This window comes from Syzygium oleosum, unplaced genomic scaffold, assembly GCF_021117445.2.
Source record: "Syzygium oleosum isolate NSW1041296 unplaced genomic scaffold, Sole_v2.1 Sole_v2.05, whole genome shotgun sequence".
In the NCBI taxonomy this organism is placed as follows: Eukaryota; Viridiplantae; Streptophyta; class Magnoliopsida; order Myrtales; family Myrtaceae; genus Syzygium; species Syzygium oleosum.
This window is the reverse complement of record NW_026607489.1, coordinates 2,381,953-2,452,303: the sequence shown is the minus strand read 5'-3', so window position 1 is coordinate 2,452,303 and position 70,351 is coordinate 2,381,953. Positions and strand designations below refer to the sequence as shown.

The 70,351-nt window shown below is 39.9% G+C and overlaps 5 protein-coding genes, 1 long non-coding RNA gene and 1 pseudogene across 8 annotated transcripts in view; 3 read left to right on the top strand and 4 right to left on the bottom strand.

Annotated features, from left to right (window-relative positions):
* The window catches only part of LOC115661586 (uncharacterized), a 10,528-nt gene extending 104 nt beyond the window's left edge, over positions 1 to 10,424 (bottom strand). Inside the window, exons 1-10 of the mRNA XM_030583821.2 lie at positions 9,536 to 10,424; positions 8,802 to 8,870; positions 8,626 to 8,694; positions 8,353 to 8,439; positions 8,153 to 8,220; positions 7,791 to 7,907; positions 7,522 to 7,619; positions 6,289 to 6,530; positions 5,881 to 6,195; positions 1 to 835 (exon numbers count right to left, since the gene is read on the bottom strand). The exon at positions 1 to 835 is cut by the window's left edge and continues 104 nt beyond it. Of these exons, the coding sequence (XP_030439681.1) occupies positions 98 to 835; positions 5,881 to 6,195; positions 6,289 to 6,530; positions 7,522 to 7,619; positions 7,791 to 7,907; positions 8,153 to 8,220; positions 8,353 to 8,439; positions 8,626 to 8,694; positions 8,802 to 8,870; positions 9,536 to 10,168 (2,436 nt within the window). The 5' untranslated portion in view covers positions 10,169 to 10,424 and the 3' untranslated portion in view covers positions 1 to 97. The remainder of the gene's footprint in view (positions 836 to 5,880; positions 6,196 to 6,288; positions 6,531 to 7,521; positions 7,620 to 7,790; positions 7,908 to 8,152; positions 8,221 to 8,352; positions 8,440 to 8,625; positions 8,695 to 8,801; positions 8,871 to 9,535) is intronic.
* A 3,900-nt stretch (positions 10,425 to 14,324) lies between these two features.
* LOC115668209 (germin-like protein 9-3) lies at positions 14,325 to 14,969 on the top strand (annotated as a pseudogene).
* A 493-nt stretch (positions 14,970 to 15,462) lies between these two features.
* Positions 15,463 to 19,018, top strand: LOC115680877 (uncharacterized). Of its 3 annotated transcripts, none has more exons than XR_004005703.2 (3): positions 15,497 to 15,700; positions 16,650 to 18,715; positions 18,794 to 19,018. It is a non-coding gene; the product is annotated as an uncharacterized LOC115680877 (long non-coding RNA). The 3 variants fall into 3 exon arrangements; XR_008816626.1 differs by having other exon boundaries at positions 15,505 to 15,700; positions 16,650 to 17,931; positions 18,025 to 19,018; XR_004005701.2 differs by having other exon boundaries at positions 15,463 to 15,700; positions 16,650 to 19,018.
* A 15,222-nt stretch (positions 19,019 to 34,240) lies between these two features.
* LOC115680856 (lysine histidine transporter-like 8) lies at positions 34,241 to 38,228 on the top strand. The gene is made up of 5 exons (XM_030604698.2): positions 34,241 to 34,782; positions 36,000 to 36,133; positions 36,506 to 36,933; positions 37,024 to 37,155; positions 37,425 to 38,228. Exons 1-5 carry the CDS (start codon positions 34,361 to 34,363, stop codon positions 37,908 to 37,910), a joined length of 1,602 nt encoding a protein of 533 aa, XP_030460558.2. The 5' UTR covers positions 34,241 to 34,360; the 3' UTR covers positions 37,911 to 38,228.
* A 1,062-nt stretch (positions 38,229 to 39,290) lies between these two features.
* On the bottom strand, positions 39,291 to 41,669 carry LOC115680888 (ent-kaurene oxidase, chloroplastic-like). The gene is made up of 5 exons (XM_056311812.1): positions 41,205 to 41,669; positions 40,867 to 41,121; positions 40,255 to 40,419; positions 39,973 to 40,167; positions 39,291 to 39,886 (listed from the first exon to the last, which is right to left on the bottom strand). Exons 1-5 carry the CDS (start codon positions 41,367 to 41,369, stop codon positions 39,569 to 39,571), a joined length of 1,098 nt encoding a protein of 365 aa, XP_056167787.1. The 5' UTR covers positions 41,370 to 41,669; the 3' UTR covers positions 39,291 to 39,568.
* On the bottom strand, positions 39,291 to 52,402 carry LOC115680887 (ent-kaurene oxidase, chloroplastic-like). Its single transcript, XM_030604728.2, has 9 exons — positions 52,264 to 52,402; positions 51,983 to 52,143; positions 50,830 to 50,991; positions 50,556 to 50,696; positions 50,217 to 50,471; positions 49,228 to 49,389; positions 48,947 to 49,141; positions 48,390 to 48,861; positions 39,291 to 39,414 (listed from the first exon to the last, which is right to left on the bottom strand). Exons 1-8 carry the CDS (start codon positions 52,400 to 52,402, stop codon positions 48,544 to 48,546), a joined length of 1,533 nt encoding a protein of 510 aa, XP_030460588.1. The 3' UTR covers positions 39,291 to 39,414; positions 48,390 to 48,543.
* A 6,488-nt stretch (positions 52,403 to 58,890) lies between these two features.
* On the bottom strand, positions 58,891 to 60,214 carry LOC115680848 (uncharacterized). The gene is made up of 2 exons (XM_056311325.1): positions 59,787 to 60,214; positions 58,891 to 59,697 (listed from the first exon to the last, which is right to left on the bottom strand). Exons 1-2 carry the CDS (start codon positions 60,201 to 60,203, stop codon positions 58,891 to 58,893), a joined length of 1,224 nt encoding a protein of 407 aa, XP_056167300.1. The 5' UTR covers positions 60,204 to 60,214.
* Between the last annotated feature and the right edge of the window lie 10,137 nt (positions 60,215 to 70,351).

The window sequence follows — 70,351 nt, the reverse complement described above, 5'->3', positions numbered from 1 at the left end:
CTTGCAAACAAGATAAAGTGGAACATTGTGCCTCAATTTTGTACACCAAAAATTTCCAGAACAAACACTATGTTACAAGAGAGGCAAGTGGTATTATTTACCATTTCACATCCAAAGTGAGAGCATCTGGAGGGACTAAAATGGATGGGAACTTAGTGAATGAGATATTTGACAATAAGCTACTCCATGCAACAGTATCTCCTCCACTAAAAGGCCTCACTTTATCTATTATGAGGGGCGTCAGCCTCTCTGCATCTACTCTGGCCACCACCTGGAACCAGACTCGTTCAACAGTAGGCCTCGTTCTCCACTGCTCCAACTTTACTAGGTGAGTCTCATTACCTGTAACATTCCGTTCCAATTGTATCTGGAGACGAATAATCGTTTCAGCTTTAATTTTAGCTTTTACAAATCCTAAAAACCCATTTTGACGCATCCGATTACCCATTAAACCCCCCAGAATTCTTTCAAGAGCGGCTATCCTCGAACTCAAGGAATCAATGGGGCATGAAGGTCTCTTATACATAAAATTGCCATAACATTTCTCCGGCAGCAACTCAATGGTATCTTTGGATGGGAAATTAGTCTCTAAATATGTACTTGGATTTCGAGTTCTGTAGGCAATAAGTGACGCAGATCCTGAAACACGAATGGGCAACAAAGGAGTGCACAGTGATTGCCAATAGGGCCAGAATCCATTTTTCACTTCAGTGACGTTGCCTGAAAAATTAAACTGTGGTCCATAAAGCAGAGAAACTTCTTGAGCTCCATTCACTTCCACAGTTATGCCTTCACCCACTAAGACATGTCTCAATCCACTGTATGTGGTGTTTAGCTGACAGCCAAAAGTAAGGAAAATAAGATCAGCAGCATTCAAGCAAAACACTGTAATTATAAATACCGTCAACCTAAATAGGATTCGGATGCAACAAGATTGAGAGCTTTTTTTTTTTTTTAAATTCTCTCGATTAAATTAGACAAAGTGATTGATGGCCAAAAGAAAAGACAAAGTGACTGGCCTATCAATAAACAAGTCGATGGGATGAATTAGAAATTCATCTCATTTCTTTAAAGCATGTCATGTTCTATTTCATGGGACATATAGCTGAAGCAGCAGAAAACACCAAACATATTAATCATTTCATATGAAGATCATCCAAAATTTCCGCAGTGATCTCAAGTAGTACTTAAGAAAGAATGATGCTGAGCCGATAGATTGTTTCATTCAATATACGCAATACATACATCACAGCACGTGCAACACAAATGCCATTAGAAATAAGTGGCCAACTGCATGATCAACATCTTATGCTAACCTGCCATGTCTTGTTGACACAACTCCATGATGAAATTATTCAAGCTAGCATGGTTGTGACAACTGTGGATCTGTTAGTTTTGCGGAAAATAAATAATTTGATATACATTTTCCTAAAATGACCGCTTGTATCACTAACAAGAATGAATGAACAAAAAATATTTTCATTATCTACGAAAATGTATAGACAAATTGTCGTTGGTAATGAAAATATTTTTCATTGACTAATTATTTCGAGCGATACAAGCGATCATTTTTAGAAAAAATATTTTCCAAATTATTCATTTTCCGCTAACCAAATGAAACCTACAACTAAAGTTATTTCATTTGTTAGAAGTATAAAGGGTAAAGTGGTTTTTAGGACCTTTAGGGCTTATTTTGATGTATATATATTCAACTTTATTGAATAATACAATATACTTTTTCCCTTTCACATGATATCACAGCCCATGTTGCCAACAAGTCTAGACTTAACAGTCACACGGGTGAGATACGGGTTGTCGCAGCTTCGTCCTAGGGCCCAATGTTTGAGGGAAAGATTGTTGAGATTGTCCCACATCGGTTGTAAAAGGGGCTGGTGATCAGTTTATAAGTGTGAGGGAAAGCCTCAACCTTTGAGCTAGCTTTTGGAGTGAAAGAGGCCCAAGACTACCCAACACTGATGGTCAATTTATAAGTGAGTCTTCTCAGGATACTACACCTATGGTAGATAGTTCAACTCTTGTGTCCCAGACTCCCCCTTTTTCTCCTTCACTACTACGTCGTCTTCTACTCCAGATTCACCATTAACTGACTCTCCTCCTGTATCTAATCTTGGTCTTCCTATTGCTCATCGCAAATGTACACGTGCTTGTACTCAATACTTTATTGCAAACTTTGTCTCATACTCTTTTGTGTCTCCTTTTCGGACTTTTTTATCTACTGTTGAACAACATCCTTTCCCTAAGTCTATAGCTGAGGCATTACAAAATTCTGACTAGAGAACAGTAATGGAAGAAGAATTAAAGGTTCTCCAGATTAATCAAACTTGGGATTTGGCACCTCTTCCTACAGGCAAAACTGCTATTGGTTGTTGATGGGTGTATGCTATGAAAGTCAATCATGATGGTTCTCTTGCTTGTTTAAAAGCAAGGCTTGTTGCCAAAGGGTATGCTCAGGTGTATGCGATTGACAATATGGATACTTTTTCTCCTGTTGCCAAACTTACTTCTGTTCGAATTTTGATTTCTCTTGTTGCCACATATAACTGGCCATTGTTTCAACTTGATGTTAAGAATGCTTTCTTGCATGATACTCTTAATGAGGAAGTTTATATGGAGCAACCTTTGGGATTTGTTGCTCAGGGAAAGCCTGGGGGACTGGTTTGCAAATTCAAAAAATTCTTTATAATGTTTAAAGCTATCCCCACAGGTGTAGTTTAGAAGGTTTTCTGAGGCAGTACTCTCTTTTGGATTGTCTAGATGTGGAAATGATCACTCTTTCTTTTATAAATAGTCAAGGGGAGGCAAATTGTTCTTGATTGTGTATATTGATGATATTATCATCACGGGAGATGATTTAGTTGGTATAGCTGAACTAAAAATCTATCGAACTAAAAATTTATCTTCAGCAACAGTTTCAGACTATGGACTTAGCAAAGTTGAAGTATTTCCTAGGAATTGAAGTTGCACAGTCACATAAAGGTATTGCTTTGTCACAGCGAATATATGTTCTGGATTTGCTTACTAAGACAAGTATGTTGGGATCAAAGCCTCTTGTTTCACCCATGGAACAAGGGGTTAAACTAGCTGCTGAAAAAGGAGAGATTCTTGATAATCATTAGAGATATAGAAGACTGGTAGGTAAACTGAATTATCTTACAGTTACTCAACTAGATATTGCCTTTCCAGTCAGTGTGGTAAGCCAATTTCTACCTTCCCCTCGTACATCCCACTAGGATGCAGTTATTCGGATATTGAGGTACTTGAAAAAAACTCTAGGGAAAGGAGTTTGTTTATCAAAACCATGATCATAGCAGAGTTGAAAGATTTTTTGATGCAGATTGGGCAAGATCTCCAGATGATAGGAGGTCAACCACTGGCTATTGTACCTTGATTGGAGGAAATCTGGTATCATGGAAGAGTAAGAAACAGAACATTGTTGCCCGCTCCAGTGCTGAGTCAGCATATAGAGCCATAGCACAAGTGACATGTGAATTAGGGTGGATTAAGCAGTTATTGACTGATTTAGACTTTAAAGCTTCAGTACCCATGACTCTATGGTGTGATAATAAAGCAGCAGTGCATTTAGCTTCCAACACCCTGTTTCATAAGAGAACAAAACACATTGAGATTGACTGTCAATTTATTCGAGAGAAGTTGTAGAGTGGATTGATCCTTCCCAGTCACATTCAAACTGGTGAACAACTTGCAGACATTTTTACTAAATCATTGAGTAATGGGAGGATAGATTATATCTGTAACAAGCTAGGTATGATTAATATCTATGCTCCAGCTTGAGGGGGAGTGTTAGAAGTATAAAGGGTAAACTGGTCTTTAGGACCTTTAGGGCTTATTTTGATGTATATATATTAAAATTTATTGAATAATACAATATACTTTTTCCCTTTCACATCATTTAACACAAGGTAACCCCTATTCATCTGTTACATCACCCAAAGTTGTCAAGATCACTCAAAAGGGATTACTCAGCACAACGCACTTGTAAAGAGTTCCTTTGAGCAGGAAAAAGAATTGGAAACTTTAGATAGAACGGGTAACAAAACTCGAGTAGAAAAATTAGCTGACAATGATCGTTACACCAGATATCCTACCACAGCAGTTCCTCTGATATTTATATAGTTAACCATGCTTACATACTCACCTCACACACGACAGTGACACTTCTCCAAATGGACCATCTACATCATATGTTAACTCAACCACTCTGCCAGTGAGCCAAAGCTCTCAAACATCCAGGGAGCATTCCTTGCTCTATGGCGAAAAGCTTGCTTTTCTCGCCATAGTCATACACATCGAATAAGAACACTTCATTTCAGTTCATTATGGAAACTAATTGATAAATCCTATATCCATCTGTTCACTAAAAAAACAGTGACGGCAAAGTTGACTTGAATAGCATTGACTACAAACCAAAGTCTACGATTTTCAAACAACACGATAATCCTTCTACTGATGATCATTCGACTGCGACATGAAAGAAGCATGAACTCAGCCTATGGTTCAATACAAGTTGGTATCAAAGCTGAGTTGACAACACAAAATCACAAAGCAAAAGAGTAAGGATTGAAGTGCAGGAAAAACATATAAATAAATTGTTGAAAGTCAATCGCAGAAAAGTAAAACTCATCTTTGGGTGCTCGTATAATGATGTGTGTCATCCTTTGTTTTCCACTTCCTTTTATATATTGAGGCTTCTTTAACCAACTAGGCACAGTTTGGAACTGTTGTTGCTTAAGAAGAATAAATTTTGTCTCCAATTCTAAATTACTCAAATGTACTTGCTGGCTGGCTAACTAACTCGACTTTCTAGTTGGCTGGATTTCTTAATTGTAATTGTTCCCTTCTTGCTGAAAGAATTAAATGAGAAATACCTGCTGCCACATTTTCCTCAATTGGCTTATGGGATGCCTGTCTCAAGACTTCTTAGGTTTTATTAATAATCTCGGTCGATGTAAAAGCTGAATTAAAAGTTAACGTAACTATTCAACATCAATTAGTTTTTCTTCATCCTGGCCAGTTAAACAACATGTAAACTTGCTATACATTATCCATTGCTGACATTACTTGAGAGGCATCATTGCTCAACTTCCCCTTGGCCCGGATCCTGCCTCAATTGTGTGGCATTTTGCTTGCGATTGCTTTTTCTTGATGTAGTAGGTGTCAACACCATCTTTGCAAGCATCCCAACCGGGAAATGCATGAATTAGATTGGAGCGAGATATTCAGCATATCGGATGACCATCTTGACCCAATCTAACAAGCACAGCCAGAGTATGGAAACAATTTCATTTACTCCACTGGAGAGCAGTGAACTTTAAATCCACAAAATTTCCAAAGCCCATTGATTTAAATTAACATTTGCTAGTTAAATATTAACCTCCCCCAGTTTGCCAAGCGAACGAGCTATTGCCAACAAAAGTAACAGGACGAGCTGAACTCTAAAGTAGCTTCATGTCCTTGAAATGGAAGCAACCAACCACAACTAACTGCATTCCACCTGTAAAGAACTATACATCTGTGCAAAAGTGTCACCATATAACCAGCATCGGCAGACGCGAAGTTAAATGACACTCCACCTTATAATTGAACCATAAAAATCCTAATCAAGGTTGATCCTTTACTAGAAGCCTGCAAATTTCACAAAATCCTGATTCGCAGCAAACCGATAACTATCAAGCAGAGGATAGAACTTCCAAATTGAAACACCACACTGCGGAATGACTAGTCCCGATACCGAAAGGCTCAAATAAACTCACACAACAGAAACAAAGCAGACTTCCATAGCTTAAATTAATGGCCATAACACAAAGTCAGTAGCAGATGGGAACCCAGAGAAGAACTCACCGGCAGCGAGAGCGAGAACTCGTGATCTCCATCAGCCCGCAACTCGAATGGGCCGTCCACCTTGAAAGTACCAATCACCGGCGACGAACCGATCCCCCTCACCAAATCCAGGAATTCCGCTCCCCGCGTGGCGTTCAGCTTCCTCCACGACGCCACCTCGTCGGAGGACCAGAAGAGCAGATGGGTCTTGCCGAACCGGATCCGGAGCTCGTACCTCTGGGCGGTCCCGTACCTGGCCCTGCCCAGATCCAGCCTGGAGAGGCTCACGGCGTCCGGGTCCCATCTCTGCCTCGCGCAGATCCCCTTCACGACGTCCTGAACCCGGATCGAACAGGAAGCGACGACGATGAGAAAGAGCGCGCTGATGCGACTCGATTCGAATTCGAATTCGATCGCGCGGTCACGCACCTGGAAGAAGAGCGCGGCGCCGGAGGGCAGGGACGAGGCATCGAGCGCGAGAGCTGGAGCTGGGATTTGGAGCGACAGTGACAGCAAACGGAGGAGAGAGAAGAAGAGGAGAGAGAAAGTGGCTATGGCGGAGCTCGAGCTCGAGCTCATCGCGCTCTCTCTTTCTGCTGTTCGGTCAAGGTCGTGCGGTTCCCGTCGACGACAGCTACCGGCGACCTCCGGTCGGGGAGGGCAGAGATGATCTTAAGTGGGTAGTTCTAGTTACTAGAAGAAGTCTAGAATACGAGGTTCTAGGCCGGGACGATGGGGAAATTACCGTTTTGCCCACGAGAGGAATCGCTTGGCCATAAAGAGAGAAATAAGCGAATTGAAAATTATCGCTTTATTCAGACCAAAAAATATATATATTTATCGCTTTATTAGAAATACCCTAACAAAACCCTATTTAGGTTTTCGAAACTCTTGACGCATGGGATTGGTTTGGACCGTAAAAATGCTTACTAATTTTAGGCTTCATTTATTTTCCGAAAAATAAATTATTCGAAAAATATTATTTTTAAAAACATTTGCTTATATCATTTGAAATAATTAATTAATAAAAAATATTTTTTATGTCGACAAAAATTTAAGTCTATCATTTTTTAGAAGATATTTTTCAAGTTATTCAGTTTCCGCAAAACAACCGGAACCTTATTTTCAATTAAAACAAAGATAGATAATTCTTTTTCAAACATTTTGACTCCTATTGTTTTGCGGAAAATAAATAATTTAAAAAATACTTTCTAAGAAATAATCGCTTCAATCACTTATAAAAATAAATGTACGAAAAATATTTTCATCATTTACGAAAATATTTAGACATAAATTATAATCGATAATAAAAACATTTTTTATCGACCAATTATTTCAAACAATACAAGTAATTATTTTTAAAATATTTCTTTTTCCGTAAAAAAAAAAACGCACCATTTGTCCTCTTAGAACGTATTTGGTTTGTCATAATAAAAATTTCCAACATGGATGGAAATTCTGTAAACATGTTTGGGGCAGAAATTAAAACCTAGTAATTGGCATGTATAAACATTTTCCAAATTGAAGGAATCAACTACGACGTAGCGATCCACACACATTTCACATGGTTTAGAGTCATTAAGACAAGGGGACAGCAGAAGATGATAATGTCATCTTAAAACTGCAATATCACCAACTTCATCGGAAACAAGCAACGCTGACAAGCTTTTCCTCCCTCTCTTTGCATTTCAGCAGTCGTTCCGAAGGTCAACATAATCCATCCTAAGCTGTATCCATCCATAGGAATCGTGGCCGAGACGCTCAATGCAACAAATCACAGTGATCGAAAAGAATAATACAGCAGTATCATCTCTCTTTTTACATGTTTCTGCTAAACGGTTTCATCATCTCTTGTGAATGCGCTGTGAATGAAAAAACATAAAAATTAGGTACACGAATCCTCCCTCAGATGGCAGAGCAGCTTGTGTCACGAGAAAGAAATGGCGCTCTTGATGCTGCGTGCTTCGTGTAGAGTATCGGGTACCCTGGACGGAGGCCAATAGCGGAACCATGATCTACCAACTATGTTCTTGACAGGCAGCGGACCCCTGCAAATAATGGTTCGAGATATGATGACTTGGAAACATGCTCCAAGATAGCGCGAATGGTAGTGAACTCGGTTTTTTCTACTCCACACATCCCCAAAGCAAAACACTTGCAAATTATTGTTCCAGTCAACTATAACTGCTAAAACAGCAACCGATTTTTAACCAGATAAAGAACGATCTTCCAACTTGATGAATCACATTATCGTGCAAAATAATCATGAGAAACTGAAAGACTCGAAAAATACCAGTTATGGGAATCAAAACTGTTGTTACGGTTGTCTCCCATCACGAAAACATATCCTTCGGGCACAAGCTGCAGTTAGATCCATAGAAACAAATCTGTCAGTGCTAACTGATCAACCTTGGGTCACATAGTAATCATAGAACACATGAGCAGGCAGTTGCAATTCAACAAGAAGAAGAACAGTTGATTAAACTACATTACCACTGGCTCCATCTCATAATCAAGTGGCTCTAAGATGAAATCTTCATCTCGAGCAAGACCATTCACCAAAAGTTTACCATCGTTAACCTACAAAATCAAAGCCAGAGTCAATACATGACCACCAAATAAAGTTTATTCAGAGGTGGAAATTCAGAATTCCTGGCATAACAGGTTTTAAATTTACTTAAAATATTAACAGAACACATCAAATCTTACTTCAAAATAAACCATGATAGTGGGGGTAAGTAGGATTGGCACTGCTTAAGAACTTACTTCAACATAATCTCCAGCCTTTGCCACAATCCTTTTTATGAACACGTCACTTGAGCCATAGCCAGCTTCCTGACCAATTTAAAACCAACAAATAAATTTCTTTGTAATCTGATAAAGCAAAAATGGGGAACCATTTTCTATCAGTAATTGCCCATCAAGAGTTAACTGAGACAGACCTGCAAAACTGGAGGCGCCTTGAATATGACAATGTCCAAAACCTCAGGTTGTCGAAAGATGTAAGACACCTGCAGAAACAAAAGCCAGTAGGCAAAGTGAGCGAAATATTAGCCAACTCAAAATCATCTAACCCTAGCTTAGCACCCAAAAAGAAAAGACAACTCCAACCATGAACCATCTGAATAAATCAATTAGCAAAAGCAAAGTCATTTCATCCCTTTAACCAGTTAGTCCGACTCGCTCTTTTGCAAATGGGAACAGACAAATCTTTGTTTCCCTTACTTCTTTTTTTTTTCTGATTCAGCTAAACCATCTCCTATCAGAAGGAGAAAGAACCATACACTGGATTGTTCATTTTAATTCATTCCAACAACAGCTAGTTGGTCCCATTACAAGCCTAAACCAGTACGAGTTTACCATGGAAGAAATATCATAGTTATTCTCCAGTCCTAGGCTTGAATGTTAATTTCTGAACAAGCATCGACAAACATGATCACAAATTCTGCATCGATGATTCCAGATAACCATAGAGCTTTGAATCAATCAATTGCTCACGAAAACTACCGGACCTCAATCATGACTGGAAAACAACAAGACCTGCCTACACTATGTTCACAAGAATCACAAGGGGCCCTCATCAATTTGATTATATCAATCAATGCTCACTGAAATCCAAACAGAAAGTAAACAGTAATTATTTTCCCACAGTAAAAGTAATTATCGGTGCACTCACTTTTTCTGCCAAAATGCGGTCACCAACTTCGAGAGTTGGATACATAGACGAAGAGGGTATCGACCTCGCCTCGGCCAAAGGCGATCTAAAGAGCAAACCCACCGTCAAGGCAGTGAAAGCCGCCTTCGCATCTTCCGCACGAACCCCTAAAACCCGCGAAAACCACCCATTCCCCGCAACATTCCTCAATCTCTCGGCACCACCACCATCGTCCTCCTCTCTCTCACAGCACGTCGCATCTCCATTTCCTCCGTCCACGCCGCCACCGGAAGCAGCCGCCGCGGGCAAGGCCCTGCCGGGCGAAATCCCGAAAACGCCCTCGCTCGAGAACGGAGAACAGCACGAACCCCCGGCGATCGAATTCGCCAGCGAGATCAAGCCGGCGATCACCGAGCTCCCGCAATCGGAGCCGCCGCGGGCCTCTCCCGCGAGGGCGGAGCACGCGGAAGCGGAAGCGGAAGGCGCCGAGGGGTGGGGCCTGAGGTCGGGTTCGGACCTCTTGCCCGGGCAGAGGAGGCGGGACCGGACCCAGCACTCCTCGAGCAACCGGCAGTTCCCGACGCGGAGGCCCGCGTTGGAGGCGAAGGCCTGGGCAATGTAGGTCGAGTAGGTGAAGGTGGCGCGGATGGCCATGGCGGCGGCGGCGTATCGGAGCAGAGCAGCGCAGCTCGGTCGCCGCCCGGTGAAGAGGGGTCGTTCCCGGCAAGCGAGGTTCGAAAGGGGTGCCGGGTTCTACGAAACCTCGGAAGCGACGAACGACATCCTTCGGCACTGCAGACGACTGGAAGTTGAGGGCTTTAGGGTTTTTAGAGAGAGAGAGAGATGATCTGGTTTTGGTTTCGTGGAGACGAAGGAAGAGAAGGGGGAGGGAAGCGGAGGGGGAGGAGAACAGAGAGAGAGAGAGAGAGAGAAAGCGTGGGGGACTGCGACGGACGCCAAGAACAGTGGAGCGAGAGGAGGAGGAGAGGCATTTATACAGGTCGCCTCGCCACGGCGGCTACCTGCTGTGTCCCGCTATTTTCCTTGTCCTGTCTGAAAACAAGGGGAAGTGCTTCTATTGGTAAATGTCCTGTCAAATTTTTTGAAAATATAACATTTTTTTCGAAATATATTCATATAAGTTAGGGTTAATACCACGAAAAACCTAAACTGATACACTTGTAACAATTTTATCCCAAACTATTTTTTTGACCATAAAAAATCCCAAATTGGTACACTTGTGACAAATTTACCCCGAACTATTTTTTTGACCATCAAAAACCCCAAACTGGTACGCATGTGACAATTTTACCCCGAACTAATTTTTTAATATTATTTTTTTTATTTTTCGAATTTTTTTATTAATTTTTTATTTTTTCTTTACTTTTTTTTTTTCCTTTGTCTTCAACCTCTAGCCGGTCGCCGGTCCGGCAACCGGCCATAGGCCGAAGCCGGCGAGGTCGGCCCCGCCGGCCGCTGGCGAGGCTCGACCTCGCCGGCGTTGGGCGAGGTCGGCCTCGCCTGCGACGGCGAGGTCGAGCCTCGCCGGATCTAGCGAGGGCCCGCCCGGCGGCCGGGCGAGGCTCGACCTCGCCGTCGCAAGGAGAGGCCAACCTCGCCCAACGCCGGCGAGGTCGAGCCTCGCCACCGCTCGCCGTCGCAGGCGAGGCCGACCTCGCCCAACGCCGGCGAGGCCGACCTCGCCCAACACCGGTGAGGCTCGACCTCGCCGTTGCAGGGCGAGGCCGACCTCGCCCAACGCCGGCTTCGGCCTCTGGCCGGTCGCCGGACCGGCGACCGACCAGAGATTGAACACAAAGGAAAAAAAAAGTAAAGAAAAAATAAAAAAAAATTAATAAAAAAATTCGAAAAATAAAAAAATAATATTAAAAAATTAGTTAGGGGTAAATTTGTCACAAGTGTACCAGTTTGGGGTTTTTTTTTGTCAAAAAAATAGTTTTGGGTAAAATTGTTACAAGTGTACCAATTTAGGGTTTTTCGTGGTATTAACCCTATAAGCTATTTACCAATTTTACTTAGGTTTAATACCACAAAAAACTGATACGTGATAAATTTACCCAAAACTAATTTTTTTACCATTAAAAACCCCGAATTGGTACATTTGTTATAAATCCATTATCCATTAGTTTTTGTTAAATTAGATTAATACTACAAACTGGTACAAATAGAGGGTAAAACCCTAAGCTGTTTCATCTGTCAACTGCTATGTGTTATCCAACTCGGCAAGATCTACCAGTTTAGGATTTTTTGTGGTCAAAAAATCAATATAGGGTAAAATTATCACAAATGTACTAGTATGGGATTTTAAACAGTATTAACCCTTTTACTTATATTAATAAGTGTCATTTGAAACACTTATTAACAAAATTCATCAACTCATCCACGAACATCAAATAAGAATTCACTCACAAATTTAACTAGTATGATTTCTTGGAGTTTATTCGAATTAAAATTATTAAGATCAAATTATATTTTTCTGTGAGCTTATTATTGACTTATTTTCAAGGAATTTGGATTGCTCACAGTTGGGCGTGATAGCGCAGTGTGACAAAGGGGTCGCACCAGTGAACTTGTACCAAGGGCATTTGATACCTCATGTGGAGAAACTTGTTAACCTCTGGCACACCGTAGGGTTAGTATGACGAGCTCGTACACCTACAAAATTAATTAAGAAGTTATGACTCACACTGATTATTCTAAATAGGTATGTGGCACATTTTGACGATGAGATCGAGAGAGAGAGAGACAAGACCAACAAAGGCGAGATTGCAACCCACAAGATGGGAAATCGAACGAGACGAGATGGCATCGGCGAGCTACGCCACGGCGGCTACCTGTTGTGTTCGCTATTTTCTTGTCCTGTCTGAAAACAAGGAAAGTGCTTCTATTGGGAAATGTCTTGTCAATTTTTTTGAAAATATAACATTTTTTTCGAAATATATTCATATAAGCCATTTACCAATTTTACTTAGATTTAATATCACAAAAAATTTTAAACCGGTATATATATGACAGATTTACCCAAAACTAATTTTTTTACCACTAAAAATCTTGAATTGGTACATTTGTGATAAGTTCATTATCCGTTAATTTTTGTTAAATTGGATATTTATACAAATGGAGGGTAAAACCCTAAGCTGTTACATCTGTCAACTGCCACGTGTCATCCAACTCAGCAAGGTCTACTAGTTTGGAGGTTTTTTGTAGTCAAAAAATTAATGTGGGGTAAATTTATCATAAATATACCAGTATGGGATTTTAAATAGTATTAACCCTTGTACTTATAATAATAAGTGTCATTTGAAACACTTATTAACAAAATTCATCATCTCATCCACGAACATCAAAAAAGAATTCACTCACAAATTTAACTAGTATGATTTCTTGGAGTTTATTCTAACTAAAATTATTAAGATCAAATTATATTTTTCTGTGAGCTTATTATTGACTTATTTTCAAGGAATTTGGATTGCTCACTGTCAGGCGTGGTAGCGCGGTGTGGTAAAGGGGTCGCACCAGCGAACTTGTACCAAGTAATGAATCATGCAGGACTAATAATCCGAAGCTAGGACGTAGGTACTTATCATAAGCAACATGTTGCGAAGGAATTTCTAATTCAAAAAAGAGGAAAAAAAAAAACAGAATGAGGAATTTCATATTATCGTTGATTCTTAGAATTTTGAGGCACGTGAGTCAATGATCATATCTCGATTGAAAATATCCAGAGGAAGAAAAAGGCAAAATCAACAGTAGAATTTCTATCTGTAACGTCCTAGTAGTGGAGCAATCTTGATCATATTTCAATACAAACAACATGGATCATCCTGACTATGTTAATGTTGCAATTAAAATCTCACATCTAGTTCCATCTCTGATAAATCAGCAGAGAGGATTCTTATGAAAACTCCAATTGGCTGCAACTTGATCAACTGAATGTTATATTCCTGATTGACATTAGTATAGCATAGATCACAGTTAGTGAATTACATATATATATTATTCATATAAGTTTGATGTATTTAATTATATAGAGCTGCTTTTTTATGAGAAGTAAAACTCTTGCAGTCATTGAGCAAAAACTTATGACATTTTGCCATCTAGAAGGTCCTAAGGGTTGTCAAGTCATTCTTAAATAATATCTCTGAGAATGAAGAGATAATCGATGAACCATTCCAGCTCTACCATTACTTGGAAGTTTCGTATCAGAAGTTTAAGTCGTCGATAACCACATTAAGGAAAGAGAAATGGGTGCGCAGCTACTTTTTGAAGCCCATTACGTATTGTAGGTGATGACTAACGAAAATGTGACTCTTTTCGCATGATTGATGTGTGTTGAATGGCATCATTAATCCTCTTTTTCAATGACCGGCTGTCTTCATTTTTAAGGACTTCACTCTTGAAGCCCACACAAGTTGAAACAAAGACAGGCAAGTTCAAGACATGTGGCTGTCTAAATCTTTTTCTGATTTATTTCTACCAAAGAATCGCAAACGGTTGATTCTTGTCTAAACTCTTTTGGTCGATTGGCGCTCCTAGTCATAACACATTATCGATGCAAATATTTTGGCACTATTCTTGAGCAAGCAAGACGTGACCGACGCATGGAACCGAGTAACTCATTACTCTAAATACTCGACAATGTCTAGAAAACATCAAGGGCATTGTAATCTTCATCAAGCAGCAATTAGCCGTCTTCTCTCTGAAATTCTTCCTCTAAAAACGAGGCCAGTTAGAAAGCTAGAAGTCGAGCCTGTCTTCACACAACGTAACCCAAAAGAAGTCATTTTTTATGAGCTTGAAAGTGTCCATCGTGGCCAAGTATGAGCTTGTCATGGCATTAGTCCTTAGTTTGTCCCTTCTTTGCTTAACGAGCGCCGGCTATCCTGACATCACCGCCGACTTTGTGCTCCCCCCAAACGTCACTAATGTCGATGGCAACTTCTTCACATACACCGGCGTGAGGTCTCTCGTGGAGTCCAATCCCCCGACTGCCTTTAACGTGACGAAAGTGAGCGCAAAGGAGTTCCCTGCTCTTGAAGGGCAGAGCGTTTCGTTCGCGGTCCTCAAATACTCGGCCGGCTCAGTGAACCCCCCTGCACACGCACCCCCACGGATCAGAGCTACTGTTCGTCATTACGGGTCTCTCGAGGTCGGGTTAGTCGACACGAGCAACAAGCTCTTCACTCAGACCCTCCAAACTGGTGACATGTTCATACACCCCAAGGGGCTCGTCCACTATCAGTGCAATGCTAATCAGACCAACTTCGCAATAGCTCTTTCCGAGCACGGGAGTGCGAGCGCGGGAACCGTGTCAGTCCCTTTGTGCGTGTTCGCGACTAACATCGACAACGGAATTCTGCGTAAATCTTTCAAGACTAAAGTTACCACCATTCAAGCACTAAAGGCTGGCCTTGCACCCCCCCTAACAGCATGAGAAAGAGAATGAGAGAGATAGAGAGCGGTCGGTCAACTTTGGATAGGTGGTGGTTTTCGGGCCTGAAAGGTTTTAAAAATAATAGCATATCTAAAATTAGAAAATAAAATAGTATTGAACATTCAAAGATAAATCATGTATTATGATAAACCTCAATAAAGCCATAAAAATATGAATAAACCATCAAACCCTTTTTTCGGCCGAAAAAAATACCATCAAACTTCAAATGTGACGAAACTAATGAATTTTCAGTTATTTTGAGAATTGTATATTAGAATTTTGAAATTTGATAATGGTAAATATCTTGGAAAAAAATTTAAATACAAAAGAACAATCTTTATCGACCTTCTTTTGGGCTCGGCCTATGGACCGGGCCCAGAAAAGCCATGCCCGATCTGTTCAAACCGGGCCGAAAGAAATGCACCAACCTTAACATTCACTTTAAAGTGGCAGATAATGGAACTTGGATTTGGAATCAGCTATCACCAGACATTCTCATAACCAGCAGTCAACTGTCAACTCATCCATTGTGTGATCTGGTCCTGTTGTCAATGTTAGTGTGCTTTGCCTTTTTAGTTGTGAAATACCTGGTAGCAACCGCCCCAGTAGAAAGCAACCCCAGCTTCCTCCCTCTTATTTATAAGCAACCTTCAATCGCTAAAGCTCACACGCAGTCCCCAAGTGCCCTGACGATCCATTCCACCTCAGTCTTCAGTCTTCATCTCCTCAAGGTGAGCATAATCTAGCAATCATAGTCTTGTGTTTCTTTGGCTATTCCACTGCACTTTACGGTGACAAAACCTGATTTGGGATGCTTGGTGAGGTTCTACTCTGTTCCGCTAAGTTTCTGTTTCTAGATATCACTGGCTCAATTGAGCTTTGAAGTTCGATTTGTCTGCAGCTGTCCTATCTAGATTTTTACAATGAAAACTATTGTTGGTTCAGTAGATATTGTGCTGTCGGAGTTTTCTGAGATCTATAACTTAGATTTTCATGGGTTATTCATGTTTATGGATGCCCTTTTAGTTCAGCCTGGTCTGGTTCTGGATCTCGTTTGGGCGAAGTTTCGTCTTCCTAAATTGAGAGTATTCGAATCGCTGCTATGAAATATCTGATTGTGTCATCTCCTAATCGCGATAAACTGGAGTCCCTTTAGCATTTGGGATTTCGATGCTCGATTTCTGTACTCGGCCAATATTGGACATGTTATAGAAATTTGAGGAGCTATACTTTTTTTCCTTAATTCTCTAATCTGACAAGTAATTGCAACTGAGATATGATAATGGCTGTAATGGCTGTTCTGTTCTCACTTTATTTTCTTTTTCTTTCCTTTTTGTTTATGCTGTAATGATCCCGTGACAATGTTATGTGATGCGACTCAAACAAAAGAGAAACGAAGCGTATGAAGGTACTTTCACGCGCTTAGTTATATTTAGGTGACCTAATGAAAATGGTGCGTTTGAACAGTAAATGTATCTTTGTATGAACCAATAGTCAATCCAATGTGTCCTGTCAGCATTATCCATCGCTAAGACAAGCATCGCCATCTTAAAAAATTTTGGGACTTACAGCAATTATCCATTTGTAAACTCAAAGCTAAATAATGCTAATCTATTAGATATGCAGTCTGGCTTACCCAGAAGGAAAGATGCATTAACCCCCTTATCCATGCCTATACAGATTGAGATGGAACCTGTGGAAAATTGTGGTGGAGGATAGCCAACAGTATGAGGCAAGGGCTAGCAATTTTTGTTGAAAATGAAGTCTCAGGATGAAGTTCGGGAAGAAGGTCTCATGATTGGATTATAGGCGATGGGAGGTATGGGATTACAACTTTAGCTAAAATTCTTTACAATTCTATTTTTGGAAATTTCGAAGGTTCCACTTTTCTCAATTGCCTCAAAGGTTTGAGAGATTCCGAACACTGGAATTTGGTTCGTTTGTAAGAAAAATTGCTATCCACTCAACAATGTCGTTGCCCCTCAACTCAAGTCATGCACTTGTAGGGTACCAACTCAATCAAGTCATGCAGTTGTAGGATCCCATTCTCATCTACTCCACTAGCTGCTTCAAGATCACAACTGTCAACAACACTTATGTTCTACTCCACCCGTTGAAAAAACAAGCAATGTGGAGAAAAAATCTCCTTCTCATCATAATTCAACCATCATAGCTTATTTTATGGTTTGGTCCGAGCTTATGTTGAATTTATTCGGGTCACTTTCCCAATTTACATTTGCTACTAGCACAGAAGGCAGAACCCAACATCTCCGGTGCTAAAGAAAGGTGTTGAGTGTATTGCAGAGCTCTATCAACAAGATCTCTCCTTATTTCTATGTTTCTGTTCCAGAAGCAAACTTCTTAAAAGTTCACAAGCCTCAAAATCCTCTGGAATAGTATGTAATGATGATCAACTTCTCATACAAAGCTCCAGCTAGAGCATCTATGTTATCCACACCGTCAAGAATAAGGAGAACTCTTTTGCAACAAATTCTCTCTTTCATTTAGCTAATTCCTCCAGCAACACTGGTCACGGTTGTTTCTTTTGTCATTAATATCCGGGATAGCAATTTTCCTTGCAAACGAACAAAGTTTTAGGAATCTCTCGAAGTTCCTTTGATGCCATCAAGAAAAGCGGAACCTTTAAAATTTCTAAAAATCGAGTTGTAAAGAGTTTTAGCTAAAGTTGTCTTCCCCATACCTCCCATCACCCATAATCCAATGGTGAGACATTTCATATTCAGCATTGATTTCAGCTTCGCTGTTCTCTCTATTTAAATGTATATTGGGCAGAAGAAGAGAGCAATTCCAGACAGGGCATACCAAATACCAAATCATTATTTTTCTATCAGAGAATTTGTTCAATGTGAAAGGGTGTAGATGCGTTGAAGTTGGAACAAATCATTCACAGTCCATGTAGCCTCACCTCTTCCTCCTCTTTTCATTGAGTTTGCTTTTTGAGGTATGCTACTATCTACATTACAACTTCAGGTTGATTTTATACTCTCTTTCTTAGATTTAGTTGATACTCAGTTGTGATTCTGGTTCTTAAAAGGAGGGAAAAGATGCAATGACCATCCCTTTGGACCCAAATTCAAGGAAAGTCAGACGTTTCTTCCTGTATTCTAGTAGTGTACCTCATTGTATCGTTTCCGCCTTTTCTAGGAGACTAGCATAAAATAGATTCATAGTCTGCAAATTTAAAAATGAATGAGTGCGCTTGAAAGTCAAAGCTATGTGCCTCTTTTAAACGAGAAAGTCGGCCTAAGTAAGTGAATCACAAAGTCATGAAAAAAACTCTTCAATCTCATGAAACAAGTAAATTGCGACCTGAACTTCGAGTATTATCGTTTTGGTATTACATCGGCTGAAGTTTCCCTTGTGCTTGCTTTTGCATACTCACTTCGTTCGTGAAGATTCATATGCACACAATGTCTAGTCTACATGTGGTCCGTATGCTAAACCAGTGATGATAAGGTACTAGGTAGTTTTAATCTAGTAGATTATGTCGATCGCATTTATAACTCAAATTTTCCTACAATTTGTGTTGTAAGTTTTGTTCAACACAGGGGTGAGTCTATGGTCCTCGAGAGGCATCGTGTGTCCCGGAGAACGTTGAGATCCATTGCATTTTAATCCAACGGTAAAAGATTGTAAAGGTATGGTGCGTCTTGGGACCCCAGAGTTAACCCATAATGGATTTTTGTGATCGGATTACTGAACTTCGATTTAATTGCACAGTACTAGTAAGTATCTATTTCTTGTACTTACATTCATTTTGACTGCAATCTAGCCAATACTATGAGGAAATGCAAATGTTGCAGGCACGTGGAAATGGTGTGGCATCTGGACGATTGGTCAAGTGTTCATGGCATCCATCACTTAAGCATTTTGCCGGATTATTAGTCGAATTCCTGTCGATGTGCTTAAGATACCAAGAAATTATGAAAGTTCAATGCATCTGGTTTTAAAAAATAAAGTTCAGGGACTTGATTGCAAAATCCACTAAAGTTCAATATACTTACAAGTAGAATTGACCTTGACTGTCACCTCTCTCTCTCTCTTGTTTGAGAGTGTGACCTTTAGGTGTATCCACTCGACTAAGAATAGACAAAAAAAGATTACACTAACTCTTTTGTTAATGTCGCGCATACGAGATAAAAAGAGAGAATATGACAGCCAAACCGGGATTGTTCCAGCAAGAGGGAAGACAAAGCAGGAATCAACATGAGTTGTCTATCAGCTGCTTCTGGCAAGATCAGCTGATATCGCTCAATTTCTGTGATGGAAATAAGCAAATGAAAAGGATCGAAGGAAGCAATTTTTTTCTCTTATACCATGCTTGGCATTCTGTTCTCTTTCTCTTCTATAGCAAAAAGTCAACAATGTTTGTTCGTCAACTTGTCCAGGGCGCAAGACAAAGCACAAGAGACTTATGCCTTACTTTTGCAAAGTACTGCGTTTGTCACATTGTAAGGTGTTACGATTGTTTTCTGACGTGGCGATAGTTCGTCGTAAACAAAGTGCAAAAGGGTTGTAGGAAAAGAGATTGTACTGTACATTGTTTGCCTAAGAATTTTCATCTGGTTGGCCAGTTCATACTATTGTTACTCCATAGATCAGCGCAAGAAGAGGGATTTGAAAACGATCCATGATCAGAGATGGCCCATCATGCCTAACAATTGCATGGAAAGCCTTGTGCATCGATTCCATAACATGGACAATATATTCTTGTGTGTTGTGGATGGTTGATGAACCTGTGTGTCCAAATCTGAATGGAAAGCCTTCATTGTTCCTATTTCCTACAAGGAATCACTTTACAGTGTGCCCTGCGGTAACTGAGCTTATTGTATTCAATTATTTTTTGCGGGTTGCGGTGGATACTTACAATCTCTTCAATCTTATCACATCGGTCATCTTTATGTTCGATTGACTTCGCTGTTGAAAAGTTAGCATTCTAATCGGTCGGCATTCTAATTGTTAGATTCAAGCCCTCAAGGTGGCGCAAAATTCGCCCATCAACATCGTAACACTTTATCATGTGTCCTCGATGCCGGAATCTCTCTAGGGCAAGATGATTGTGTTATTAGAATGCGATGATCATGCTGTATGCACAATTAGGCTATAAAATACTTTTGACATTTTTCTGGAATTGTTGTATTGGACCCTGTGTGTCCGACGACTTGGCCAAATGACCATCCATAAAGTAGTAAATAATTAAGAAAAATAAGTTAAATTAAGGAGGCAATCTTAGAATCTTGCTGTCATTAACTAAGCAACTCAGTACAACGCACAATGAAGCTACTTGCTTTGCTTTTCCAAAGCAGGTAGAACGAGATGATGGGTTTTGCAGTGGACCAAAGAACACTCCCCTCATCATCATCTTCTTTTCCGTTCCAAAGTCATATTTGGTATTTCGGTCAATGCCATTGAATCAGATAACATGATAATCTGCATTCATTTGGGTGAAAGTGACGTCCGAAGAATCCAAGAACGCTTCTTTCGGCATCCGAAGCTCGACTATATGGTTGTTGTCACCGTGGCATCTTCGTAATTTGCTCTGTATTGTGATTCCTACTGTATCTGCAAATTTACGTACGCCAATGAATGTTCGTGTTTGTAAAGGTGCTACGCTCCAAATGCCAAGCTTTTGGTACCTTTAAACTGACTGGGATAGTTTCAAAATAGCCGCAAGGTGCTTCACTTTGTTGGGTGCTTCAAACTTTCTCTTTGTTTTTTTTTTTATTTAAGCGATCGGTGGTGTTCTGGCCAGCTTTTGTGCATCTGAGCACGCTCTCCCGCATCGGCTCGGTGCATTTAGGATTTTCCTCCCGAAGTGCTTCCAATAGACTCGAAGCTACGGTCACGAGGAAAGTAGCAAATTCTCTTATCATTTAAACCAACACCTCGTTGGTACAAATTACTCTCGATTCAAGAGACGATTCCCTTCTTGTTTAAAACATCATAATTTGTCTCTAAAACAGGCTGCTTCTATCCAACGCTCTGTTGCCTACCATTTGGAAAAATTGGATTCGTGTTCTTCACCAAATAACCCACAAAAGCGCTATAAATCACCAACCCGTATCGACCCTCTTTCCGAACCGGGTCAGTCCCTTGCCGGTCATCGCTATACTCTATCGAACCATGGGGCCGACGGCCGATGTATTTGAATAATCTATCTACCAACCCAATTGGAATATCGAAATGGAGAGATGGAAATGAAAAAGGGCAACGGCGGTAGTGCAAATTGCTCCCCCTTTCGGCGTGAAGGGAGAAAACCCCACAAAAAAAAGGACCCGAGCGTTTTCCGGTCCACGCCCGTCTCCCTCTTTTGCTTCATCGGAGAATAAACAAGACAGTACACCGCAGGAATCATTGCGAATCGCTCGAACATCATCATAACACCTCCTCCTTCATTACCAAATCGCATGCCTACCACCAAAAACATGAACATGGAGCAGTCCAAAGCACGCCCCACCCTTCCCTAATCAAGATGACAATTTATGGCACGACACAAGGGGCCGGCACGATTTGCAGGAGTGATTAGCAATTCGCAACGCGCGCCTGCTGCTTGAGGATCATCAATGGTGAATCGCGTTCGTACCGAGTTTGATTGGGACCGAATGATTGGTGGATTTTTAATCGGGGTAGATGCATGATAGGGAGCTGCCAATCATGCTAACGATCTCCGTTATCTTTTGGAATAACGGAGACTCGTTGATCACAAATTTCTTTCACATGTCCATGGCAACCCGTTGGACTTGTGGAGGAATCTAATGAGTGTATTTGTTTCGCAGAAAATAAATAATTTGAAAAACATTTAACTAAAGTTGATTGATTATTTGGCTTGCAAAAATGTGTTGACAAATCGTTCATAAAAAGGGAAAAGTACCAGAAAAGTCCTAAACCTTTTTTTTGTGCTAATTGAGTCTTAAACATTTTTGTCATTATGCCAATTCAGTCATTTCGACTAATTTTGAGCGGGTTTTGCTAATGTGGATGCCGGGCGGCCAACGTGACACGGTCAACACTGACGTGAACAACTTTTAATAATATTTTAATATTTTTTTAAAAATTTTGTTTCTTTTTTTCTTTTCTTTTTCTTTTTTTTTCTTCCCCTCCCTCCTTCCTCCAGCTGGTCGCCGGTTCGGAGCCGGTCAAAGGCCAGAGGCCGACAAGGGGCGAAGGCGAGCCTCACCATGGCTGGGCAAGCTTCGCCCGTGGCCGATGTGGCTCGCTAGAGAGGAGGGAGGGGAGGGAAAAAAAGAAAAAATAAATAAATATTAAAAATATTATTAAAATTATCCATGTCAGCGCCAGTGGCCGCCCGGCCGGTGTCCATGTCAGCAAAACACGGCCGAAATTAGCCAGAAAGACTAAATTGACACAAAAATAAAAGGTTTATGACTCAATTGGCACAAATGCAAAGGTTTATGACTTTTCTGACACTTTTTCCTCGATGAAAATGTTATAAAATTTTGTCGATAATGTAAACATTTTCCATTAACTAATTATTTCACGCAATACAAGCAATCATTGTGTGAAAAATATTTTTCAAGTTATTTATTTTCCACGAAACAAGCAAAGATTAAACTGATGTTCTCTAAAATCTGCTTACCATAGTTAATCAACATTGGAGAGGAATCTAAAAAAAATTTCTATAAAATTTGCTTACTTTGATTAATTAAATGCTTAAAGAATTCGACTAAATTTATTTCTTGTCGCTAAAAGTGGAAACTTAGCTATGTAAACTGAGTTATTGTTTGGTTAACTTCAGATGCATGTAAAAAGAATCTTTTCGGTTTTTTTGCTAAACTTTAAAATATTATCCATAAATAATAAATGTTAATCTACGTGTTAATATTTATATGATATGAGAGTTTCAAATTATTTGGGATTAAACAAAGTCAAAGTGCGTGCACCGCAAGATTTAAAATTCAACATAAAGTAAAAGCCAATTTAGTAACGCCCTAAATCTTGTTAATAACGGTTCGATACTTTACCGAAGTTTTTATTACTAGGTGCAACCTTTAGAGACAATAGTTGTAATTTTGTCGCCAGAAGTTTAACGATAACATAATATCTTACCGACATCCGTGATGGTGGAACCTATACCAACGGAATTATTTTCTCATCCATAATCTTTTGTTTAACTAGATATATTCGTTTCTTTTACCATAATAGTTGTTGAACGGTAATAAATTAAGCTTCTCATCATAGTTGAATGCGAATAATATTTGCTGTCGTGGACTATCGTGACAAACATTCTGAGTATATAAAAAAAAACCAGTTCTGGGGTACTTTTATTTCACTGAAAATTTCATGATAAAAGAAAATATTTTCAATGAAAATCATTTTTAAGGAAATAATTAGTTTTCATTTATTTAATAGTTTAGTGAAAGTAATTTCCATCTTGCTAGAATGAAAGGGAAAGTCATTTTCCTCCAATTTAATCTACTTGTGCTTAGTTCACGGAAAACATTTTCCGTAAATCGATTAGTTTTTCCGTTATCTAAATATTGGAAGGTCGGAAAATAATTTTCCGAGAATCGGTTTTTCCTTCAAACAATCGAACCCTAGGATTTTATTGACTTTACATTTTAGAATATGTGGTGGAAGAAGGGCCGTCACATAACGGTACTGTCATGTTCTATCTTCCGTCGCGATAAACAATTTCTTTCAATTTAAGCTCATTGTTTTCAAGACAAAAGAACATTTTCCATAAAAATCAATGAGTTTTTCGCTTTCTAAATATCGAAAAATAATTTCTCTCCAAACAGTTTTTCAACTGACCCTAAAATTTCTCGGTTTTACAAGTTGTGGAACACGTGGTGGAAGGAGTACCTTCGTATAACAGGACCGTCGTGCCCTCTCTGTGCCGTACATGGTAATTAAGGACGTCGTGTAAATAATGCGGGGGATTACGCTCGTCCAATCCGATTTATTACCGCCGCTAAATCTCGTCTTGTTAGGTTTCAACAGTGCTGCCTTTTTGTTTTGTGTGGCCGCACGATGCTCGCTCGCTCGCTCGCGAGGGTTTTTGCTACACGGGATGATGCGAGAAAAGGACAGACATAGTGGCAGCGGGAGAGCTTGAGCGCACGTGGTGGTGTCGGAAGGAAATCTGACAATCGCGCTCTCTCTCTCTCTCTCTCTCTCTCTGTCTCTCGCTCTGCTTGCTCGTCTCGGAAGCAAAATGAGTTTTATCGAAAATAAATGAAGGAAAAAGAAAAAGTTTATGCTGTGATTGGTTTTTCTATCTCCAACGTGACTCAAACCCTATGCGAGTAATTTGACTTAATCTTTCGTGAGTAAAGTTGAGCCGCCACGTTGACCACCGCGAGGGTACCCCACCCCCTTCGAGTAGCAATAATTAAGAAATTTTATAAGCGAGAATGGCTTGATTCTCTAAAAAAAAAGAAAAAAACTTTTAACGTAGATTCAATTTCGATCCTGCTCCGAATCTTTTTTTATCTAAAAAGAAATCTCTAATTTTCATTCTAATCCCAAATCTGCCCTCTCGTCCAAATGTCACCACTAATTTCTTCGAAATTATCAAAGTCGGGATCAATTAGAGGTTCATTAATAGAGCATGTGTTTTAACCACAATAGACTTGCGATATTGATCATCTTGAAGAAAACAATGAAAGTTTTTGGATTAGAGTGAAAGTTAGGGAATTTTTGAAACAAAAAAAAATCAAAACAAAATCGGGAGTGGATTTTTTTATAGTTTAATATCACGAAAAACCCAAAACTTGTATACTTGTAATAAATTTTTCCTATACTAATTTTTTGACAACAAAAAACCTCAAATCGATACACATTTGACAAATTTATCCCAAATTTATTTTTTGATCACCACCAAAAACCCCAAATTGGTACATCCCTGACAAATTTACCCTATGTTAGTTTCCGTTAAATTAGATTAATACCATGAAAAATATCAAATCGGTACACCTCCCAAAACGATGTATCTATCAACTGTCACGTGTTATCCAACTCAGTAAATTGGCGGTAAAATTTAACGGAAACTAACGGAGGGTAAATTTGATGCAAATGTATTAGTTTGGAGTTAGTTCTTGGGTAAATTTATCACAAATATACCAATTTAAAGTTTTTCGTGATATTAACTCTTTTTAAAAGAATTTAGGGATTTCTTTTTTAGGAAATTGGCGATAACGACAATGGCGGTCGAACGGTCAAAGCGGAGAAGAAAGAGAGCGAAACCCCGAAAGCAAAAGCTGCTCGTCGAACGTTGCGGTGGACCCACGACGCTCTTCCCCACCGCACCACCACGCGTTCGTGACGGCGGGAGGATGGACCGCAAAAACCGGAGCCCTACATCGGGCCCCGCTCTCATGCACAGTCAATTTGACCTACACGGCGTCTCAAAGTGTATGTCGATGCCTCGCTAGCGTCGATAAAGAAAGCTTTGACCTCTCTAGATAGTAGATTGTATAAAACGTTGAATTTGACCCTACATAAGAATTTACCATCTAGCTCTAGTTATGACAGAAGGTCCATATATTACAAAACTCGCCGGAATGTTTAAATGCTTTGACAAACAAAACAAAGAATTTGATTTCTCGCGTTATCAATAGTTTCTAATCCCACCACCCGCCTGGGTGGCGCTGCTGGAAAGGTCACTCTTCCTCTCGCAAAAGGTTGGGTGTTCGAATCCCGGACGCCGCAGGGTGACTTAACCGGTGCACGTGTGTGGTGGCTAGCGCGTGTCGCCCCCAGGGTTTACCTCCCGGCTGTCGGCCGTGTGGGGGTTCCCTGAGTTAAAAAAAAAAAATAGTTTCTAATCCCGTTAATTGAATTTAGATTACCATTCTTGTACATTATCACCTGAGTTTAAATGGTATTTTGGGTTCCTTTCGAATTGTGTATATTGACTAATCAGATGCATTTAGACACGCCAAAGATGTAATCTAATTTTCGTGTAATTTGTTTTTCTAACTGTTGCTTTCATATCATTTAGTTGTAACACTTACACATGACATTAATTTTGAATGTTATTTTTGGGGATAAGTGCACTAGAAGTTCTAAAATTTATCGTGAAAGTACAATCCAGTTCTAAAATTTTCAAAAAGTGTAATCAAATCCTAAAACTTGTTATAAAAGTACAATCTGGTCCTAAAACTTTTAAAAATTGTAATTCGGTCCTAAAATTTTTAAAAAATGCGATCAAGTTCTAAACTTTTCACGAAAGTATAATCGAATCCTAAAATTTTCAAAAAATGTAATCAACGGAAAGATTTAATTGGACTAATTTTACAAGTTTTATGACTTGATTGTACCTTTTGAAAGTTTTATGACTCAATTATACTCTTGTACAAGTTTTAGAGCATAATTGAACTTTTTGAAAGTTTGATGACTCAATTACACTTTTATGATAAGTTTTAAGACTTTCAATACATTTATCCATTTTTTTTAGCTAAGACAATTGATATTGGCTTTGTAATTACAGATAATCTAACTCAGTCATGTGTATAATGGTGTTTGTTATCCAATACAGATAAGGATCGCGGGCTAAAATCGCATTAATTCAAAGCAAAAATATTAACATCTCGATTTTTAGAGATCCGGCAATTATTGGATCTTAGGATCGCGGATGTTCCCTTTCTTGTGTTGGAAAAATTTCATCTTTTCTTTATTGGCCCTTATCGACGCAAAATTCTAATTCATTTCCTAAAGTAATTTATGTCTTCAAACATTATTTAACAACTTTAATATGATCACACATATATGCGTACGCTCTTTTGGTAATAAAAACAACTTAATGATAGTTATGTAGTTTATGCGATATATTTGGCTATAACTCTAATTTAATTTTTTTTCACAAGCATACACACCCTATAAACATAAACTGAACTTCCGACCTCGAAGTGACACCACCACCACCACCACCACCTCCAATAATAATAGTAGTAATAATAATAATAATAATAATAATAATAATAATAATAATAATAATTTATGGTTAAAATTGGCCAATTTTGTTTTGGTAGAATTCCAAGTGAATTTCATCAAACTTGCAACCTCAGGTATCTTTTGGAAAAGAAACGTATGCACGCGGCCAGGGGATATATTTGAAGAGAAAATTATAAGAGAAAAAGCCACAAAAAATTTCAAATTATGTTCACCGTAACATATTTATCCTCAAATTTGTTTGTGACATAATAAATCCAAAATTATGCTCACTGTGACCATTTACACTAAACTTTTTCATGCAACGTAACAAACATAAATTTGTATATATGTGACACATTTATCCCTCCGTTCAATTTTTCATTAAATGATTTTTCAATCGAAAGAACGTTGTTGTTGTTCACTCAAGTCACGTGGGCGGTTATGTCAACACAGTTTATTTTCCGGCTTCCATATAGGCAAAACTTTGACGGAGTGTCACACAGGTACAAATTTGGAATATTTGGTGTCACAGAGGAACATTTTGGATAATTGCGTCACGGTAGACATAATTTAGGGTTTTTTTTTCGCGGCATTTGTGAATTTTATTTCCTCTTTTCATAAAAATATAAGATATTCTCCGATTCTTTTTACGCAAAGCTTTCATTTCACTACCTCTAGTTCCCCAGACACGGCAGTGACGTTCACGTATCATCAACCTCTCAATCAAAAGCACAGTTGCCTAGAAAAGATCAAACAAGAAATCCCAAAGCTTCGATTGACGGTTCCTCTTTTGCTTCCCCCCCCCCCCCCGCCTCCTTTCTCCACCGTCCGATCCAACTTTACACGCAAAAGTCGCGGGGGCACACGACCGTCCATCAATCCCCATCCGGAGAAATCCCACGTCCGATTCGACTCCGAAGGAAAGTCTGACGTCCCCCGAGATCGCGTCCGTCCGTCCGTCCGCCCGCCCCTCGTCCCGGGCCGAACCGACGGCGGGGATCGCGCGGGGGTGCGAAATCTCACGTTGCCTTGGTCCACCTTTTTTTTCTCCTTTGCTGCTGCCCTGCGACAACCGAAAGCAACAACAAGAAAGAGACAAAAGCACGGTTGGGCACTTGGCACCATCATTTGGCGTCGGAGAAAAGGAGGGCTTTGCGTGCCAAAAACCTCAGTCCGTCCCTCGCTTTTGGGTCACTCGCTCACTGACAGTCCGTGGCGATGGGCCCCACCCGAACCAAACGTGTCGGAGCGCTCTCCACATAAACTAAGGAAAATTGGAATTAATGAAATGAGTATGTTTTTTTTTTTTTCCTACACTATCTCTCGATTCACTCTCACATTTTTGCCCTGTCTTTTGTAGTACGTGGGAGTCGAAATCAACATATGAATCTACGCATCCCCACCCCTAGGCCCCCCTGAGAAGGTGGGGATTCGAACTTCCCACCTCCACTTTCTCAAGTAGGAAGGGTGGCCATTGAGGCAAATCCCACTGGTTTAAATAGGTGTGCTTATTTATTTTATGGAAAATGAATGGTTCAAAATTTTTTTTTTCAAAAGTGATCGTTCACGTCATTTGAAATAATTAATCAATAAAAAATATTTTATTATCGATAATAATTTATGTTTAAATTCTTTTGGCGAAATAAACATACCCTAAATATTTCTTTTTTTTTTTTACATAAGTATAGTGAAAAAGAATTTCACAAGAGAAAAAAAATTATATTGTAGATGCTATTTAGCGTTCGCTTTCACTTGTCGAATCAAATAATCTGCTCAATTATGTTAGAGATAAGCTATCTCTATCGAAATAAGTAGGTTTTTTAGGAATGTTTTTCAATTATATCTGGAGTTGAGGATTTCTTTTTAAGATTGCGGACCTTCACCCTACCTTCCCTTGCATCCTAATGTGGGAGCATCGGGTTCATTCGATCAACTCTCAAGCTCAACTCAGACTTCGCCGATTGATCCAAAACAATCCTTAGTATTGCAAGCGAAGGCCAATTTCGGCTACAATATGATTCGATGGGTCCAAGTTTGAAGATGTCGATTCTACAAGCTAGTTTGTCGATTTCATGGTCAATCGACTGCTTAGATGTTGATTTATGATGTTGTTTTCAGCTCGGAGGCTACTACTTACCAATTGGAGGCTGTGCTGGCCAATATCCTTTGCTATTTGATGGTCTCCTAAATTGGTTGTTTGACTTCCAAGGCTGGTGCACAAATTGGGAAGAGTCAAAGTTCAAGTTTCTATGTGTTTTAATGTATTTTCTAGTTCCTAGGTCTTTTATGTGTTTTATAGTTCTTATGTCTTTAATATTTGAGTAGTTCCTATATCCTATGTCTAGGCTCCGTTCGTTTGGCGGAAAATATTCTCCTTGTGGAAAATATTTTCCCGGAAGTCATTTTTCTGGAAAATGTTTTCCCGGAACATAATTTTCCGGTGTTCGGCGACCAATATGAAAAAGTTTCGGAAAATATTTTTCGCCGAGCGATCGGCGACCGGCGGCGCGGCCGGGCGACCGGCGACCGCGGCGGCCGGTGGCGGGCGATTGGCGGCGGCCGGCGATCGAGGCGGCGGCCGGGCGTGGCGACTGCGCGGCGGCCGCGACCCCACGAGCGATCGGCGCGGCGGCGGCGGCACAGCCATGGGCGACGGCCGGCCAGCGGCACCGGCGATCGGCGGCGACCCGGTTGCATGGGCGATCAAGGGCGGCGGCGGCCGGCGGCGGCCGGCGGCGGCCGGCGGCGACCGGCGGCGGCCGCGGCCAATCATGCGGTGACCGGCGATCAACTTCCTCTCCCGCAGAAAACATTTTCCCTCCCATGGGCAATTTTGCCTTCAATTTGGGAGAAAATGATTTCCTCAAAACAATGAAGGATTCGGGGGTGGGGAAGGAAAATGTTTTCCCACGGAAAACAATTTTCGCCCCCGAACACCGGAAAACGCGGAAAATGTTTTCCGGAAAAATATTTTTCCGCAAACGAACACAGCCTAAATGTTTGGTTATTTCCTATACTTTCCTCTATAAATAGATGTGAATTCTCAAATGTAAGGGATCGTACTTGAATTTGATGAATATATGAGATTTTTCTCAAGTGAACGAATTTCTATTCTTGTTCTTTATCCTTAATTGGTGATTTCTTCTTTGATGGTGAACCAAGAAGCCCATTATCTTTGGCTGGTGGTGTTTCTTTAAGCCTTGGTGATGAGTTTCTTCTACCCCGAAATCCTTTATCATTGTCGGGTGGCTAATCCTTTAAGCCTTAGTGGCAAACTTTATCAATCTCGATCTTTATCCTTGATTGATGACGCGTCCTTTATGCCTTAATGGTGATCGTAATCTATCTATCATAATTTCCATTATCACTCGAAACACATTTTCCCACTCCACACCCACATCACATCCATTGCTAGTAAATCCCTCGCTGGATGTTAGGAGGGTTCCTACTCCTAGCTCAGGAAAAGTCCTAGATTCAATGCAAATAGTAGGACGTAAACTTGGACCGCATGAGTAGGATCGAAACACCATCAACAACACTAAAACTTTCACCGTTTTAGACATGTAGAGTGCCTGCGGTTTTGTTTTTCTTTCCAATTTCGAATGACTTGTGCAAAAAGCATTACAAATTACTTGTTGAGATTCTTGAAGAAAGTCTCTACTAAATATTAAAAGAATATCGATGTAAATGTGTTTATTATTTAAGATGCTTTAATGATAAAAAAATTTGGCCAAGAAACCTATAAGTATGCGAATAATGGATGAATTATACACTAATATTAGACTAAGATAGACCTTTGGACATCTCACGCATTTAATTTAATGACAGATTAAATAATTCTAGCACACATCATCTTTGTCTATGTAAATATATTTTTCCACAAAATGCCTTATTCACCTTGATTTGATGGTTAGTGAGAGATTAAATAATTAAGATTCTCAAATTTAGACCATTCGCAAAAAATTTTTTATACTGGTAGTGCATGCTCTATTTTTTTCATTTTATCCACAAGCGGCTTTAATAACCATTGGTTAGATGGTTGGGGAAAAAATTGGATAGTTAAAATCCTCGAATCAAGAGTGGATTATATCGCTTATGTAAAGTTTCTTTTACGCTGATGGTGTATGCTATAGTTTTCCTTTCATTATGTTTCATCAAAGAAAACTATTGTAATTTTTTTGTTCTATCGTGAAATTGCGAATACGTATAGAAAAAATTTACAACATTTTTTTTAATAGACATCGCATCATTTTATGTCATTTATTTAAAAAACTTACACTAAAGAATGTGTCTTATTTTGTGTGTGGCCACAGTAACGAGGGTGTTTAAGATAGTTTAAAAACACTCCCTAGGGCAAGACTTAGGAAAGTTACAATAAAACTCAATGTCGTGACAAATGTTGTAGCAGTAGCCCATGTTTTTCTCTTCCAGCCGCTCAGGGTGGTTAAACATAAAAAATATCAACATTATCCACTTTTAAGAGATTATAATTTCCTGGATCCTTAGTTAAAGAAACTTCTTCCAACCATATCTTTGATTAGCGTGTTACAAATTACGAACATAACACTTGCAAACTTAATCAAACGTGATTATAGTTGGCCAAAAAAACCTAAATTTGAACACGCTTGTCACTCGAGAATGGTTTGTTGGAAGTTTTCTTTAATCAGAGATAGATGAAAACATGACCCCGATTAAGATTAATTAATTTTGGCTTATGTCCATAACTTGTAAGTTTTAGTCCACCAATCATAAGATGGTCGAAGGAAATTCTTTCTAATAAAGGATAAAAGAAAATATAACTCTTCCTGTTCTGTTCTACGAAGTGCGTTCGTAATTAAGAAAGGCTATATTTTCCTTGACTTTGACTAGTGAGTTACGAATTATGGAAATGGTTAATAGCACGATAAATCCTAAATTGGTACACATGTGACAAATATACCTTCTGTTAGTTATGATAGTTTCCGTAAAATTTTACCGTCAAATTGCTGAGTTGGATGACATGTGGTAGTTAATGGGTGTACTAATTAGGGTTTTATCCTCTGTTTGTCATATGTGTACCAATTTGTGATTTTTCATGGTATTAATCTAATTTAACGAAAACTAACGGAGGGTATATTTGTCACAAAAGTACCGGCTTAGGGGTTTTGGTGATCAAAAAATAAGTTTTGAGTAAATTTGTTATAAGTGTACAAGTTTGGAGTTTTTGGTGGTCAAAAAATTAGTTTGGGGTAAATTTATCACATGTATACTAATTGAGGGATTTTTCATGGTATTAATATTATGAAAATCATGGCCACAATTAAAAATAGGTGATGTTGATGGTTTTATCCACTAATTAAAGGCACACTGATGTAGAACAGTTAGCTTGTGATTATCTTGAACAATGTGATCGCCGTAATCACCGGAAATCTCGGCAGTTTTTCTGATTTTGGGGAAAACAACCATTCAACTAGTTTCCTATATTATCATTTAGGCAGTTTCCTATATTACCAGTAATGCAGTTTCCTATATTATCATTTAGACAGTTTCCTATATTACCAGTAAGACAGTTTCATATATTACCATTCAGGCAGTTTCTTTAATTATTCGGTTTCCATTAGTATTAGGAGTCCTATCTCTATATATAAGATGTCCGTCTTGTAATAAAAAATACAGTATTATTGAATAAAAATTTCGAGTTCTTTGGAGTTGTTCCAAATTTACGCTTTCTCTCTGCGTCACACACAGAGGAATTTGGGCAATTGGTCAGATGGCTTTACTCGGCAGTTAAAGCCGAACTTTGGGTTTGTCTATATGAATTTGAATCTCACAATTTCGTTGGGCTTCAAGAAAGTATTGGAAGGTGATTTTGAAATAGTACTTGCTCTCGCTCTCGTTATCGAACACCGAGGCAAATGCAATCGGAGAGAGTTTGCTTCTACACATTCACATGTGCCGATTGGTTAACGAGTTTTGTCTTACGTAATACATGCGTTGATGCCATCGTCTCTTGACCCCCTTCGGCTCTAGTTCCTTTGTTGATAGGAGATCGACTAAGTTCTTTTATGTTGTGGACACTTAAGCTTAACATTTTTCATGGGCTCTTGCCTCGACTAGGAAAAAAGAAGAATGGAAATTCACACAAAAAAATTCTAAACTTTTTCCCGTGGACATTTCAAACTTTTTTCGTCTCATCAATATCCAAATTTGCACCAGTGACTCAAAACTACATTCAATCATTGTTCCGTTCATAATATTTGTTAAAATCCAACGTGGCAGGGTCGGTGGATAGTATCTCATAGGATTTCAATCAATTATTATGGACGAAATTGTGCCGCAAGGTATTTTTGAAACATTGGTAGATATTGATGAGATAAAAAAAAACCTGCAGGGTATTTATATTAAGGGTGTAAAAAATGGACCGCCAAAATCGGGATCTGCCCATACCAGTCGGTTTGGTCATTTTCTTGAGAATATCGGTTCGGTTCCTTGTTTCTAAAAGTGGAACCTGTGTCCGGGTGGTCCGATTCCTAGTTTTAAGGAAGAATTGGATCAAACCGATTACATATACTTTTTTTTTTATTTCTTCAAAAAATTAGTAAAATGTGAACTAAATTCTAAGTAAAATACTTTAGTCCTCTCAACTTCTCGAGTCTTGTCTGCTGTCTGCAAGGGGGTAATACTTAACACCATCCATAAGAAATAATGTAATGTCCTAGACTTACTAGTGTACAACTAAACAAGGGTTAATCCTTATCACCAGTAAAATTGTTTCTGATGGGGTCATTTCTTTTTTTTTTTACTTCCATCATAGACATCAGTAATACATGTGTAGTCGGCATGTTTTGATCGGTCTATATCGATTCGCCAATGCATTGGCTCGAATTGCACGCTTGTTTTTGTGACCATGTGTAGTCGACATGGAGAACACAATTCTAATTTCAGATGGTATCAATTAGTGGGAAAAAAAAAGGTGGCCGGTTCCATTGGACTGGTGGTGGTTCGGTCCGGTCCTCGGTTCCCAAATTTGGGAACCGGTCCCTCCAGGTCCGGTTCCAAGGATTAGACCGGAATAGGACTGGAACCGATCACTCCTAATTTATATCACGCTCCTAATTTGCATCACACGGGAAAAGGTTTCAGGAAATTTTCTCCAAACGAAGAAAGAAAAGACGAACGTATGGCCACGGAAAATACGAACGAGAGTCTTTTCCAATCGCGAAATAAAGACTCTTTTAGCGATCCTTCCATTTTTCCTCTCCCACCTTTTCGATAAACGAAAATCTCGTGGAGTCGTGGCACTGCACTCGATTTCACAAAACCAGAAAAAAGTAGACACAAAGCAAAGCCAAACAACAAAAGCCTAACGCTCCATCATTTCCCTCTCCCTCTCCCTCCCTCCCTCACTCCCCCTTAAGAAGACCGACACTCACTGAAACACGGCACGAACAGAGACAAACTCTCGCCCAAGGGAACCACATTCGGCCGCCCCATCCATGGAGGAGAGACCGGAGACGGAGCTCATCTCCATCCCCGCCACCCCGCGTGCCTCCACGCCGGAGGCCCTCACCCCGTCCGGCCAGAGGTCGCCCAGGCCCCCCGCCGCGTCGTCCGGGGCCGGGGGCGGCGGCGGCGGGGGGGGCGGGGGGAAGGCCCCGTCGGCGGCGTGGACGCCGACGTCGTTCATATCCCCGAGGTTCCTCAGCCCCATCGGGACGCCCATGAAGAGGGTGCTGGTGAACATGAAGGGCTACCTGGAGGAGGTGGGCCACCTCACGAAGCTCAACCCGCAGGACGCGTGGCTCCCCATCACCGAGTCCCGCAACGGCAACGCCCACTACGCCGCCTTCCACAACCTCAACGCCGGCGTCGGTTTCCAGGCCCTCCTCCTCCCCGTCGCCTTCGCTTTTCTGGGCTGGTGAGAGTTTTGACGATGTTCGTTTGTTGCTTCGTTCGTTTCGGTGTTTGACGAAATGTTTCTTGGGTTTTGAGTGCTTCTTGATGAGCTGAGAAGAGACTAAAGGCATTTATAGCTACCTAGTTTTAAGTTCTGGCTTTCGGCATTTAATGGGGATTTCTTGTTTCTTGGGGGTCTTTGTTGAGTGAAATATTTTTCTAATTTGTTTCGAGCTTGAACTCTTTCGGCCAATCTGGGATGCATTGCATACGTTTGTTGTTCTTGATTTTTGATCTTTTATCTTTTGTTCACAATTTCGCTCTCTCATTCTATTCAACTGGAATTGGAATACGAGAGCACTGAAATTCATAGTATTGTTCTTGCTTTCTTCTTCTTTGGTATCCATTCTCTCAGTGCTTTTGCGCGACAGTTTCTTGGTACCGATTTAGTGTCTTAAGGTCTTACATATCTTGACCAGTCCAGACCTGTCGCTGTCCTCCTTCAATTGGCTCCCACATGCGACTTGTACCGACTTTGACTAAAGTTTTTGGCTTGTGGGTCTTGCGGGCTGGTGATCTTTTGAGCCTTTATGAGATTTGTTTGTTGGTTATGGATAGATTTGATTTGGGTGGATTTAGAAGCATCCTTGAGGCAAGTCACGTCGTTTCTTTTTTATCTTTTGCTTTTCCTTTCAAATGCTTTCGTTCCCATTCAAGAGAAATGTCACTTTCTTGGGCCACTAAAAAATCCTGTTGCCTTGGGCTTGAGACTGTATATGTTTGACTGTTGCATTGTTATCCCTTTCTTTTCATTCTATGCGGAAAAAGAAGATAAAGGAAAGTGGAGGATGCTGCTTTTAATAGTATATAATAACAGTGTGCACTTTGGCTGTTTTTTAGTCTGTATCTACCTAACAACACAAACATGTTTCAGAACAGCAGAGTAGTCCCATTACTGTGTTATTTTCTTAATTCAACCTTGCATGTTTGTGCAACGATGAAAAGGCCTTGTTTTAGTCATCTGTCGTTGCATGGTAACAGTTGCGTAGATGATGGTTTCTGTTAACGGTTTCTGAACCCTGCAATTAATCCGTCATAAAAAGACCTAGGTAAGACAGTCAGTTGTCCAGTAAGAACAAAGAAGCTAATCATTAAACGTCATGGTAATCAGCATTTTTAAAACTTTTACATCTTTTCTACAAGTTCTATGAATTTAAGGAGTCACTATTAACTGCGCAGGAGTTGGGGAATACTATCGTTGACAATTGCATATTGTTGGCAACTTTACACCCTGTGGATCCTAGTTCAGCTCCATGAAGCAGTCCCAGGCAAGAGATACAACAGATATGTTGAGCTCGCACAAGCAGCATTTGGTAAGAAAGCATGGAATGCGGACTTCACAACTGATAAGCGCATAGATATGTGACATGCTGGATAATCTGCTTTCATTCCAGAATGGATTCGATACAACTCACTTTGATCTATGGGCATTTTCTAAAGTGTTACATACATGTCTTCTCATTGAATTGGCTTGTTTGTACACTCAAGTGTAACTCTCCTCTAGGTTTTTCTTTCTTTAAATCTTTCCAATCCTGGTATATATTTCCTTCTTTTTTGGATTGACCATCCTCCAACTGTTTTAAGAATTTTACCAAATTAGCACGGTGATACATTCATCATGAGTAAATCTTTCTCAAAATGATTAGTGTACATTAATTGAATAATTTCAAACTGTTTGTTTACAGGGGAAAAGTTAGGACTATGGCTTGCTGTCTTCCCAACAGTTTATTTATCAGCGGGAACTGCCACGGCTTTGATTCTCATCGGAGGGGAGACGATGAAGCTGTTCTTTCAAATAGTTTGTGGTCCTCTCTGTTCTTCAAATCCCCTGACGACTGTGGAGTGGTATCTGGTTTTCACCTCTCTATGTATTGTGCTGTCTCAACTGCCAAACCTTAATTCAATTGCTGGACTCTCACTCGTGGGGGCCGTAACGGCAATCACTTACTCCACAATGGTGTGGGTGCTCTCAGTGAGCCAAGAAAGACCTCCCACCATTTCGTACGAGCCTCTTTCTCTCCCTTCCTTTTCCGCTTCTGTGTTTTCGGTCATGAATGCACTTGGGATTGTTGCCTTTGCATTCCGAGGTCACAATTTGGTTCTGGAGATACAGGTATAAGTTATGATGCTTTGTTGCTTGAAAATTGGTGCTTTAATAGAAGTTATGGATTATTACCTAATGAAAATTTTGGGCTTTGTTTAGGCAACAATGCCTTCGACTTTCAAGCACCCGGCTCATGTACCAATGTGGAAAGGAGCCAAAGTTGCTTATTTCTTCATTGCCATGTGTTTGTTCCCTGTTGCGATCGGAGGCTTTTGGGCCTATGGAAATCAAGTAAGTATTAATCTTTCACTTTCTCCCCAAAAATTTTGAAGAAAGCATGAACATCAAAAGATCACACTGGCGAGAACTTTCAAACTGGACAAAATAGTCATATAACTTTATGACAACATCTCCCATTAACATAGTTGTGGCAATGAGCAATGCCCATGGAGATCTTGTCTAACAATGGTTATGGAATCACCACAGCTTTAAAAACAGCCTAGAGTCAGTTACTAAGGATATTTACTTACTAAAAATTATCTGTTTGTTCCCTTTTGCAGATGCCTCAAGGAGGAATCCTGAATGCCTTGTATGGATTCCACAGCCACGATATTCCGAGAGGACTTCTCGCAATGACTTTCCTTCTAGTTGTCTTCAACTGCCTCAGCAGTTTCCAGATTTACTCCATGCCTGTATTCGACAGCTTTGAGGCCAGCTACACAAGCCGTACTAACCGTCCATGCTCGATCTGGGTCCGTTCTGGTTTCCGAGTTTTCTATGGGTTTGTAAACTTCTTCATAGGTGTGGCCCTTCCTTTCCTTTCGAGTCTTGCGGGATTGCTTGGTGGGCTCACTCTTCCGGTTACATTTGCTTACCCGTGCTTCATGTGGGTCCTGATAAAAAGACCAGCCAAATACAGCTTCAATTGGTATTTCAACTGGATTCTTGGTTGGTTGGGAATTGCTTTTAGCCTGGCTTTCTCGATTGGTGGCATCTGGAGCATGGTGAACAGTGGACTGAAGCTGAAGTTCTTCAAGCCCAACTGAGACCAAGATTGAGTTTTTAACTGATGCTGCCTCTTAAACTACTGCGAGACAATCTGCAGGAATCATATGCCATGGCAGGTTTTGGTGTTTTGTGGGAGATGTACTGCATGTGTGTATATCTGTCTTACCTTAGTGCATCGAGTATGGTGATGCAAATATCATGATTGCTCTGGTTCAGCCACATTGACCTTTTTCTCTATGTTCAAATTACAAGTGTATGAATAGGATGTTATCTTTGCTTTTGTGAACCATGGAAGTTTTATAGTATGGAGTGCTTGCTTATTCAGGAAATAAAAGAACACGTGAGAATGAGCCCAAGATGACTTATACTGTCCACATGCTACTCTTTCTTGAGTGGTAAATTTTGGATGGACCATTGAATTTCTATCCTTGTTCATCGGATGGTGGAAGTGTCGATCCTCGGAGATCAAACATCCTAAGCAGCACCCGACATCGTGTAGTTTAATGATAACATGCATATATATGCTCGTGCCCCTACTTGTTCTGGCATCATGATTTGATGGCTTGATAGCTATGGGTGGTGAGAACTCTTAGTTTGCTGTTAACTTTCTTTCCATCTTGCCTATTAAGGTCAAGAATTGTTCGTTGGAGAATTTTTGAATCTTTTAATGTTTCTTATTGAGGACTACTTAGGAAGCTTTTTTCATTTTTCAGAACAATCTTGGAGTGGCTCTATGTATGGGGGCTTCAATGTGATTCAGATTCGTCTGATTTAGCTAAAAAATACTTTGGATGTGCCGTCACTTCAGACTCTTAAGTAAACATCGTTCAAACAAACTAAACCACTTCAATCTGATAGGCCTAATGGAAATTGCCATAGTTCAGTGTACACAAGTCAGCAAAAAGAGAAGGAACAAAAGCATCTAAATTGCATCTCAAACATTATATAGTCAGTCTTTGGTGTGTAATAAGTCTTTCAGGAGTCATGGGTAGATTTTACGTACATTTACCGTAGACACAACAGACAATATCGAAAGGTGATCTAAGAGCTCGTTGAACACAAGAATCTGACCAGCGCATACAAATCTTAATCTTATCCTACCACTGAATCTAGATTCTATGTTGGTAGTCCTTATAACTTTTGCAATCTATAATTCTGTCTTCCTTTCCCAACAAAGCAGCTCAAATCATGAATTTGATGTACTTTTGAAGGAATTCCATGCATTTCTTGTTTCTACTAATCCAACTGAATTAAAAGAGGATGATTCTTTCAACCGACTTATGAAACCCAAAACCAACATGAATTGCCCCAATTTAAGTATTTCTGGGACTAGAATGGGTCATTGCCCAAGCAAACCTATATTTGAGTTCGCTCAGTTTTTACCACAAAGCAATGTGATCTTGTTCTTGTAAGGGATCTTGAACGGATGAACATAACGAGGTAATAGCATTACATGCATGATGACATAGCAAGAAGGCGACACTTCATGCAGTGGCAGCCTCTTATTTTTTCATCAAAACCAAAAAAAAGGCGACGTCCAGACTAGTCCTACGTCTAACTTATACTGGCACTGCACTTGTTGAAACACATACCACACAGCAAGACTAAGAAACTCTGCATTTATTAGAAGCAAAACAGGACAATACCACTGGATTACATAGAGAATGCTCCCACTTCAGTTGCTACTATGCTTTCTTCACTCCGATCTTCTCGGCTTCAGCATTGCTTGCATTGGGTGAAGCTTATGATCCGTCGATACCAACATGTTGACCCTTTCTTCCTCGCCATCCTTCAGTCGCCATTCAAACTCCTGTACTAATCTGCCGATGGCCGTGCAAGATATTAACATGGCCTGAAGAGCTCCGGCACAAACCCTCTTCCCTCCTCCAAAGGCCGATGTCTTGAACAAGTCTGCCGGGTCATACTTCTCATCAAGAAACCTCTCGGGCATCCACTCTTCTGGTTTCTCATACTTCTTTTTGTCATTGTTACATCCATGTCTGTTTATAGCAATCTAAAACAACACAATTCGAGTTTCAATTCCTAATCCAACATCCGAGACACGGAATTGGCATAAAAAAACCATGTTTACTTATCTACCTGGCTTCCAGCTGCGACAAAGTACCCTCCTAATTGGGTATCTGCGTGTGCATAGCACAGAGGAATTATCGGAACTGGACTGTGTTTCCTCGGAGTTTCGTGGAATACAGCATTCAAGTACGGAAGCTGAGACAAGTGGTCCTCCGCGAGGGTTTCAGAACCACAAACTTTTCGAATCTCCTCAATGACTCGATCCTGTCAAGGAAATTACAATTAGTTGAAGTGTATGTACGAAGTCAGAGACGATGGGAAAAATGAAAAAGGCTAATTAATTAGCTAAACCTGACATTTGGGATTCTTAGCAAGTTCATACAAAGCCCACTTTGTTGTGACCAGAGTGGTATCCGAAGTCTGGATGATCACCTCCCAAAGCAAATTGGTAATCTGCTCCTCAGAAAGCGTCTTGGCTTCGGACATCAATAAGTCAATATAGCTGTTCGCTTCCCACTTCAGATGGTGACCCAACTTACCACAAAAGCTACCACTAATTCAAGAAAATAAGTTGAAAAGCTGAAAAGACAGTGGCCGTGTTTGGAACTGCTTCTCCAAATTGGTTTCTGCTTTAAAAAACTGTTTAGCATTTAGTACCGGTTAATTCTTTTGAAGCCATCCATGAAAAAACGTTTGTTTCCGGACCACCTATCTTTCCAGTTGTTTGCCTTTTCTTCTTAAAGCATTTTAGGAAGAAAATGCAAGAACACAAAATAGGTGTCCTAATCCACAATATAGACTATTATATATAGAAATTTCGATGGCAGTTTCAATAAGAGCAATAATCAAGTTGCAGTCTCCTGAGCAGACTTCCAAGTTAAGCAAAACAAGTTACTGTAGTTCTTTTTTTCCTTAAAAGATTTCAGATTAAGGTTCTCAAGAGAACTTCAGAACAAGCGTTACCTCCCCTGAAGCAATTCTCCGTTTCTGCTCCTTGATTAGGGTTCTTGCCACCACTGTCCTGCGGAAAGCCAGTTGTTCAATCTTCTTTTCCCAGCTTTTGTTAGGAATCCACCTCAGGTAAGGAAAGAAATCCCTCCAGTCCACCTCAATTGAACCAGCCATCATGTCCAACACCATAACCTCGAACATTTCCTCTTTGGACAATGTTGTCCCAAGATCCTCCACATATATGGAATTCACATCTCGTCCCAAAACCTGCAATGAAATTACCAATTGACCCTGATCTCATGCTTTTGTTTCTTTTTATCGAGAAAGGTTGGAAAGAAGCGGTAGCTTACTTGTTTCAGTGCCAGCGCAAAGAGCTCACTCTCGCAGACTTTCCTGAAAATGACCGCTTCAAGAGGATGGCCATCCACAAGGGCATGTAATTGTCTAGAAACGTTTTCCATCATGGTGTCTCGGCGGGACCATAGCTGCTTCTGCAAATAGATGCACACAAGCATGCAGTAAATCCCTGGTTATGCCACATAAATCAAGATTTTAAGCATGTAAGGTTGGCAGGCACGCATGTGTACAGGTGCACATGCCCAAAGAGTCTCCTGGCAGCTTGCCTGAGCATTCGCACCCAATGCACCTGCAAGTACGTATCGCTTTGCCATCTTGTGAAATTCATCATAGTCACTCGTAGCAACCATGCATTTAGCTGCGAGGATCTGCAGGGCATGTGACAGCTTTCGCGTAGAGATTGACGAGAATCTAGTAACCATAGCCTGAAGGAAGAAAGGAGTATGCCTGAGCATTCGACAAACAGTTCACGCGATCCTATTAGCACAAGAATCATCAAAAGTTCGGTGTTGAGTGCACATTTTCCTGAAGTGTGTACTTATATGAAACTTCTTTCAAAATACCTTAATCCCACCCCCCGGTGAATATGTTACAATTTCTTTTTCTTTTTTCCTGTTAACCTCACTCCCTAGCCTAAAAGCTTGTGTCAGCCACTAGGTGGAGAAGTTTCCATTTCATGGTGATTACTCATAAACCAGTCTGCCAAATCCCAAAGGGACAAAGACTTTCCAAACATTTTGATCAGAAAGTCAAGAGACTCCTTCGAAAGGTTGTATAAAAAAGCCCAATACACATTAGATTAAAAAGATTTATAAAAAGATAGACTCTCTCTCTCTAAACTTTAGTTTTCCCTTTTTGGTGTTCTCAAAGCTTTTCCATTTGCATCACCTAATTCCAAGTTTCTTGTCCAAAAATATTTAGGTATCCCTAAAGGTGGCAAAAATGGGTGATCGATCCATATTTTAACTCACACTTAATGGGTTGTCTAAGGTTTATAATATGGGTTGTAATTTGTTTAATATAGCAAAAGCAATTGATGATGGATTCTACCGGGCTTGGAAAAAACCAACTTTCAACTCATTTAATCAAAGAGCAATCCTAAGGATACTCCCTAATAGACACTATCCATTTTTAAAGGCCATGTTGCTAATGGTAGTGGTCAGCTTACCAAATACCATTTAATACCGATGGCAGTGGCTAATATCGGAAAACCTGACGTGACATTAATTTGATATTAAATCGCCCAAACGTGGTTTGCTTGGAAAATGATATCATCAAAAGCGTGAATAAAAACCATCGTCTAGCCCTTTCCTTGCCCCCAATTTGACAAATTGGGGCTAAGATTGGGGCTAATTGGTCCACTCCGTAACCATAACCCTAGCCCTAATTAAGGTCCGCAAGCGGCAAGTCTTTCTCCTGCTAGTGCTGCCAATGGATCCCCTTGGAGAGAAGGTGCTGGAGTTGGCGTCGCTGGTGGTCCTCGTGGCCTGCCATGTTGTCCCAAGAGGTCGAGATTTGGTGTTGGTCCAGATCGACAATCGGGATCAAATTGAGCGATTCCTTTTTGACTTCCCTTCAAAACACGGTAGTTGTTGACATTGGGGACGAGAATGTCTTCGCCACCGCCATTGAATCTCACAGTAGCTACCCCCATTTAAGGTTAAAGATATGTTCTTCCCTTCTTTTATGTGTAAATTTTTGTGTGTTTCCTCTCTTCTTGTTCTTCATTGGAGGAGTTGCGAAGAGAGGGAGAAGAGAGAGAGAGAGATTAAATCTTTAAAAAAATTGGCGTCAGATAAGTTATTCTTAAAATAAATTCGTGTTGGATTTGTCATCAGAGATATGTGGTGGATTTAAGTGAACATTGCTTTAAAAGTTGTGACACTCAAATGAAACGATTAATTAAAAATTTATGCCATCAAAGTAAGCGCCGTATTAAATTTATAGTACCCGTAGTATTTTTTTGCTAAAAATTCTGTATGTAATTTCACATATTGTAGCTATATCTTATAAAATGGCACGAAATGCCAAGTGGCTAGGGTGAGACGGCCCTCACCAGCCCCCTCTCCAGTCCTTAACTAGCCATTAGTAATACCTCTTAGGCAACATCGGTGGAATTGAGGACTACCGTAGTAGTAGCACCAGTTTTGATGGAATAAATAGGGCCATAAGTTTCGGCCCACTTTGCAAAGGTCATGTAAGGTTTCTTCTCCTTCAACTGAAGCAAATTCCCCACTATGGGCGACCCAGGAACCTCTGCATCATATTCAAGTCCCCCAGAAAGAAACAAAGCACAAAATTATCAACACAAGACACAAAAAAGCATTCACATTTTCCCAATTTTTTGCTCAGCAGAAGCAAAGATTACCTGGTAAAGGTGGAAGAGTGGACTGGCCATTTATCTTCCTGGTAGAGCCGAATTTCCTCAAGAAGAAAGGGAAAAGCAACAACAATGAAAGCCCACCAAGAATGGCCCTAGTAGCAAAAGGCAACGGAAGTTCTTGCATATCTTGGAGCATGGTCATAGCCGCTCAGTAGAAAGCGAAAACACAGTGATTTTCGAATTGAGTGAAACAAAAATAGGCGACGAATAAAGCAGACAGCTTGGGGCTAATTTATAGGGAAAATGACACAAATGGTCTGTGAATTTTGGCCCAACGTGCAATGTGGTCTCTGAATTTTTAATTTATTCATTGTGGTCCATGGACAACATTAAACATTTTCATATAGTTTATGGACGAAATTGAGCATGTATCAAAAGTCCGGAAATCGCGTTTAACAAATTGAAAAATCAGGGATCACATTGCATATTGGGCTATAGTTCAGGGACCAAATTGGACAAATTAAAAGTCATGGACCACATTGCACATTGGGCCAAAGTTTATGGAACTTTCAATTTATTCAATGTATTCCTGGACTTTTGGTACATGTTCAACTTACTCCTTGAACTATATGAAAATATTTGATGTTATCTTTCCATTAGTTCAAGTTTAGGGACAACATTGAACATTTTTATATAGTTGATGGACTAAATTGAACATGTACCAAAAGTCCGAAGATCACATTGAACAAATTGAAAATTCAGGGATCGTATTGCATGTTGGGCTATAAGGACTACATTGAACAAATTAAAAATTCATGGACCATATTGAATACCGGGCCAAAGTTCATGGAACTTTCAATTTGTTCAATGTGTCGCTGGACTTTTGGTACATGTTCAACTTAGTCTCTAAACTATATGAAAATGTTCAATGTTGTCCTTTCATTAATTCAAGTGCAGGGATAATATTGAACATTTTCATATAATAAAGGGACTAATTAAATATATACTTTAGAGTCCGGAGACCACATTGAATAAATTGAAAATTCAGGGGTCATATTGCACATTGGGTTATATAGTTCAGCTATCATATTGAACAAATTAAAGTTCATAGACCATATTACATATTGTGTCAAAGTTCAGGGATCATCTGTGTCATTTTCCCTAATTTATATAATAGGAGCTATCTCCTAGGATAGATCGGTCGGAGCAATTGAAAAACGCAGAAGCCAGGTAGACTGAATAAAAGAGACTGGGTTTATCGATATGCTCGATATATCAATTGAAGCATGCAAGACGTTTTGCAATAAAACAAGAGGAAGCGAACGGTGAGCACTGAGCAAGAGCGAGGGAATATGGGATTCGGGAGACAGTGACCCGTCTGAGTGATTGGGCTCTAGTCGTCTTCTTCAGCTGTTAGGTACTCGGAAAATCTCACCAAGTTTGTGCCGTTTCTTGTCTTCTCACAAAATAGAGAAAGATGTTCGGTTGGAGGATTCTGAGGAGACAGAGCAGGTGGTGACATGGAAGAGTTCGGGGGAGGTGATATGCTTTCGGGGCATCTCATTTCTTCAGATTCTGTCCTCTTGGGTAGGATAGAACCAGACAATAAGACAAGTGCCTCAAAGATGATGATCACCTCTTGGAAAATGATCTTTTACAAAAGCAGGGGGGGTAAAATATTAGAATCGATCCATTTAAATAAACGAGGACATGTTTTAATAAGCTAGCAAAATGGATAACGATACAAATGATCACTTAACTTTTGCTTAATGTGCAATGTGGACCTTGAACTTTCAATTTGTTCAATATAATCCATGAACTTTAACCCAATGTGCAATGTGATCACTTTAGCCCAATATGTAATGTGGTCCATGAATTTTTAATTTGTTCAATATGATCCCTATATTTTATATACATGTTCAAACTAATCCCTGGACTATACAGAAATGTTCGACGTTGTCTTTGAACTTAAATTAATGGAAGGACAATTTTGAACATTTTCTTATAGTCTAAAGACTAGTTTGAATATGTATCAAAAGTTTAGGGGCTATATTGAATAAATTAAAAGTTCATGAACCATATTACACATTGGGTCAAAGTTTAAGGACTACATTGAACAAATTAAAAGTTCATGGATCACATTGCATATTGGGCCAAAGTTGAGAACCATTTGTGTCATTTTCCCTTGACAAAACAAATTAAAATTCCACACTTAAATTTGATAAATTTGGCCTTATTTTTTTAAAAAAACCTAAAAAAAGCGCATACGTTTGCTTGAGTGGATTTGCTTGGACATTAAAAGGAATACCATACATGATAGATAATCATCATCTTACCTAGAGATGGCAAAATGGGTTTAACTCATTTTTACTAGGCAGGACATAAATTGGTTGCCCAAAATTTTTAAAAAAAGTTTAAATGGGTCAGAAAATAAATGCCTAATTACACATGAGCCTTAATGGGTTTAATGGGTTGGGAATACAGCCATTTTAAACCCACCTAGAAAAAGAAACCACTTTTCATCCATCTTCTAGTGGATAAAGTACTCCACCGTCCTAAGCGGAGTGTTGACAATAATAATTGGGATAAGTACCGGAAGTTCAAAAACTTGTTATGGAAGTCCAATTAAATCTTAAAACTCACAAAAAGTTTAATCAAGTCTTAAGATTTGTCAAATTGGTGTAATCGAATCCTTTCGTTAACTCCGTTCAATTTGGCTAACGAAAAATGTTAACGTGTCATTTTTTATTATTTTTTCTCTCCTATGTGACGTTGACGTGGCTAAAACATGAAGGATAAGGCTAAAACGATGTCGTTTTAGTCAAAATATGATTTTTTTGATTTAAATATTGTTGGGCCGTGCTATTTCCACCGCTTATATAAATAAATCCACCCCATTTCTCACTAAAAAGGAAAAATCGCCCTCGATCATTCAATTGCAATTTAAAGTGGTAGCCCCAAATTTATTTACTTTCCTTCTTTTTTATTCTTTTCTATTTTTATTTAGAATCTAGTTCTCATAATTAAACATTTCACATGTTTTGTGTTTGTTTAATGTGGCTATCTCGTGTATATTAAAGGCATCATGTTTTCTTTTTTCTTTTTTTATAGATTTTACTTCCGTAAAATAAATTTTGTCGAAAATATCAATTTCCAAGAAATCTAATTCTCTTTTACGTTGTCAAGAAAATTTATGGGTTAATTATCAAGAAGAATCTACAAATTAACACAGATAATTTTGTAGAACAATCTTACTTCATAAACTTTTACTTTGTGGTGCATATCACCATCAAACCCTTTCTTATCTTGATATTCTTTTCGAAAACACTTGATGGATGATATTAATTTTTGTCAATCCAAAATAATGAGATTTCATTGGCATTTAAAAAAACATTTCTTATTTTATTAATGTTATGATTTAATTTAATTTCATATTTTAAATTTTCACATTGAAGAATATAACTATGATTTTATTTTAGAAATTATTTATAGAGAATTTTTTGTTTCATCGATCATCCTATTATATGTATATATGTATAAAAGACAGCTGATAAGAAGGAGTTTGTGGTGATATATACAACAAATGTGATAGTTTATAAACAAGTGATCGCGTTAAAAAAATGTCTATGTTAAAAATTTTCTGAATTATACTTGTCAATTAATTCACAAATTTGTTAGACAACGTTAAAAAGAATTAGGTTTCTTGAAAATTTCTCTTTAGACAAAACTAATTTCTACATAAGTAAAATCTAAATTTTTTTGAAAACATAGTACCTTAAATATACATGGAGTACCCACATGGCAGCTAAATCCTCTGTGGAAATAGAAAAAAACTAAAAAAAAGGAAAGTAAATAAGTTTTGGCCACCACTTTAAATTGCAATTGAATGATTGATGGCAATTTTTTCTTTTTAATGGAAATTGGGTGGATTTAATCATATAATGGATGGAAATAACACCGCCTATTTAAATTAGACAAAAAGAATAAACTAAAAAAAGAAGAACTAAGAAGCAAAATGGCGAGGGCCTGTGCCCTGTGCCGCTGCCCACCATCACCGAAAAGGGCTGGTGGGGGATGGCCGGCCAGTGGTTGGCCAGGGTTGCCGGCCCTCGGCCAGATCTGGCCGAGGGCTGCCAGTGAAGGGGGTCGGCCGGATCTAGATGGTGGAAGTGACGATCCTCAGAGATCAAACATTTTAAGCCGCATCCGACGTCGAGTAGTTTAAGTAACATGCATCTCAAACGTACTTTGTCAGTCTTTGGTGTGTAACAGGTCTTTCAGGAGTCATGGGTAGACCTGGGTTTACGTACATTTACCGCAGACACACCAGACAATATCGAAAGGTGATCTAAGAGCTCACAAAACTTAAGAATCTAACCAGGGCATGGGAATCTTAATCTTATCCTACCATTGAATTTAGACCCTATGTTGGTGGTAGTCCTTGTAACTCTAGCAATCTATAATTCTGTCTTCCTCTCCAACAAAGCATCTCTAATCATGAATTTGATGCACTTTTGAAGGAAATCCATGCATTTCTTGTTTCTACTATTCCAACTGAATCAGAAGACGATAATTCTTTCAACCGACTTACAGAACCCAAAAACAACGTAAGTCGCCCCAACTAAGTATTTCCGGAACTGGAACGGGTCATTGCCCAAGCAAACCTGTATTTGAGTTCCTTCTTTCAATTTTTACTACAAAGCAACGCGATCTTGTTCTTGTAGGGGATCTTGAGCGGATGAACATAACGAGGTAATAGCATTTCATGCATGATGACATAGCAAGACGGCGACTATTCAAGCTGTGGCAGCCTCTTATTTTTTCATCAAAACCAACAAAAAGTCGACATCCAGACTAGTTCTACGTCTTGTTTACACCAGCACTGCACTTCGTTGGAACACTTACCACACAGCAAGACTAAGAAACTCTGCATTTATCAGAAGCAAAACAGGACAATACCACTAGGTTACATAGAGAATGCTCCCGCTTCAGTTACGACTACGTTTTCGTCATTCCGATCTTCTTGGCTTCAGCATTGCTTGCATGGGGTGAAGCTTATGAGTCGTCAATCCCATTGTATCGACCTTTTCTTCCTCACCATCCTTCAGTCGCCATTCAAACTCCTGTACTAATCTACCGATGGCCGTGCACGATATTAACATGGCCTGTAGAGCTCCAGCACAAACCCTCTTCCCTCCTCCAAAGGCCGATGTCTTGAACAAGTCTGCTGGGTCATACTTCTCATCAAGAAACCTCTCGGGCATCCACTCTTCTGGTTTCTCGTACTTCTTTTTGTCCATGTTACATCCATGTATGTTTATTGCAATCTAAAAAAACACAATTCGAGTTTCAATTCCTGATCCAACATCCGTGACACGGAATTGGCATATAAAAAACTCTGTACTTATCTACCTGGCTTCCAGCTGCGACAAAGTACCCTCCTAATTGGGTATCTTCGTGTGCATAGCGTGGAGGAATTATCGGAACTGGACTGTGTTTCCTCAGAGTTTCATGGAATACAGCATTCAAGTATGGAAGCTGAGACAAGTGGTCCTCCGCAAGGGTTTCAGAACCACGAACTTTTCGAATCTCCTCAATGACTCGATCCTGTCAAGGAAATTACAATTAGTTAAAGTGTATGTACGAAGTCAGAGACAATGGAAAAAATGAAAAAGCTAATTAATTAGCTACACCTGGCATTTTGGATTCTTAGCAAGTTCATACAAAGCCCACTCTGTTGTGACCAGAGTGGTATCAGAAGCCTGAATGATCACCTCCCAGAGCAGAATGGTAATCTGCTCCTCAGAAAGCGTCTTGGCTTCGGATATCAAGAAGTCAATATAACTGTTCGCTTCCTGCTTCAGAAGGTGACCCATTACCACAAAAGCTACCACTAATTCAATAAAATAAGTTGAAACTGAAAAGTCAATGACCGTGTTTGGAACTGCATCTCTAAATTGGTTTCTGCTTTGAAAAACTGTTTAGCATTTAGTACCGGTTAATTCTTTTGAAGCCGTCCACGAAAACACGTTTGTTTCCAGACCACCTACCTATCTTTCCTGTTGTTTGCCTTTTTTTCTTAAAGCATTTCAGGAAGAAAATGCAAGAACACTGAATAGGTGTCCTAATCCTCAATATAGAATTTTAAATATTGAAATATTGATAGCAGTTTAAATAAGAGCTATGATCGAGTTGTAGTCTCTTGAGTAGACTTCCACGTTAAGCAAAAGAAGTAACTGCTATTCTTTTTCTCCTAAAAGAAAACGACACAAATGGTTCATGAATTTTGGCTTAATGTGTAATGTGCTTCGTGAACTTTTAATTAGTTTAATGTGGTCTGTAAACTTTAGCTCAAAGTGCAATATCGTTCCTGAACTTTTAATTTGTTTAAAGTGGTCCATGAACTTTTTGGTACATGTTCAATTTAGTCTCTGGACTATATGAAATTGTTCAATGATTGTCATTCCTTTAATTCAAGTTGAGGGACAACATTAAACAACTTCATATTGTCCAGGGATTACATTAAACATGTACCAAAAGTTCAAGGACCACACCGGACAAATTAAAACTTCTCCAATCACATTGCATATTCGGTTTAAACCATGGACCATTTGTGTAATTATCCCTTTGCCTAAAAGATTTCAGAATAAGGTTCTCAAGAGAACTTTAGAACAAGTGTTACCTCCCCTGAAGCTATTCTCCGTTTCTGCTCCTTGACCAGGGCTCTTGCTACCACTTTCCTGCGGAAAGCCAGTTGTTCAATCTTCTTTTCCCAGCTTTTGTTAGGAATCCACCTCAGGTAAGGAAAGAAATCCCTCCAGTCCACCTCAATTGAACCAGCCATCATGTCCGACACCATAACCTTGAACATTTCCTCTTTGGACAATGTTGTCCCAAGTTCCTCCACATATATGGATTTCACATCTCGTCCCAAAACCTGATATGAAAGTACCGATTGACCCTGATCTCATGCTTTTGTTTCTTTTTATCGAGAAAGGTTGGAAAAGAAGAGGTAGCTTACTTGTTTCAGTGCCAGTGCAAAGAGCTCACTCTCGAAGACTTCCCTGAAAATGACCGCTTCAAGAGGATGGCCATCCACAAGGGCATGTAATTGTCTAGAAACGTTTTCCATCATGGTGTCTCGGCAGGACCGTAGCCGCTTCTGCAAATAGATGCACACAAACATGCAGTGAATCCCTGGTTATGCTGCATAAATCAATATTTTAAGCATGTAACCTTGGCAGGCGTGCATGTGTACAAGTGCACATGCCCAAAGAGAGTCTTTAGCAGCTTGCCTGAGCATTCGCACCCAATGCACCTGCAAGTACGTATCGCTTCGCCATCTTGTGGAATTCATCATAGTCACTCATAGCAACCATGCATTTATCAGCTGTGAGGATCTGCAGGGCATTTGACAGCTTTCGCGTAGAGATTGACGAGAATCTAGTAACCATAGCCTGAAAGAAGCAAGGAGTATGCCTGAGGATTCAACAAACCAGTTCAGGCCATCCTATTAGCACAATAATCATTACAATTTCTCTTTTTTTCCTGTTAACCTCGCTCCCTCCTCTAAAATCTTGTGTCAGCCACTATGTGGAAAAGTTTCCATTTCTTGGTGATCACTCACCAAAACCCAAAATATCAAGAAACGGGACAAAGACTTTCCAAACATTTTGATCAGAAAGGAAGAGACTCCTTCGAAAGGTTGTATACCCGATACACATTAGATTAACACAGATTTATAAATATAAGACTCTCTCTCTAAACTTTAGTTTTAACTTTCTCGTGTTCTCAAAATCTTTCCATTTGCATTGCCTAATGTGAAGTTTCTTGACAGAAAAAATTTAGGCATCTCCAGAGGTGGCAAAATGGGTGATCGATCCAGTTGGGATTGAATCGAGTGATTCCTTGTTGACTTCCCTTCAAGGCACAACGACTGTTGACATTGGAAATGAGAATGTCTTCGCCACCGCCGTCGAACCGTACAATACCTTCCGTCCAACTGTACAATACCTTCCCATTTAAGGTTAAAGATATGTTTTTCCCTTTTTTTGTGCATAAATTTTTGTGTGTGTTTCCTCTCTTCTTTGAAGTTGGGGGGAGTGGAGGCGCTCTAAACTTATATCTCTTTAAAAAAAAGTGACGTTAGATAAGTTGTTCTTAAAATAAATTCACGTAGGATTTGTCATCAGAGATATGCTGTTGGAGTCAAATGAATATTTTCTTTTAAAGTTATGATACACAAATGATCAATTAAAAAGTTATTCTACTAAAGTGAGCATCGTAAGGAAGTTATAGTACTTGTAGTGTTTTTTCTAGAAAAATTCTGTATGTAATCTCATATATTGTAGTCTATATCATATAAAATAGCACGAAACGCCAAGCGGCTAGGGTGACACGGCTATTGCCAAGCCCCTCTCCGGACCTTTCACTGGCCATTAATATCACCTCTTTGGCAACGTCAGTGGAATTGAGGACCACCGTAGTAGTAGCACCAGTTTTGATGGAATAGATAGGGCCATAAGTTTCAGCCCACTTTGCAAAGGTCATGTGAGGTTTCTTCTCCTTCATTTGAAGCAAATTCCCCACTATGGGCAACCCAGGAACCTCTGCATCATATTCAAGTCCCCCAGAACGGTAAAAAAAAAACAAAGCACAAAATTATCAATACAAGACACCAAAGGCACTCACATTTTCCCAATTTTTTGCACAGCAGAAGCAAAGATTACCTGGTAAAGGTGGAAGAGTGGACTGGCCATTCGTCTTCCTGGTAGAGCCGAATTTCCTCAAGAAGAAAGAGAAGAGCAACAACAATGAAAGCCCACCAAGAGTGGCCGTGGTAGCAAAAGGCAACGGAAGTTCTTGCATATCTTGGAGCATGGTCACAGCCGCTCAGTAGAAAGTGAAGACACAGTGATTTTTGAATCGAATGAAACGAAAAGAGATGACGAATAAAGCAGACAGCTTGGGGCTAGTTTATATAACGGGAACCATCTCCAAAGACAGATGGGTCGGAGTAATTAAAAAATAGAAAGAGATTGGACGCTCCTAATTATTGATTTCTGCAATTTATTAATTGAAGAAGGCAGAATGTTTGCAGTAAAACAAGAGGGAGAGAACAATGAGCACTGAGCAAAAGTGAGGGAATATACGATTCGGGAGATGGTGACCCATTCCAGGATCGGGGTTTAGTCGTCTTCCTCAGCTGTAAGCAACTGAGTCTGGCGAGATCCAGCCGACCCTCGCCGACCACAAGCGAGAGCTAGGCGAGGGCTGTGAAGCGCTTGCTGGTTTTGGGAGAGGGTTGCGGCCCTCCGTCATACCTTGCGAGGGCTGCGAAGCCCTTACCTGTGACCGGCGAGGGTCAGCCGGCCCTCGCCTGTACTAGGAAGGGTTGGCCAGCAGCTCTCGGCAAGCTAGGAAGAAAAAAAAGAAAAAGAAAGAAAGGAAAAAAAGAGAAAAAAAAGAAGAAATATCAAAATATTATTAAAATTGTGAACGTTAAGGCTAATTGTGCCACGTGGAATAGCCGGTGTCCATATAAGCGATTTTCGGCTAAGATTAGCCGGATGGACCCAATTGGCAAAATATGAAAATATTTAGGATTCAATTAACAAAATCGAAAAGTTTAAGACTGAATTGGCAAAAATGCAATAAGTTTAGGACTCTTGAGATAATATTCCCTAAAATTTGTGTCTTTTTTGCTTTCTTATCAATAGAGAAAGATGTCCGAGGTTGTGAAGATTATGGGGAGGACGGATCAGGGGGCCGGCATGGAAGAGTTCGGAGGAGCTGATTTGCTTTTGGGGAATCTATTTGTTGGGAAGGATATAGCCAGGCAAATGGACAAGTGCCTCAAAGATGATGTTGACCTCCTGGATGTTTTGATAGGCTAAACACATGCATAAAAAAAAAAAAAAGGGATTGCGCACTTAAAATCTGGAGTAAACGTGGCTGTACTTTTTAAGAAACCCAATTAAAGCGCAACTCTTGCTCAAGTGAATTTTCTGAGGACGAGGTAGAAGATCTTTATCTTGCCAGAGTGACTAAAAAGGACCATAGTTAAGTTTTCCGTCCAAACGAATCTCCACGTGAGTAGATGTGGCAAATATAATGACATGTATAATGAACATGTTAACCACAATGACGCAATGCATCAAAGTGAAGCTGTTTCGCTTCCGGCACAAAAAAAAAGTGACAGTCGTTTGAAGATGGACTCATTCATATTTGGGGGTTTGTTCCGTTCAAAATCAAAGAAGAGAGAAAAGATATGAGATGAATATTAAAGAGAACAAAGTTAAAAGTTGATCAATTGGCGTCTCGCTTATTCACGGAGTTCGCTAAGATTCCACTAGAGATTCGATTCCGACTAGGGTTTTAAATCTGGAAAAGGGTTGATTAAGGTTTCGATATGCCTCCTCTCCCCCCAGATGGTTAGTTTCACACCTCGACTCCTAGAAGAATAGGGAAATGACACGGTCGTCATCCTACTTGAAAGACACAGCCTCAATTGCAAACCAACATAAACCTGTTATTAAAATATATATATATCAATCTATATATTAGATGAAACAAAGAGTTGGTTACATAATTAGACTTCTAAATTCCATTAAAAAGAATATATACATTTCCAAGCTAACAACAAAATCCAGCAAATTCTTCTTTAGACATATTCAACACGTACCCAAATCCAATAACCAAAAGTTCTCCGCCGATGACGCACTCAACCTAGTAGCCACTAGTTGAAAAACTTGAAGAATATTTGGAATGAATGAAGTGACCAACCATAATTCAGTGAATAGTACATATCTCTTCTAAGCAGATTAACCATCCACTATGCATTTTTATAAAGCAATACAGGAAACTCAATAATCCTAAATCCAGTATATAATATACGTAAAATATAAAAAAATGAAGTATATCATGTCAACAAAATTTTATACGTGTAAGATACTCATTCAATCAAGAATATTAAATCAAACATCAATTCTCCATCCCATTGATCAATCTAATGCTCAATATCCAACTATTGTCACACTTAAAGCCTCGTGCCAAGAGCTGCCAATATTTCCCCTTGGCCAGCTCTCCAGCTATATCAATCAATGACCCGCACAAGGACATCCTGAACATAGTATGCATATTCACAACCCCTTATAAGGTTTAGAACATAGCGACAATGAGCATGAAGCCAATAACTCATTCTCCAATAACCCATAAAGCCAATCCAAGATCCATCTCATAAACCGAGTTCACAAACCAAAAGATATAAACTTTCACAATCCAATTCATCAAGCAAAATACATTTACTAAATCATACTTCATTCCATTTTAGAATTCATTTCATATACCAGTTCACAAATTAGGATAACCTTTCCAATTCCTTTTATAAAGTATTTCTCAAAACATTTTCCGAATAATCAACTCACAAACTATTTCAAATCACCAAAAGGGATGTACACACTCAATCCGACTTTATGCAACAAATATGCTCTAAAATATCACTTTTTCATTTTAACAAAGTAATATTGTGCACATAAGACATCTAATCCTTATTACTTTTGAAATATGAGTTTTCAAATTAAAAGAAAAGATAAGTAGCACTCATAGCTAACCAAAAGTCCAAATCTGAAACTATGCCGCCTGGAAAGTTTCAAAATCCTATCAATGAAGGGCAAAAGTACACTATAAGTGCCATAACTTGTGTACGGCGATCACTTTGGTGCCATAACTTTTTTTCGGATCACTTTGGTGTCAACTTTTTTGAAAATCGATCACTTCAGTGCCAAAGCTGACATGGCACGCCGGAAATCTGATGTAGCTCTTTTTTATTAATATTCGATGCTGAGATGGCTGGCCGGAGTAGGCCGGAGAGTCCAGTAAGCCCTTATAGCGAAAACGACGTCGTTCAACCTTTCTCCCCCAAATATAGGAACCCTAAATCGGCTAATTGGACATATTCCCCAATTGCAAACCCTAACCGTCCATATTATTTCCTTGTTTTCCCACAATTGACAGCCAAAGGTTACAAATGAATGGCAGGAGCTTCACTAGCGGCTCAAATTCGTTTGAACGAAGTGAAGAAGAAGGTCGGTTCTTCTGCTATTGTGGATTACCGAGTCCAAGAAGAACATCTTGGACTCGATTGAACCCCGGGAGAAGATTCCATGGATGCGCTAGGTATAGAGAAGCTCGAAGTGCAAATTCTTCAAATGGGTTGATGCGAAATTTTCAGATCGAGCAACAGAGGTGATAGTGAAGCTACTTGAAGCTCGACATCAACTTCCACCTGCATTAATGGACGAGTTGGACGAGTTGGACGATGTCGACTCATTGCAAGCTGAAATGAAGGCTTTAGCATCTCTGGCCAACCATTTGAAGAAGGAAGTTCGAAGGATGAAAATCGAAAGAAAGTGTTATCGATTGTTGATTGTGTTATTGATATTTTTCATAGCCTATTTTATGGTCAAATGTAATGTCAGTTATGAGCAAAAGTTTCTTAGTCTACCATAATTTAAGATAGGCTTGTACTATGTACGTGTATTTGGCAATTTGTAGCTACGGTTGTGTTATTAGTTTGCTGCAATTTTTGTATGTAACAAGAGGTTTGCTGCAATCTATGACAAATGGAAGGTTGGAATTTATTGGTTCTCATTGTTGAGTTGCTTAGTATTTTGTTGCTGCATATTTTGATGCAGTTTTGCCTCATTGGCAGCATATTTATTGCATATTTTTGCTCATTTGCTGTCTTTTGCTGCACTTCCTCATTTGCAGCATATTTTGCTGCATATTTTTGCTCATTTGCTGTCATTTGCTGCACTACCTCATTTGCAGCATATTTTGCTGCATATTTTTGCTCATTTGCTGTCATTTGCTACACTTTCTCATTTGCAGCATATTTTACTGCATATTTTTGCTCATTTGCTATCATTGCTGCACTTCCTCATTGGCAGCATATTTTTGCTCATTTGCTGTCATTTGCTGCACTTCCTCATTTGCTTCATATTTTTGCTCATTTGCTGCACTTGCTCATTTGCTGCATATTCACTTGCTCATTTGTTGTATTTTTTTCATCTGGTTAGATGGTTGCATATTATGGAGTAAGGCTCACTACTGAAAAATGAGGTGCTGCAAGTGCTGCAACTCTGCGTAGCAGCAAATTATGAAGTCGTCACAAGTTCAGCAGTTGACATTTTAGTGCCAAATGTTTCTAATCGTGATCACTTAAGTGCCAGTCGTGGTTCAAAAGTGATCACTTAAGTTCTAGTCGTGGTTCAAAAGTGAGCACTTAAGTGCCAGTCGTGGTTCAAAAGTGATCACTTAAGTTCCAGTCGTGGTTCAAAAGTGATCACTTAAGTGCCAATTGTGGCCGAAAGTTGATCACTTAAGTGTCATGCCGTGTGTTTCTTTGAAAAATGGAGACTTTGGTTCCAACAAACCAATCTTTAAACCAGATCATTCCAGAATCAAAGCAGTAACTGTACCAGCACTGCTCACCAGCACCAAACCGCCCTAAACCATACTCATAAACTGGTTCAAACAGCCCCCAAACCATATTCAATCACCAGCTCCAAACAGCCCCCAAACCATATTCAAAACCGGTTCAAAATGCTTGCACCAGCACGTGCTGGCGTGCTGGTGCAAGCACTATACTGCACTTCCAAATATGACAAAATCAGCAGCTACCATACTATACTCCCAAATAGTAACCATACTATACTCCCAAATAGTACAAAATCAGCAGCTAGTACAAACACCATACTGCACTCTCAAACAACACAAAATCAGTAGCTGGTGCAAGCACCATATTGCACCTGAAAATAGCACAAAAAACCAGCACTAATTCCCACCCTCCCCACCAACTGCATCAGTAAGTTTCTTTAAATATTAACTTACTGATGCAACTTAGAAGCACCACACTACACCAGTACTATACTAAAACAGAACAAACACGTATGCAAAAATATGGAAATCACAACCACCTTAACCACGGTAAACATCGAATTTAGTCATTACACACAAGATCCCATTAGTCAATAACATTCCAGGACTACAAAAAATCAACCTCCTATTAGCCAATACGGTAAACCTCCCTAATTTCACAAAAACTAACAATCACCTCAACACCCTCCCATTAGTCAATAGTGATAAGTCCACCATTTCCTTTTCCTTTCGACGGCTTCTTGAATTGATTCATAATTCTTTGACTCTTTCGAACTGGACGAACTGCAGGTTATTCTTCTGAAGATGCAGGTTCTTCAATAGCTGGAGCTGCTTCTTCTTGAACTGCTGGAGCTACATCTTCCTCAACAACTGGAGCTGCTTCTTCTTGAACTGCTTGAGCTGCATCTTCTTCAACAGCTAGAGCTGCTTCTTCTTGAACTGCTCCAGCTGCATCTTTTTCAACTGCTGGACCAGCAGGTTATTCTACTGGCCTTCTTGTTCGAGATTTCTTCTTAGGCGCAGCAACTATCTTCTTCTTACTGGTGTTGGTGGCTGTTTTGGAGCTGTCAGCATGTGCTGGTTGATCAGGAATTAGTGTTGAGTTTTTTGTTGGTGGCAGTTTACGAACACTCTTCTCTGCAGCCACCCTTCTTCTCTTTGGACCAGCTGCTTGCGACGTTGGTTGGATTCTTTTTGGTGCAGCTCTTGACTCTTGGCTTGGGCCAACTTGAGATATGAGAACCTCTGAACTCCTCCCAGGTTACAACATAATCATGGATGAGAAGAAGCAATATTGTCATAAAAGTGAAAAACTCACGAATGAAATGCATGAGATGTACAAAACTTACATGCAAAATAGTCATTCCAGTATTAAAGTCCGTATAAATTCCATAACCATATTGCCTTAATCTTCTGCCGAGGGCCCCTCTTGTTTGATATGGTGCCTCACTTTGAGGAACCTGAGCTGCTTGTTCAGTTGGTTTTCTTCTCAACTGATAAGAACAAAACAATGTCAATTAAAGCCAAAGTTTGCTCACTAAAGATTAATACAAATACATATAGCTTACTGGATATTTTCTCCTAGCCGGTGCAACAGTCGAGGAAGAGGTTGCCCTTAAACCTGGGCCTCCGGTTGGCTCTTCAGCTGGTTCTTGAACTTGGCCTTCAGGCCCTTCAGCTAGACAATCAGCATGCCTATCAGCTAGCCCTCCAGCAGGCCTTTCAGTAGCCCCTTCAGCTGGTTCTTGTGCTGGCGCTGCACTTGATCCAATTTGAGTCCCTCCACTTGGCTGTTGAAGCAACTGATGTTGCTTCTTCAAATGACAACCACTTTTATTGTGACCTACCTCACGACAATATGAGCATTTTATCTCTACACCTGACCTGCTCATCTTCTTACTTCTGGGCTCTCCCTCCTACTTTCTTCGTCTCCTTTTAGGCCTTCCCATTTGTTTCTTAAGTGGTAAAGGATGAGGGGCTTCATAATTTGTCGGCTCCCTGAATTTTGTACTTCTAATAGGCTGCATCATGTGCTGGTACGCAGCAAGATACGTGCTTTTGTGGTAGTAACCATGCAGGTAATCCTTGGGATTTTGGTATTTCGCTTGGATGGCACAAATAGCATGTGTGCAGGGAATTCCAGAAAGTTGCCAAGCTCGACATGAGCACTTTAGTTTGTCCAATTGGACAACATACTTGTTTGTTTTTTCCATGACCTCATAGCCATCATCTCCATTCCAGATAGGATGACAGAACCTAATACTCGCCAAGTTGTCATCCAATCTTTTAGCAATCCTAGGACCACACTGTCCAGTCCACTTCGCAGCCTCATCTCTCTGTTTTTGCAGCCTTGTCATGACTATCACTTGAATATCCTCAAGTATGCTGATGATTGGTTTGCACCTCGCCTCTAAAATTCTGCCATTGAAGGCTTCACTAAGATTATTATCAATGATATCGCTCTTGAATTCTTCACTGAAGAAGGCCTTGCACCAATGCTTGGGTTCAGTTTGAAAAAGTGCTTCATAACCGTCCTTCGTTAAGTCAAGCAGCTGCTGTTTGTGAATTCTAAAATCAGCCATGTTGGTGCTCTTAGCTATCATCCAAAATTGCTTCTGTAGTTTCTCCCCTTTGTAGATCTTTGCCCAGTTTGCATATATGTGCCTCGCACACATCCTATGTTCAACAAATGGCATCAACTCAGCTAGAGCAGGAAGAAGTCCCTACAAGAATTCATACATCAAGGCATTAATAAAGGCATGTGCAAGATAAAATGTCATAAATATTGTTTGTGCAGTTGCACCAGCATTACCTTTTGTTGGTCGCTCATGAATGCCCAACCTCCTCCATTAGTGATCTCAAGGTCTGCCATCAAATTTTTCAGGAACCACGACCAAGTGTCCTTGCTCTCTACCTTCACAACAGCCCAAGCAATTGGAAACATCTGATTATTGCCATCCCTCCCAATGGCAGCCAGCAATTCTCCCTTGCACACACCCTTCAAGAAACATCCATCTAACCCTATGACTCGTCTACAACCAGCAACAAATCCCCGCTTGCATGCATCAAAGCAAATATAAATTCGGTCAAAGTTAGTCCCATGGTTAGGCAGTGGCCGCTCCACAACCTCAACATAAACTCGACTATCCGGGTTTTGCAGCCTACATTCTCCAACATATTCCCAAATTTGACCATATTCTTCCTTGTACCTCTCTAGAATTTTTCTCATCACCTTATACTTGGCTCTTTTACACTGATTGAGTGACATGTTAATCCCTTCATGCTCCCTCACCAACTGCTTCAGCTGAGCACTTTTCACATCAGGCATCGCTTTGATGGTATCGAAGAAGTGCTTCGACAACCAAGCACTCGTTACCCTTTTGTTGTCAAACATGATGGAACAAGTATGTTCCTCCTGTAATGACCTAATTTGGAATGACCCGTCCCTCTTTGAACGTGCGCCATATATCTTCCACGAACAACTAGGTTGAGAACACTTTGCTCTAACATAGTCCTGCGTATTTCGAGTGAACTGAAGAGTCCTCTGTTCAGCTATTGAATACTTGATAATCCCTTCTTTGAATTGTTTGACATCAGAAAATTTCAGACCTACAATCAACACGAAGAAGAAGAGCGGATCGTATAACGGATACTTACGTTTCCTTCTGCGCACAACGGGATCATCATCTTCATGCTGATTTTCAGAATTATCATTCTTCATCGTAGCCACTTTCTTCATAATCGGTGTCATTACCTTCACTGGAGCTCCATCAATGCTATGTCCTGGTTCACCTTCATGCAATCCTCCAAGTGCATTGTTGATTTTTTCCAAATTCCCTTTGCTTTTGCCTTGACTGTGCAAGTTCCTCATCGTCATCTTCACTTGGTAAATTTACATTTGTCACACCCTCATCATCTGATTCACTAGATGCAGCAACTTCCTACGATAATCCAGTGAACTCAAATCCAGTGAACTCTTCACTCGTTGCATGGCTTGCCTCCCTCTCATCCCTCTCATGTCCAGCTTCATCTATAATAGAACTAGCACCAACCTGAGTACTAGGTAAAGCAGCACCATCACCTACGTCTCCTCTCTCAGCTCCTTCATTAGATTCACCATCACTATAGGACTCAACGTACACAACAGCTTCTTTTCCATGAAGATAATGGTAGATGATATCCTTAACACCATTATCATCATGAAAGTTTCTAATACCGTCCTTCAAGCTGCTTCCAGGAACACAATAATGCAAACTTCCTATTTTACATCTTAATTGTTGAACTATATCCCTCATGAGATTAATATATGCTGGCTTGCTTCTATCGAAATAAACAGTACCTTCAAGTCCCCCAGAGTATTCCCACTCGTCAGTGCCGATGACAAATTCTCTTCCATAGCGAACAATGATGCCGATAATTGTGTCTTTATCCCCCATATCGACCCTGCATTGAAGGAAAAAAGCCAAAAAATTCAATATTTTAGCTTTCGGGACCACACCACATAGGGAAAAGAGCACAGCTTCACATGAAGGTCCCCCACATGGTCGACAAGATTGAAAAAGCCACCATCAGACCACATGGGTGACAATGACAGAGGTCCCCACATGGACCACAGTCTATCGCATATACTCAGCCCGGCACCAACACAATCGAATCCACTTCAAGCCCTAATATCCGAACAACTAGCAATAATTTATGAAGTTCAAGCTTTAATTTCAGAAGTTTAAGACCTAATTTCAAGTTCGAGCCCCAATTTCCCAAGTTCGAGCCCTAATTTCCTACTTCAAACCCTAATTTCCCGAAGGCAGCCCTAATCTACTAATTAATTGAGTGAAACATAGGACAATGAAGCACAATGTGTCGATCAATTCAGCAAAATAGAAATTAACGGCCCTTATTTGAAGACCGACCTTCGTAATTTGCCACGGAGACGGGACCGACGCCGACGGGACGAGTGATGCTCAGTCCACGAGATGAGGGAGCGACGCCGACCGACCGCGAGGGGAAGGCAAGAGACGGCGTTGGCGACGGTGATGGTGATGGCGACGGCGACGGCGACGGCGACGGCGATGAAATGAGGGTGCCACGAGCGACATGCGACGACGACTGGACGAGGGAGACAGAACAGGTGTGACGAGCGACGCGATGCTAAGACCTTTGAACTGAGCGACGTTGTTTGCTGTCCTAAATGGAACGACGTTGTCCTTCTTGTCCACGTGGACATCAAATGTTGACCCCAATATCCACGTCACACTCTTTTTTTAAATAAAAATGCCAGGTCAGCTTTTTGGCCGGAATTTTGGCCGGAGTCACTAAAGTGATCGATTTTCCTCCGACTTGGCACCAAAGTGATCCGAAAAAAAGTTATGGCACCAAAGTGATCGCCGTACACAAGTTATGGCACTTATAGTGTACTTTTGCCATCAAAGAAGTATCAACCAAATGTCAAATTTTAGAACAAACTAATTTTGACTAAAACTCTACTAAGCAACGCTATTTCTAGGGTTGAATCATTCACTATAGGTCTACAAAAGACCTCAAGAATAGCCACCTGTGCAATGAACGACCACTTGAGCAACGAATGGCTACTTGCACTGGTGTTACGAACTTTGTCACACCATATCTCTCTCTACCAAATTTTGATTTAAGCGAGCTTACCATTAAGTGAAAGCTCCTTTGCAGTAGTAAAAGATCCTGAATTTCGTCGACATATGGACAAACATGTGCAAAAACCATCGCCAAACATAGCAATTCGTAACTTGTTCCAACGGCGCGTGCGAAACTTAAAATGTTCACTCCGACTAAACTATAACTCCAAATCAACTTTTGTAAAATCATACGACTTCACAACACCCTAAAATTTCATTACTGGATTATTTTGTAGCTAAACAACTCCTAGATTGAATCCAACAACTCGGAATAAGAACTGTTCTGAATTTCTAGCTCAACTACGAAAATTCCTTTGATTCAATGAATTTGGGTTTAAACACTTACCAGGTGCTATGAAATGGAGTTAATCTGGCTTATCAATATCTTTGGAGAGTGCATGCGATGCTTTATTTGTGCTCTATATTTCCCCCTTTTTTTGTTAGTTGTTGCCGATTACTTCTTCTCTTTCTTTTTATTAGTTTTTTTTTACCGATCTCTCTCTCTCTCGCTCTCTCTCTCTCTCTCTCTGTCTCTCTCTCTCTCTGTCTCTCTCTCTCTCTCCTCTTTTTGCGGACTGCTTCCTCCTTCAAGGGAAAATTTCAATTAAGGACCCAAAGTGGGTCTCTTTTCTCAAAAAAGGACCAAAAGTGGACAATGTCTCAATTAAGGGTCCAAAATGCCCAAACCAGTCTCAAATAAGGACCCCAGCTCGCTGGCCGACCAAATGTTTGCCGGTCGGCGAGCGTGAGACATTTTCGACGCCGAAATAGGAGCAATTTTGTCTTTTTCTTTTCTTTTCCTTTCTTTTTCCTTTTTTCTTTTTCTCTCTTCCCTCTTGTGGCCATCGCCGGCGACGTCCATTGCTGGTATCGGGCGATGGCCGCCCTTGCCTAGGCGGGCGAGGGTGACCCTCGCCCTCACTCGGCGTCGGCGAGGCTGAGGGTGGCCCTCGCCGCAACCCTTGCCAGCCCAGGTGAGGACGGCTCTCGCCTGCCCAGATCCGGCGAGGGCCGCCCTTGGCCTCGCCCGCCCAGGTAAGGGCAGTCGTCACCCGACGCCGGCGAAGGCCACCCTCGCTTGCCAAGGCGAGGGCGATCGTCGCCCAACGCCGGTGAAGGCGGTCCTCGCTTGAGGCGGGCAGATGTCGCTGGCGATGGCCACAAGAGGGAAGAGAGAAAAAGAAAAAAAGGAAAAAGAAAAAAAGAAAGGAAAAGAAAAGAAAAAGACAAAATTGCCCCTATTCCGGCACCGAAAATGTCTCATGCTCGCCGGCTGGTGAACATTTGGCCGGCCGGCGAGCTAGGGTCCTTATTTGAGACTGGTTTGGGCACTTTGGGTCCTTTTTTGATAAAAGTGATCCACTTTGGGTCCTTAACTAAAATTTTTCCCTTCTTCAATTTGCTTTTCTTAATTCTATAGCTGAAGCAAAACAAAGGCTTACGAAGTATAGCCTTATGGGCTTAAGTGGTTACTTGGGCTTGGTCCAATGATACATTCTACTATCCTTAACATAAATTTCGTTCTCGAAATTCAAACTTACCTCAACTATCAAACAAATGAGAGTATTTCTACCTTGCCTCCTCTTTGAGCTCCCAAATGGCTTTTTCTCTCTGTGGTTTTGCCATCAAATCTTCACATAAAGAATAATTTGCTGTCACAATACTTAATCCTGCTTACTAGCAATGCGAATATGTTACTCCCCATAAGTTAAGTCTTCCCTTATCATATATATTTTAGTCTTGTTTCACCAACATCATCCTTGCAAATAGGAATTTTGCATTTTCGACCATACAAAGCTTCAAAAAGATAAAATTTAGCTAAATGTAAGTGTATCCTAAGAGCCGCCAAAGTCAATAGCATAGGATCTCAACAAGTCCTCTAGCATCATAAGAATGGTTCTCTCACTATCCATTTGTTTGCGGGTGGAGAGTTGTACAGTAGTTGAGTTTAGTTTCCAACACTTCTTGTAAAGTCCTCCTATTTAGTCATGGCCACGGGCCGATTTTGGCTCGGAACCGGCTCGGAACCGGCCCGGTCAAACCCGGGCCCGCGGTTCGGAACCGGAACCGGAACCGGCGGTTCCGGTTTCGGTTCCAAATTATTTTTTTTTAAAAAAAAGGTTCCGGTTCCGGTTCCGAATTATTTTTTTTTTTTAAAAAATAATGAATATTTTTTTTTTAAAAATTCATTATTTAATTTTTTTTATAAAACAAATTGAACTCTAATTGCCATGCATTGTAAGTGCATTTTGAAATGAACAATGCTTGAACCTATGTTAACACGGGTTTTAATTTTATAGGGATCTCATCAAACCGATTAGGTAAGTATCCCTAATTCACGAATTCAAACCCCAAAAGTTCATTCTTATGAAAAGAAATTCAATTCCCCAAGCGGAGCAAATCAATGGAAAAAATTGAAAAGACCATTTTTGTAACGACCCGGTCCGACGAGGGCGGGGAGTGGTCGCCGGGGCCAAATGGCCTGGACAAGGAGCGGCTCCTGGCAGGCTTCTAGGATGGCAAGGGGGGGCATGTCTCTTGTCCCACATCGCTTAGGGGGGAGTCCTGGGCTAGTTTATAAGGCTTGGGTTCTCTACTCTGTGTAACGCGTTTTAAAGCCGTGAGGGTCAGTGGGCCCAAAGCGGACAATATTACACAGTGTAGACCCCGGGTACTTACAATTTTTCATAAAAACCCAAGCCAGAACAATCAAGAGGTTGGTTGTATCGTTTTAATTTAAAATGAGCAATGCAAGAACTTATTTTGAAATGGGGTTTTAACTTTTGCAGGGACTCTGGCAGGAAGGTCAGGTAAGTATTCATAACTCATGAATTTAGATTTCCAAAAGTTTTTTTTTTCCCAAAAGGATTGAGTTTATTTCCTCAAGTAGAATAACGTGAAATCAAAACAAATCCTTTCAAGGATCGTCTCAAAGGATTTCAATCAAAAGGCTTAAACATGCATTCTTTGAACATACGTTACACATCAAAATTCCTCAAAAAGGAGGATTTGACAAAAGTCATGAAAGATTTCAAAGAAAATGTTTGGATGAAATCAAATGGAAATACCTTTAAATGAGGAAAGGTAAGCCATATCCAAACACGTCCATTATATACTCGAGTGGAATGGAAGAGTGAGTGGTAAAAATGAGAAAAACCTCATCCGAAGGAAATAGGGGGTATTCGCAATGATTACATAAATTGAAATGATGAAAGGCAATCATTTAACTATCCCAAACATATGATTATCCCTTGCAAGCTAAATTTGATCCTCAACAATAATGAAGTTTTTCAAAACAAATTTGATCCTCAACAATAATGAAGTTTTTCAAAACAATCCTGTTAAGAACCACTTCACATTAGGGCAAATAAGGAGGTCCGTGGTTAACATTTATGGAGAAAATGATCAAGAAAGATTCTATTATATACACTTGCATAAATCTTTCTGTGATAACTTCAGATGAAGTCATATAGAAGCTCACAACATTCCAAGAGAAAGAAGAGCATTTCATTCCTAATCCCAAACACATTATCCTTTGCAAAATTCAATTGAGCTTGAACATTCATTTCAAAACCCAAATTGGTGGTCATCTCCTCACACTAAGGGAAAGCATGTGATCCACCTCAGATTGATAGCAACAAAAAGGCATGACAAAGAGTCATTAGAGCTCAAAAGAATCAGAAATGCAAAAGCAAAAAGAGTCAAGGACGTGAAAAAGCAGTGTGCCCGGTAAAAGTAAGGCTAATGCCCAACAAAAGAGAGCGAAAAGAAAAAGAAGAGATAAGAAAAACATTCAAAAGAAGAATGACAAAAAAGTCATGACAAAAGAAAAACAAAAGTTGGGAAAGATAAAAAATTACAAAAGTTAGAAGTTGAAAAGAAAAGACCATGATGAACATCTAGAGGACTCTTGTGGTCATAAAAAGAAAAGATCCCCAGTGGAAAAGAAAAGGGTGGTGATACCAAGAGGATCACTAATTTCATAAAAATCCTGAATTCAAAATCAAATAAGCCTTTTGAGCCTACCAAACAATACCAACATTACAACCTCTCCCCAAAAGACTCTTCAGATTGGGATGTTGAAAGTGAAAATATGATTTTATGACAGAAGCCATCACTTAAAGAAGTGTGTGCAATCTTTTCTTATCTTTTTCTCGAGATTCTTAACTTGTAGACCCGAAGCAAATCAGAAAGAAGGAAAAAGTGAAATTCTTTCTTGGCCTCAAAATGCCTATCCTTTGAATAGCCATTGATCAAGCCTAGATTACATACATTCAAAAGATCTTATCGAATCAATCGGATTGTATACATTGCAAATATCTCTGAATACCCGAGGATCAGTTATGAGAGATAAACAAGACCAAGCTTATAGATTGAGATAAATCTTTTCTAATAGAGGTCTTCCAATTGATCATCTTAAGCATATCTTGAAAGATTTTAAGCAATTTGTTCAACTACTTCCTTTAAAAGTAATTTGATTGTCTAAATGCATTAACACAAAGAATGTATGTTTTCAAATCAAAATCACCCAAGTTTCCAAACTGTTTTTGATAAACTTAAAACCAAATTTCCAAACAGTTTTTGGTCAACTTAAAACCAAATTTCCAAATAGTTTTTGGTCAACTTAAAACTAAATTTTCAACCAGTTTGTGGTCAACTTAAAACCGCGTTTCACCACTTTGTGGTAAACTTAAAGCCACGTTTCACCCAGTTTGTGGTCAACTTAAAACCGTGTTTCACCAGTTTGTGGTAAACTTAAAATCATGTTTCACCAGTTTGTGATTAACTTAAAACCACGTTTCACCCAGTTTGTGGTTAACTTAAAACCACGTTTCACCATTTTGTGGTAAACTTAAAACCACCTTTCACCCAATTTGTGGTAAATTTAAAACCACGTTTCATCAGTTTGTGGTAAACTTAAAACCACGTTTCACCAGTTTGTGGTCAACTTAAAAGCATGTTTCACCCAGTTTGTGGTCAACTTAAAACCACGTTTCATCCAATTTGTGGTTGACTTAAAATCACGTTTCATCAGTTTGTGGTCAACTTAAAACCACGTTTCACCAGTTTGTAGTAGACTTAAAATCATGTTTCACCAGTTTGTGGTAAACTTAAAATCACATTCCACCCAGTTTGTGGTCAACTTAAAACCACACTTCACATGGTTCATGATCAACCTAAAACCATAGGGTTCGTAGAACTATGTCTTCAAATTATTAACACAATTAATCTGGTGAACTTTTGCAGGCTAGAGTGTTGTTCATCATCATTGCTATCCTCTATACCTTCCCGAAAGTCAGCAAGCCTAATCTCACAAATAGAGATCGTTAATGAACATGTGAGTTTCTCTCTTTCTCTCAATCATTAAAAAGCATCAATGTTGAAAAATTAGATTGGGTCAAGAACTTTAAAGCAGGATCCCTAATTAACTGTTGTGAAATTTTCATTTGTCGTTTCAGTTGAGTTGACCAAGACTTAGGTGTCACCTTGTCTTTGAGATCAACCTCTAACAAGCTCAATCTCAAAGAGGAGTAATTGTTGACACTTGATTTTTGGCCTATTTTTCAAATTTATCTAAAAATCACAAAATTAGAATTAGGAACCTTGGTCAAGCTTAGGAACCTATTTCTAAACCAAAAATAAATTTTTTAGAATTTTCGTAAATTTTTTCTTTTTTTCTTTTGACTACAATGAGTGAAAAATCAAGAAAAATACCAAATAAAATTAAAAAATTCCATAAAATAAACCATTAGTCTCATTTTAATTCCAATTTCATCACTGAAGTTTTGATTTTGGAAAATTGCAGTTGGGGATATGTTTTCCCCAAAATTGGGTAATTTCATACGTCAATTGAGCCAAAATTCAATTAAATCATTTTTAGGCTATAGTGTCTTCACAAAAATTGATTTTGGGACCTTGAATTGCATATTGGTCAGTCCAATTTCACAATTTGACAAAAGAATTGAAAAGCCCCAAAAATTAATTGGAAATTAGGAATTTAAGACCCAAATTTGAGATTTCATTCAATTTGAAATTTTCAATCAAGACCCATACCTTACCTAGGGTTAATAAGTCATGGGTAATTCAATTTTGGCCTCAATTTTGCCTAATTAGGTCATTTGGACACTTAATTGAACAAAAACCCAAGTAAACCGAATTTGAATTTGGGGATTTTTTGACCTAATTAAAGTGAAAATTAAAATTGAACCCATTTTCTAGGGTAAAATGTGTGAAGGATTCGAAATTTGGGGTTAGAATTTAGAAATTGGGTCAAAATCGGGTCAAATTTACAAAATTAGACCAAATCGGGTTTGCCGGGTCGGTCTTCTTCTTCACCTGGCCGAGCTGCACACGCGAGAAAAGAAAAAATATGACTTGGCCCGCTACTTTGGCCGACTTATAACTTGATTTCCAGCACGTTTTAAATGGATCTCTAACCGATTCCAAGACGGTTAGGGGTGATAACCGACTCGGGGGAGGGGGTAAAAACTGAAAAAAGTTGTTATCAAAGCATATAACATACTTGATCGAATGCCAAAGAGAGAGAGAGAGAGAGAGAGAGAGAGAGAACGAGCGAAACCAAAGAGAGAAAGTTAGATAGAGAGGGTCTGAGGTTCCCACCCGAGTGTCTGGCGCCGCCCTAAAGGGATGAGCACCGGCGAATCGGGGTTTGGTCGGGCGAATCGGGGTTTGGCCATGACCTCCCCTCCTCGTTTCAGTCAGATCGGCTGGTCCTGAAGGTCTAAAACCGAGCCTTTTCCGATCAACCGGCGACTTTTCTGGCGAGACGAGCGCCACCAACTTGAAGGATTGTTGGTGAACCATCCTACAGCCTCCGTTTGTCTCGAAATTTCTGATTTAGCCTCCATCAACGAAGATCGGTGAAATGAAAAACGCATCGAGTCGGCCTAAACAAACCCTTCGCCGGAGCTCCTAAAACCTTATCGGAGTGTGATCCGTGGCCATTGGCCAATCCGAGTCAGTTTTTCTTACTCTCTGTTTGATGTTTGATCGCTAGAAACGGTTAGGGCGCTCTGAATTTGATGATTTGAATGTTAGACATATTAGTGCGCTTTGAATTTGATGATTTTTAGTGATAAGTAGGGAAGTTTGAGCTCTAAAATCAATGGCTTGGGAATGTTAAATGGTCATCTAATGGACATATATGTGTAAAGGGACATTCAGTGAATGTTTTGGATAGAATGGAATGATTGGAATGTGGCCGGAAGGTCGCCGGAGATCAGGTTAAAGTAGCTACCCCGACAAGGTTAAAACTGGAAAACCAGAAACTCATGTCAAGTATGGAAGTTTAAGCTTAAAAATCAATGGCTTAGGGATGTCCAATGGCAACAAAATTGGTATGGATGTGCAGAGGGTCATTCGGTGCAGGATTAGGATAGGTTAGTTTGGTCGGAATGTGGTCGAAAGTCACTGAAACAGCGGCCAAAGTGGCGGCCCCGAAATGGTAAAGCCTAAAATAGTTCCTAGAGTGTTTGATTAAATGCCTAAATGAGGGAAAACCAAAACGGTGCCGTTTTGGCACTGTGCTTGCCAGAGCGCCTGCTGGCGCTGGCCTAGCCGGTTCGATTCGGTCGGACTAGTCTGAACTAGTTCGGTCTGGTTTGTCCTCTGGCGAGAAAATAAAAATTTAAAAAAAAAATTCCAAAAAATCAGGAAAAATTGAAAAATACGTTAAAAAAATCAGAAAATTCGAAAAAATAAAAAATTC

What these genes read in the sequence shown, in the direction of transcription:
- LOC115680848 (XM_056311325.1), bottom strand. Translation starts at nt 60,203, where the DNA reads ATGAGAAAAATTCTAGAGAGGTACAAGGAAGAATATGGTCAAATTTGG. An exon ending in TCATGAGCGACCAACAAAAG is followed by an intron (nt 59,698 to 59,786) that starts GTAATGCTGGTG and finishes GAATTCTTGTAG; the next exon opens with GGACTTCTTCCTGCTCTAGC.
- LOC115680856 (XM_030604698.2), top strand. Translation starts at nt 34,361, where the DNA reads ATGGAGGAGAGACCGGAGACGGAGCTCATCTCCATCCCCGCCACCCCG. An exon ending in GCCTTCGCTTTTCTGGGCTG is followed by an intron (nt 34,783 to 35,999) that starts GTGAGAGTTTTG and finishes TTAACTGCGCAG; the next exon opens with GAGTTGGGGAATACTATCGT. An exon ending in ATTTGGTTCTGGAGATACAG is followed by an intron (nt 36,934 to 37,023) that starts GTATAAGTTATG and finishes GGCTTTGTTTAG; the next exon opens with GCAACAATGCCTTCGACTTT.
- LOC115680887 (XM_030604728.2), bottom strand. Translation starts at nt 52,402, where the DNA reads ATGCAAGAACTTCCGTTGCCTTTTGCTACCACGGCCACTCTTGGTGGG. An exon ending in CACTCTTCCACCTTTACCAG is followed by an intron (nt 52,144 to 52,263) that starts GTAATCTTTGCT and finishes AATATGATGCAG; the next exon opens with AGGTTCCTGGGTTGCCCATA. An exon ending in TTGTCGCAGCTGGAAGCCAG is followed by an intron (nt 48,862 to 48,946) that starts GTAGATAAGTAC and finishes GTGTTTTTTTAG; the next exon opens with ATTGCAATAAACATACATGG.
- LOC115680888 (XM_056311812.1), bottom strand. Translation starts at nt 41,369, where the DNA reads ATGCTTGTGTGCATCTATTTGCAGAAGCAGCTATGGTCCCGCCGAGAC. An exon ending in CTAAGAATCCCAAATGTCAG is followed by an intron (nt 40,168 to 40,254) that starts GTTTAGCTAATT and finishes TTTCCTTGACAG; the next exon opens with GATCGAGTCATTGAGGAGAT. An exon ending in TTGTCGCAGCTGGAAGCCAG is followed by an intron (nt 39,887 to 39,972) that starts GTAGATAAGTAA and finishes GTGTTGTTTTAG; the next exon opens with ATTGCTATAAACAGACATGG.